Source organism: Rhopalosiphum maidis, chromosome 1 (genome assembly GCF_003676215.2).
Source record: "Rhopalosiphum maidis isolate BTI-1 chromosome 1, ASM367621v3, whole genome shotgun sequence".
NCBI classification, from domain to species: domain Eukaryota; kingdom Metazoa; phylum Arthropoda; class Insecta; order Hemiptera; family Aphididae; genus Rhopalosiphum; species Rhopalosiphum maidis.
This window is the reverse complement of record NC_040877.1, coordinates 55,883,200-55,955,288: the sequence shown is the minus strand read 5'-3', so window position 1 is coordinate 55,955,288 and position 72,089 is coordinate 55,883,200. Positions and strand designations below refer to the sequence as shown.

The window sequence follows — 72,089 nt, the reverse complement described above, 5'->3', positions numbered from 1 at the left end:
CATAAAAACAATAACTATGTTCTAAGAACTAATTTAAATTGCTATAGTATTTCTTGTGACGAATGGATATCAAAGTTTTCAGCAGAAACCAAGACAAATTGGATTGTAAACAAAACCTTCCTACATAAAGAACGATATTTATATTGAAAAGACTTTGTTTCTTAGCATTAATCTGAACATAAAAGTATAAATAATAAAACAACTCGTATTAGAAATAAAAATTGTACCACCTCTATAAAAATCATTATTAAAAAAAACATCAAATACAAGAAGGAAGGATAAATATATACGTGATGGATTCAATTCTGAAGTTAAGGTACTAAATTATTTATGATATTATAGATAGTGTTGTAAAATATAAAGTAGTAGTCTTATAGTAGTGTCTTATATAATTTAGTAAAAAATGTGTGTTGTTAATTGATCGGGTAAATTTTGAACATAGTCACAAAATTAACAACGCTGAAGCATATAGTTACCTAAGAGTATCAACATCAGTACAAGATGTATTTATTACAATATATTATTCAAAAGGAATAACTCCATCAGTTGCGAAAAATTTTCATGAAATTAAACTGACTAGTAAAAATAATGAAGAAGATTTAGATCTCATTCAATTATTAGCTGATACTCAAATAAACCCTACAGAGCAACAAATATTTGACAATTAGAGGTAAACAAATTTTACTTATTTAATAAAATCTTCAATATCTTTATTTCCATGAATATAAGTGTAGGTAACTAAACATTTGATAAATAATTTAAATAATATACCATTACTTTAACCAATTTATTATGATACATTAAATTTATTGTTTATTTAAATGTTGTAATTTGAGAAAAAATAAACTAAGTCAATAGATTCATATCAATACTCTTAAATTAAAATTAAACGCCAAAAAAAAACTTAAATATAAATGAAAATGTTCTAATTCTAAAACACACTAGAAAAAAATTTAATTTGTAAATTCTTAAACATAACAAAGGTAGGAAGTCAGGTACTGCTTTGTGCATTACTGTCTAGTGGCTTACAGTTATTATAGGTGTATTAAATAATACATTTTTATACAATAATTCTAATATATAATATCATAGTATACTAAAAACAATTTTAAGCGTAGATTTTTTGCCGGCATCTATCACTAAGTATATTTAATAATAGTTTTGTTAGTATAACTATTAAAATTGTTTATTTTACTTAAAATATTATGGTAAATTGACATAAATTTTTCGAAAATATTTTATTTATTTTATTATGTTATTAATATTTAATTAATATGATAATATATATATATTTAAATAAACTAAAAATTTATTGCGTTTAGTAAAATCTCTAACAATATAATATACCTTCGTAAAAGTTTTAAGTTCTCATGAATAATGTGTTAAAATTAAATAAAATGATTAACATCAAGGTAGGTTAAATCGTTTAAGTACGTGATTTTGTTTTATAGTATTTCTACATAAACAAGAAAAACATTGTGATTTTTACCCAGTAGAATTTTTTATTAAAACTTATAGAAAAAAAAATATTCGGAAATTATTTATGCCTATATAAATATAGCTCAAAAATAATTAGTGTTTTGAAAATAATGTCATGGCTAGAAAATAATAATATAATTTTTGGTAAAATATTTTTAAGTATTTATGGTTATTCATTATTGAATTGAAACAAAAAGCAAACATTTTTTAAAAGAAATATTATAACTAAAAATATTTGATATATTCTAATATAATAAAACAGTTTATATTATTAGTTTCACCCTGGGCGAAAGGTCTGTAGGATATTGGTTTTACATTCAAAACCGGGTAAAAATGATAGTGGTTTAAGGGTTTTGTTTTCAAAACCATATAAAATTGTTAGGTGATAATGGGTTTGACAATCAAAGCTGGTTAAAATTAGTAGTGAGTAGTGAATTTTATTTCTAAAAGTGTGTAAAATTAAGTGTGTTATAGGTTTTGTTTTCATAACCGTGTAAAATTGATACTGGGATATGGGTTTTATTTTGAAAGCCGGGTAAAATAATTATTTGTGTACATGGGCCTTGTTGTCAAAACTGGTGTTTTTTTGTTCGGAATCTGTATTAATTGTTTACGTAAAAGATATTTTAGGTTTCTGTTGAAGTAGGTAAATACTTAGGGTTATAAAACAATCTCGTAATGTATTACATTTTCAATTTTAATACCTAATTTTTGATAATTGTATACACGATTCCTCAATAATCCATTTTATAGAAACATTCATAAACTACAAAAATCTAATATTTGCTAATTTTTGTCTAAAGAAATTTTAGTTTAAGTTTTGAAATTAGAGATTTAAATTAAAAATTTAGGAGTAAAGACAATGCTCACAACAAATGTATTATGATTTATGACATTAAAAATAGAAATGCATATATATTTATTTACATACAATATTTCTCATAATATGTATATATTATTTTTAATTTATAATTATAATGTAATTTTAAAAAAATTAAAATTATTTTAATCTTTTATTGCCACATATCCATTTATAGCATTATGTTTATTTAATACACCAGTATTGAATTAAAATGAACAAAAATCACATATTATGATACAATTTTATAATCATATAGTATTAATATTTACCATACTAGTTCTGGCAAAAATGTATTTAACCAAATGTGTATCAATAAAGTATCTAACATTATATACGACTAAATGGCTTTTTGTAACAATCTAACATTTTACACTTCGTAGGCATGTTTCAGGTAATAGTGCTTTCAATGTACCTGGAAATGTATTTAAAATATTTTTTATAAGACTTTTTAATAATTGTTATAGTTTTATAAAATTTTAAAAAATTTGATTTAAATTATATTTAATAATGAACACGTTAAAATAATTTATCAATATACAAAGTACTCATACGGATAAGACTGTATTAATAGTTTCCTATACTATTCTATTCTTATATAAAATAATGGCGAATGATACATCATTGTTAACTGGCACATTTTTTGTCTACTTTACCTATTGGGTAAAATAAGCAGGAAATGTTTACAATATTTTTCATTGGACCCAGGAGAATAAAATATGCGTTTACGCCAATTACATCATCCGAGTAGCGGATTGTTTATATAAATGAGTATATTTTATTTTAAATTTAAGTAGTGAATTTAATCCAAAAAAAGAATAAAAAACTTACGTATTTGTCGACTATTCCCGGGAAACAGAGTTGTGCCAATCTACAGTCTATACCATGGATGGCAAATCCATGGCGTGCGTGTCCGAGATGGTACGTGAATAGATTTTGTGGGCACGCAACAATTTTTACTATTATATATTATATAATATATAATATTATAGGTAATAGGTAAAAATATTTTGAGCATATGGCTTTTGCAGTGCCGTATGTACTTTATAAAAAGTTACTAACCATAAACCAAAAATTATAATTACTACTATTATTTATTATAAATTGTTATTATTATGTACCTAAAACTAACCTATTTGTACTAATACATTAATTATACAATCAAATTATAATATAACAAAATATAATATTTTTAATATTTTTATGATGGCATGCTCTAAAAAAAAAAAAGGTAATTTTGGGCACGCAGAGTTCAAAAGGTTTGCCATCCTTGGTCTATACGTAATGGTGCACCACCGCCGAAAAAACTGCAAATTTCCTTCATATCGATCTTCATCGTGATTTTAAATGAGAGTAAAAAAATATTTTATGAAAATTAACAACACGAAATGAAAATGCGAGTACTTGGTATATAATAAAAACTGTTGTTTGACCACTGCTCATTAAGACTATTATAGAATTGTTAATCGTATCCGGAGAATGTTATCGATTGTCGTTTGCTACAGAAGATGAATATTATAATAAGATAAAGCTTATTATTTTAAGTTTATTCTTATAGAACTCTTTGTAATATTTGTAGAATCAATACGTAAAATTAAACATATAAAAGTCCTCAATAATTCCATAAAAAGCAGAAAAAATCGTTAAAGTTCCTTAAAACTTCAAAAAACTTCTCAAAACTACCAGAAAGAGTCTTAATCATGAAAAATCATTAAAAATCCATAAAATTCTTTAAAAAGTCCATAAACATACAATCAAACAGTCCTCAATAATTCCATAAAAAGGGAGAATAAAATCGTTAGACTTCTTTTAAAATCATTAAACTCCTCAATAACTAAAAAAAACCCCGTAAATATCTATAAAATTCTATAAAAAGTCCATAAAAGTCCTCAATATTACCATAAAAAAGCAGATAAAATCGTTAGAACTCATTAAAAATCAAAAAAATTCTTTAAAAAGTCTATAAAATTCCTCAATAAATTTATAAAAGGGAAGAGAAAAAATTGTTAAACTTCTTAAAAAATCCAAAAAAATTACTAAATAACTCAATAAAAACAATAAATATCCAAAAATTTCGTTAAAAAGTCCATTACAGTTCTCAATATTACCATAAAAGAGTCTTTAACCATTAAAAATATTTAAAAATCAATTAAATTCTTTAAAAAGTTTACCATTATGACATTATTGCCATTAAGTATGGAAATTTTTTAGTTTGGACAACATTTATTTTCATTAGATTACCTTTTTTATATTTGACAATATCAATTTAGAATAGACAACATGAAATATGATTGGACGATTTTTGGAAAACATTTACGATGGACAACATTTTCATAAATTAGACAACATTTATTTAGAATAGACAATTATCCAATTTGAAAAATGTTATCCAATTTGATAAATGTTGTCAAAACCAAAACAATGTTGTCCAATTCAAAACATTGTTGTCCGAACCAAAACAATGTTGTCCAATCCAATACAATGATGTCCAATCTGAAAAAAGTTGTCCAAACCAAAACAATGTTGTCCAAACCAAAAAAATGTTGTCCGAACCAAAACAACGTTGTCCAATTTGAAAAATGTTGTCCAATCTGAAACAATGTTGTCCAATCAAAAAATGTTGTCCAATATGAAACAATGTTGTTCAATCTGAAAAATGTTGTCCAATCCAAAACAATGTTGTCCAATCTAAAAATGTTGTCCAAAAATAAACTATGTTGTCCAAACCAAAAATTGTTGTCCAATCTGAAACAATGTTGTCCATTAATCAACAATGTTGTCCAATCTGAAACATTGTTGTCCATTAATAAACAATGTTGTCCAATCTGAAACAATGTTGTCCAACAATAAACAATGTTGTCTTAAAATCAACAATGTTGTCCATTCTGAAACAATGTTGTCCATCAATCAACAATGTTGTCTTAAAATCAACAATGTTGACCAACAATAAACAATGTTGTCTTAAAATCAACAATGTTGACCATTCTGAAACAATGTTGACCAACAATCAACAATGTTGTCTTAAAATCAACAATGTTGTCTTAAAATCAACAATGTTGTCCAACAATAAACAATGTTGACCAACGATCAACAATGTTGACCAACGATCAACACTGTTGTCCAAAAATCAACAATGTTGTCCAACAATCAACAATGTTGTCCAATAATAAGCAATGTTGTCCATTCTGAAACAATGTTGACCAACAATAAACAATGTTGTCTTAAAATCAACAATGTTGACCAACAATAAACAATGTTGTCCATTCTGAAACAATGTTGTCCAACAATAAACAATGTTGTCCATTCTGAAACAATGTTGTCCAACAATAAACAATGTTGTCCATTCTGAAACAATGTTGTCCAACAATAAACAATGTTGACCAACGATCAACAATGTTGACCAACGATCAACACTGTTGTCCAAAAATCAACAATGTTGTCCAACAATCAACAATGTTGTCCAATAATAAGCAATGTTGTCCATTCTGAAACAATGTTGACCAACAATAAACAATGTTGTCTTAAAATCAACAATGTTGACCAACAATAAACAATGTTGTCCATTCTGAAACAATGTTGTCCAACAAAAAACAATGTTGTCCATTCTGAAACAATGTTGTCCAACAATAAACAATGTTGACCAACGATCAACAATGTTGTCTTAAAATCAACAATGGACCAACAATAAACAATGCTGTCCATTCTGAAACAATGTTGTCCAACAATCAACAATGTTGTCCATTCTAAAACAATGTTGACCAACAATAAACAATGTTGACCATCAATAAACAATGTTGTCCATTCTGAAACAATGTTGTCCAACAATAAACAATGTTGTCCATTCTGAAACAATGTTGTCCAACAATAAACAATGTTGACCAACGATCAACAATGTTGACCAACGATCAACACTGTTGTCCAAAAATCAACAATGTTGTCCAACAATCAACAATGTTGTCCAATAATAAGCAATGTTGTCCATTCTGAAACAATGTTGACCAACAATAAACAATGTTGTCTTAAAATCAACAATGTTGACCAACAATAAACAATGTTGTCCATTCTGAAACAATGTTGTCCAACAAAAAACAATGTTGTCCATTCTGAAACAATGTTGTCCAACAATAAACAATGTTGACCAACGATCAACAATGTTGTCTTAAAATCAACAATGGACCAACAATAAACAATGCTGTCCATTCTGAAACAATGTTGTCCAACAATCAACAATGTTGTCCATTCTAAAACAATGTTGACCAACAATAAACAATGTTGACCATCAATAAACAATGTTGTCCATTCTGAAACAATGTTGTCTTAAAATCAACAATGTTGTCCTTAAATCAACAATGTTGTCCAACCATCAACAATGTTGTCCAAAAATAAACAATGTTGTCCATTCTGAAACAATGTTGACCAACAATCAACAATGTTGTCTTAAAATCAACAATGTTGTCCATTCTGAAACAATGTTGACCAACAATCAACAATGTTATCCAACAATCAACAATGTTGTCTTAAAATCAACAATGTTGACCAACAATCAACAATGATGACCAACAATCAACAATGTTGTCCATTCTGAAACAATGTTGTCCAACAATAAACAATGTTGACCAACGATCAACAATGTTGTCCAATAATAAACAATGTTGTCCAAAAATCAACAATGTTGTCCAACAATAAACAATGTTGACCAACGATCAACAATATTGTCTTAAAATCAACAATGGACCAACAATAAACAATGTTGTCCATTCTGAAACAATGTTGTCCAACAATAAACAATGTTGACCAACGATCAACAATGTTGTCCAAAAATCAACAATGTTGTCTTAAAATCTACAATGTTGACCAACAATCAACAATGTTGTCTTAAAATCAACAATGTTGTCCAACAATCAACAATGTTGACCAACAATAAACAATGTTGTCCAACAATAAACAATGTTGTCCAAAAATCAACAATGTTGTCTTAAAATCAACAATGTTGTCTTAAAATCAACAATGTTGTCCATTCTGAAACAATGTTGTCCATTCAAAAAATGTTGTCCAATATGAAACAATGTTGTTCAATCTGAAAAATGTTGTCCAATCCAAAACAATGTTGTCCAATCTAAAAATGTTGTCCAAAAATAAACTATGTTGTCCAAACCAAAAATTGTTGTCCAATCTGAAACAATGTTGTCCATTAATCAACAATGTTGTCCAATCTGAAACATTGTTGTCCATTAATAAACAATGTTGTCCAATCTGAAACAATGTTGTCCAACAATAAACAATGTTGTCTTAAAATCAACAATGTTGTCCATTCTAAAACAATGTTGACCAACAATCAACAATGTTGTCTTAAAATCAACAATGTTGTCCATTCTGAAACAATGTTGTCCATCAATCAACAATGTTGTCTTAAAATCAACAATGTTGACCAACAATAAACAATGTTGTCTTAAAATCAACAATGTTGTCCATTCTGAAACAATGTTGACCAACAATCAACAATGTTGTCCAACAATCAACAATGTTGTCTTAAAATCAACAATGTTGACCAACAATCAACAATGTTGACCAACAATCAACAATGTTGTCCATTCTGAAACAATGTTGTCCAACAATAAACAATGTTGACCAACGATCAACAATGTTGTCCAAAAATAAACAATGTTGTCCATTCTGAAACAATGTTGACCAACAATCAACAATGTTGTCCAACAATCAACAATGTTGTCTTAAAATCAACAATGTTGACCAACAATAAACAATGTTGACCAACGATCAACAATGTTGTCTTAAAATCAACAATGTTGACCAACAATAAACAATGTTGTTCATTCTGAAACAATGTTGTCCAACAATAAACAATGTTGTCCATTCTGAAACAATGTTGTCCAACAATAAACAATGTTGACCAACGATCAACAATGTTGTCCAAAAATCAACAATGTTGTCTTAAAATCAACAATGTTGTCCAACAATCAACAATGTTGTCCAATAATAAGCAATGTTGTCCATTCTGAAACAATGTTGACCAACAATAAACAATGTTGTCCATTCTGAAACAATGTTGTCCAACAATAAACAATGCTGTCCATTCTGAAACAATGTTGTCCAACAATCAACAATGTTGTCCATTCTGAAACAATGTTGACCATCAATAAACAATGTTGTCCATTCTGAAACAATGTTGACCAACAATCAACAATGTTGTCCAACAATAAACAATGTTGTCTTAAAATCAACAATGTTGTCCTTAAATCAACAATGTTGTCCAACCATCAACAATGTTGTCCAAAAATAAACAATGTTGTCCATTCTGAAACAATGTTGACCAACAATCAACAATGTTGTCTTAAAATCAACAATGTTGTCCATTCTGAAACAATGTTGACCAACAATCAACAATGTTGTCTTAAAATCAACAATGTTGTCCAACAATCAACAACGTTGTCCAACAATCAACAATGTTGACCAACAATCAACAATGTTGTCTTAAAATAAACAATGGACCAACAATAAACAATGCTGTCCATTCTGAAACAATGTTGACCAAAAATCAACAATGTTGTCCAACAATAAACAATGTTGTCTTAAAATCAACAATGTTGTCTTAAAATCAACAATGTTGTCCATTCTGAAACAATGTTGTCCAATCAAAAAATGTTGTCCAATATGAAACAATGTTGTTCAATCTGAAAAATGTTGTCCAATCCAAAACAATGTTGTCCAATCTAAAAATGTTGTCCAAAAATAAACTATGTTGTCCAAACCAAAAATTGTTGTCCAATCTGAAACAATGTTGTCCATTAATCAACAATGTTGTCCAATCTGAAACAATGTTGTCCAACAATAAACAATGTTGTCTTAAAATCAACAATGTTGTCCATTCTAAAACAATGTTGACCAACAATCAACAATGTTGTCTTAAAATCAACAATGTTGTCCATTCTGAAACAATGTTGTCCATCAATCAACAATGTTGTCTTAAAATCAACAATGTTGACCAACAATAAACAATGTTGTCTTAAAATCAACAATGTTGACCATTCTGGAACAATGTTGACCAACAATCAACAATGTTGTCTTAAAATCAACAATGTTGTCCAACAATCAACAATGTTGTCTTAAAATCAACAATGTTGTCTTAAAATCAACAATGTTGTCCATTCTGAAACAATGTTGTCCAATCAAAAAATGTTGTCCAATATGAAACAATGTTGTTCAATCTGAAAAATGTTGTCCAATCCAAAACAATGTTGTCCAATCTAAAAATGTTGTCCAAAAATAAACTATGTTGTCCAAACCAAAAATTGTTGTCCAATCTGAAACAATGTTGTCCATTAATCAACAATGTTGTCCATTCTGAAACAATGTTGTCCAACAATAAACAATGTTGTCCATTCTGAAACAATGTTGTCCAACAATAAACAATGTTGACCAACGATCAACAATGTTGACCAACGATCAACACTGTTGTCCAAAAATCAACAATGTTGTCCAACAATCAACAATGTTGTCCAATAATAAGCAATGTTGTCCATTCTGAAACAATGTTGACCAACAATAAACAATGTTGTCTTAAAATCAACAATGTTGTCCATTCTGAAACAATGTTGACCAACAATCAACAATGTTGTCTTAAAATCAACAATGTTGTCCAACAATCAACAATGTTGTCTTAAAATCAACAATGTTGTCTTAAAATCAACAATGTTGTCCAACAATAAACAATGTTGACCAACGATCAACAATGTTGACCAACGATCAACACTGTTGTCCAAAAATCAACAATGTTGTCCAACAATCAACAATGTTGTCCAATAATAAGCAATGTTGTCCATTCTGAAACAATGTTGACCAACAATAAACAATGTTGACCAACGATCAACAATGTTGTCCAAAAATCAACAATGTTGTCTTAAAATCAACAATGTTGTCTTAAAATCAACAATGTTGTCCAACAATCAACAATGTTGACCAACAATAAACAATGTTGATTAACAATAAACAATGTTGTCCAACAATAAACAATGTTGTCCAACAATCAACAATGTTGTCTTAAAATAAAGAATGGACCAACAATAAACAATGCTGTCCATTCTGAAACAATGTTGACCAAAAATCAACAATGTTGTCCAACAATAAACAATGTTGTCTTAAAATCAACAATGTTGTCTTAAAATCAACAATGTTGTCCATTCTGAAACAATGTTGACCAACAATCAACAATGTTGTCCAAAAATAAACAATGTTGTCCATTCTGAAACAATGTTGACCAACAATCAACAATGTTGTCCAACAATCAACAATGTTGTCCAAAAATAAACAATGTTGTCCATTGTGAAACAATGTTGACCAACAATCAACAATGTTGTCCAACAATCAACAATGTTGTCTTAAAATCAACAATGTTGACCAACAATCAACAATGTTGACCAACAATCAACAATGTTGTCCATTCTGAAACAATGTTGTCCAACAATAAACAATGTTGACCAACGATCAACAATGTTGTCCAAAAATAAACAATGTTGTCCATTCTGAAACAATGTTGACCAACAATCAACAATGTTGTCCAACAATCAACAATGTTGTCTTAAAATCAACAATGTTGACCAACAATCAACAATGTTGACCAACAATCAACAATGTTGTCCATTCTGAAACAATGTTGTCCAACAATAAACAATGTTGACCAACGATCAACAATGTTGTCCAATAATAAGCAATGTTGTCCACTCTGAAACAATGTTGACCAACAATAAACAATGTTGTCCAAAAATCAACAATGTTGTCCAACAATAAACAATGTTGACCAACGATCAACAATATTGTCTTAAAATCAACAATGGACCAACAATAAACAATGTTTATTAACAATAAACAATGTTGTCTTAAAATCAACAATGTTGACCAACAATAAACAATGTTGTCCAACAATAAACAATTTTGTCCAAAAATAAACAATGTTGTCCAATCTGAAACATTGTTGTCCAAAAATAAACAATGTTGTCAAACAATAAAAAATGTTGTCCAATCTGCATAATGTTTTCCGAACCATAACAATGTTGTCCAATCTAAAAAATGTTGTCCAATCCAAAACAATGTTTTCCTATCTGAAAATTGTTGTCCAAACCTCACTCTCTTTTATAGGAAAGTTAAACAGTACAATAACTATAAAATATATATATTTAAAGAATCATAAAGACGAACTAGCTATGTGTTAAGAAAAATAATTGAAAAAATTGGTAATTTATCAACGTTATATTAAAATAAAAAGAACACCTAAAACCGTAGTACAGTATATTTTCTGAAAAAAATCCATAAAAATTAAATATAATTTAAGTAAATATTCATAATATACTGTACTTCTGTTAAAAAAATTATAGTATTAAACAAACACAGCCTTGCAACACTTGTATTGTTATTCAGATGAGTTTCTTATTGATGCTGCCCCAATCGTCCCCCGGGTTGACATTATACAATGATATGGCGTTATTATTTCAGTTTTTTGTTTTTCCGATATTATGGCATGATCTGAAATTTTTGTTTTATTTTATAAAAAAAATTATAATTATTTTATTTACTACCCAAAGTACCAAATAGATCCATATTTGTTACAAGAATTCATGACAAACAGAAAATAAACTACATAATTGTAAAACTATTATACATTTTTCGTTACGTCCACGTCCAGAATCTAAGGTGTACTATTCTAATATAATATAATTGTGAATAATACAAATAATACATCATTGTTATTTCTCATAATTTTCGTCTACTATAACTAATGAATTAAATAAGTAAGCATTGTGTACTTTTTTTTCATTGGACCCTGGAGAATAAGATATGCGTCTACATTAACTACATCGTCCGACTAGCGCGGATGGTTCATATAAATTAATATATTTTATTTATAGTTTAAAAAACCATTTTAATCTCGAAAAAGAATAATAAACAAAACTTACCTAAGCGTCGACTCTTCTGGGGAAACAGAGTTGTACCAATCTACAGTGTATACGGAGTAGTGCACCGCCGCCGAAAAAACTCCAAATTTTCTTCATACGATCTTCATCATGATTCTAAATAGGAGTATAAAGATATTTTATGAAAATAAACAGCACGAAATGAAAAGGAGAGTTCTTGTCATGTACTGAAGACTGTTGTTTAACGACTGTTCATTAAGACTATTATAAAATTGTTAATCGTTTCGGACGAATGTCGTCGATTGTCGTTTGCCACAGAAGACGAATATTATAAAATGATAAATCTATGGTTTTTTTTTTTTTTTATACAACTCTGTAATATTATACGAACTATTTTTCTGTTTTAGTTATTTAACGTATGTAAAATTGATACATATAAATTATAGACCAAATCTTTTAAGATATTGCAAAGTATTAATATTTTATTCTAATGAAGATGATTACAAATTATTTTATTTAATCTATAAAAATAGTGAACTAAACAAAAATAACTATATTATTATTATATATATTAAAAAAAAAAAGAATTATGATTTTTATCGCTATGTTTCTGAGTTATTATTTCTGCATTATTTTGGTTCTAATCACGCAGTGCTTTAACTTAATCTTATATATTCTTACATGTAAACTTACATATATATATCTGAAGACACATATCATAATAGAAACAAATTCATACATTTCCTTTATTATTGTTTCATGTAACAAATAGTACCTAGTCAGTGCTTTGAAGAATTCAATTTTCAGTACCATTTTACAAAATAATCAAAAATTACATTAATTTAAGATAAAGAAGTAATCACAGTTATTTTGTACATTAGTGATTAAGTTTATTACTTTAATTAGTGTGTGAAATTTGAAAGAGACAGTCAATCAACCTTCATTAATAAGTATAATTTTGATGTATTATAACTTATAATATTATATGTTGATTGATATTGCAAAGTAATTTATTATTTTTTTTTTTTTTTGTAAAGTTCGACAAGTTACATTTTTTCCGAAAACATGGCATTTATCATAATTATTATTTTAATATTGTATAAATAATAAATATAATTTATACCGTATTATATTCTTGTTATATACTTTTGAGTCAACCCTTTCGTAAAATAATTTGAGTAAATAATATCTTAAGATTAATCTACGTATGTCAAAAATGTCATCGTTTATAGTATAACATGTACAAAAAACTTTTATGTCCCTACAAATAATGTTTTAAACAATAACAAAATATATAATATCGTAAATATACATAATTTCAAAATATTTTGAAAAGATACTATGTGTAAGAAGTACTCTCATAAGATTTTAATTAAAGTTTTAAGTATCTAAGATTATTCGTTTTTGAACTATAACAAAATGTAAAAATTATTTGAGAAAAAATATTTATTTTTAGGGTGGGTTTATAATTAACATTTAATAAGTTATAAGTATAATACTGAACTTCGTATAGTCATATAAAATAATTTGACTTTCCAGTAAACATATTATTTTTGTTTTAGGTTAAAAAAAACTAATGAGAATTCCTATATAATATTTTTAAATTGTAGATGTAAAAATAAAATATTTATATGAAAATCTAACAAAAAAAATAATTTAAACATTTTATAAATTTAGCCCGCAAATTCAATCAAAATTTTAATTTTAAATGTTTATAAAATATACCATGACTATACATTTTTATTACAGTAAATTAGTGAACGATTGAAGAAGAAGCCTGTGTTAAATTTTAAATCATATTCGCATATCTATAATATTTTTCGGCTAAATAAAAAAAAAAAATTTAATTTTTTTAAATAATGAAAATGCGTTTAAAATTATACAATTTACCTATAGAGAAATCATAATGTAGATAAATGGTAAATTTTTCAATATTCAATAATTAACATTTTTTAGTTAAAATTAAATTATTAAATTAATTTTGTCAATATTATACAAGTATATAGCATTTTTTTGTGTTTTCAATATTATGACAAGATTCGAATTTTTTTATTTTATTTTACTATTAACCACCCGAAAGTACTACATAGATCATATTTGCTACAAGAATTTATGACAAAAAAGAAACAACACAATTGTCAAATCAGTATACATTCATTGCTAAGTTCAGGATCCAAAGTATACTTGACGACTTAATTTTATTCTTGGCTATTTTTTACATTGTACCAGTGGTCGGTAACCTTTTTGGACTCTCGGGCCACATTTACAAATTAAAAACTGTTTCGGGCCAGAAAAAATAAAAAATTTTATTTTCTTAAATTATTTACTATGCAAAAAAATATTGCTTAGAACTTTAAAATGAAAAATTTTTTTAAAAAAATACGTCGTTTTAGAATTTAAAGCGGGCCGTAGACAATAGCTCACTGGTTGCCGACCATTGCATTGGACGATTGGAAATAAAATATAAGTCTGTCATCCAAGTATAGTAACTTGTACACGTCAATAAATAATTATTTTATGTATTAAAGATAAATTTAATATTCCATAATTATGGGAAAATTAACTTACGTAAGTATTCTTCGACGCTGTTCGGTGAAATCGAGCTGTACCACATTCACAGTTCAAACGTGCACTACCACCGAAGAAACAGCTAGCTTATTTCTTCATTCGTCTTCTTTCAAAATGGAATTATTAAAATACTATGTAAAAATGTTATACAATTTTTATACACTAAAGGCTGTTGTTTAATGACTGTTCAATAAAACTATTAGAATTATTAATAGTCTTCTATGAATGACAACGATTGTCGTTTGCCACGGATGATAATAATATCATAATAATATGATACATCATGTGTTTTTTTTTATAAAACTCTTTGTGATATTATAGGATTTATTTTTCTATTCGGCTGTCAGACATGCGAAACTTCTTATTTCTAATAAATTGCATAGTACGTAAAATTATAGTGATTGTACATCCGAAATTTTATATAGCAAAATTATAATATTATTATTTCAATAGTTGTTTGATAAATGTTCTCACCAAAAAACAAAACCAACTTCGACCAGCATAATTTCACATTGTACACAATGGTTATATATTGAATTCAAATTTAACAAATTTATTATAATGGCATTCTTAACCTAGTCTACATGTATTCACCTACTATACAGCAGACAGTTAACATATTTGAAGTCTTTATTCTTATTTTTCAATTAGTTTACGGGCTGGCTGTTTTTAAATGATTAATAATTTTAAAAATGTTGAAAAGTTTAAACATTAAATTAATATTGCATACCAGATAGTTAATAGATTATGACCTACGTATAATAACGACTTATAAAATCAATAAAATTAATTTCTAAATACAAGCAGTTATTCACATTCGATTCGTTATACACAAGTTAGATTATACCATTCCCATTTTGGTACCGTCCTGTTTAGGAAAAATAAATAGATAGTCATACAATTTTTCACTGATTTTAAAATTAATCGATAGGTTCTAATTTATATGCTCAGATAAATTGCGATACTAATATATGTAATATATGCATTCATGTATGCTATTATGCTATGTATATATTCTATCCTATAGGTGTATAGTCAAAATATTTTGAAAATTATAATATATCATGTAAAAAATGCAAACAGTAAGACAGCTCTCCCACTAGCGCGACGCGATTGATGAAACTGGCGATTTTTATAGCGTCCGTGTTTCCAATGTTTATAAATAGTACTTCTCCCATACACGCAACGCGACTATTGTTGCGGCGATTACGACGTAAAATATCGCGCGTGACTGAATATGTTCAGTTTCATTGCAACGGTCGTCTGCGATTTTGGTAAATATGGCCAATAAAGACGATCCCGTTTACAATATTAAACTAGTCGAAGAAATTGAAAAACACCCTTGTCTGTACAATTATAAATTACCCGACTATTCAAAACGAGATGTAATAGATTTGGCATGAGAAAGTGTGGCAAAATCTTTAAAGAACAAAGGTACTTGAATAAAATAATCTACATTTAATAATAATTAATAAGTATTAATATATAAGTAATATAAACTGATCAAATCTAATATTTATTATAAAAAAAAAATATATAAGATAAATACTGTTATTTCACGATGTACGAGTACAGTAATTCCATTGCTAAGGTAATGCAGATTGTGGTTGTATGAATTAGTTAGACGTGTAATCTCTAAGCCTGGATGCTGAATTTCTGGTTGGTAAATTGTTATTTTCATTTTTTAATTCCAAATTCATTCCAATATTCATAATTATTTCAGTTTCCTTATGGTAGTTCGGTTGATAAACTCTACCTTCTCTGATCCTAATAAAATTATGTAATACACACATACATCGTATAATACTGCTTATTGTTTCTTCATTTACACATAAAATTGGTGTACTTAGTACCTTAAATTTACTAGCCATTATCCCAAAAGCACATTCGATTGTTTTTCTTCCTCTATTTAATCTATAATTAAAAATTCTCTTTTTGTTATCAAGTACTCTTCTTGGATAAGGCCTCATCAAATAGGACTTAAGAGGAAATGCTGCATCCGCAACAAAATAGTATGGAAACATTTATATATCCCCTAATAATTGGTCAAGTTTTCAAATAACTACAGTGATTTGTTTTTGAATTATTAAAAAAAAAAAAAAACGGTTGAGGAGAATTAATAGTTATTATAGATGTGTAAAATGTCATAAAAATTCAAACAATTATAGAACATTAAAGTGACTTTTCGGAAAACTTTTTATTTTTGTTAGGGATAAAAAGCTTACGAAAAAACTTGTATATTAGTCGAGTACTCGGGTACTCGGCCTAATCGCCAAAATATCGGTATCTTTCATAAAAAATTAAAGACTTTAATTTATAAAATTAAAAATGTAATTTAATGTGTTTTTGTAAATACAGTAAAAAATCTAATATCTAAAAAACAGTTAAAATATTTGAAAAATTAAAACCCATTAAACTGAAAATTTATTTTCTTTTTTTTTTTTTAATATAAAGATCACACTTTCTGTGAACATACAACTTTAGTTTTGATATTCCTATTATACTCGCCTTACATAAAGATTTCTGGAACATTATTATGACTAATCTTATCCTAGAAAATTACTGTTATTCGGAAATTGTTTTTTTTTTTAATTTAATGTACGCCATTCTTGTCATCATGCAAGTGTTACAAGTAGTTTAACAACCCTTCTCCTTTGAAATGCTTTATTCCATTCAAATAATGATTTTTTCAAATTTTTTTTTTCGTTAACTATGCATAACAATCCTGTAATAATTCGAAAAAAAATATATTTTTGTTTCTATGACATTTTTGTATACATTTAGTATTCAATTTTAAATTTACACGAATATTTTCCTTACAATCAAATGTATTTTATTTCATGATGCAGTAAGTAACAAATTGACTATTGTTGGGGTAACTTCTAAAATTGTTAATATATTTATAATTAATGCTATTAATATAAAATTGCATTAGTATATTACGTTAATTTTAAACAATGCATACTTTAATATACCTTTTTGTTATTTTTTTTTTTTCAAGTTTTCTTATAGAACTGGTTTTTATATATTTAAGGACAATAATAAATCAATATGTTAAAAAAAAAAAGTTCGATCTCAAACGACCTATGATAATATCATGGTATTTTATACGTTTTAATTATCATTACACGGCGTGTTGATTAGGCAATTTTGGTTCATTACTGTTGTAGATTTACTATTATGTATAATCTTATGTCAATAATTATTAATTTTTCTTATACATTATGTTAGTTGTTAGTACATTAACTTAAATTTAGATTTTGAGCGGAACGATAAATGTATTGATTATAAATAATGTGTGTTTTTATTTTTTTGATAAGTTGTCGATAGATTATTTCTATTTTTAACTTTAAAGGTTGATTTTAGATTTAAAATTTGAATTTAATTTGTACTTTGGAAAGTTTAAAATTAAAAACTCTTTTTTTTATAAATATTAATAAAAATTGTATGGATTAATAGAAATGCTTGAAAACGTAATATAAAGTTCCTTAATAAGTGGTTCATTTCCTAATTAAAAAATATCGAACATTTATGTAGGTAGTATTTTTTTTTATATAAATTGTCGTATACTTTTATCGATACTGCCAACACTTGAGTAACTAAAAAATCATAACCGGTTACAGTTTGGATTCAAGGACTACAGTAGAATTGCGTGGCTACATAAAATTTTATTGATAATATGTATTGTAAACAAACACAAAATAAATTATCAGATAAAAACACTTAGTTCATACTGCATAGTCACTTCTCACGTACAATCTTCGTCCAAACAAAAAAAAATTTATGTGTTGAAATTCAAAAATAAATAACCATATAGATAGGTACTTGAAATTTTTGTGAAATGTTTATATTATCATTTTTTACACGTGGTATAACTATCACTTATTTAACTTTTTTTATGGTACTTATAGGCATAAGACATTTTTAATTTTTAATATTTATTTTTCAGTGCATTCGAATTGCGGCCATAATGATATTTTTTCCTAGTTGCTTCCGTGGTTTTTGCACAACACGTCCGAGCTGCGTCCTAATTAATAATATTAAATATATATTTTCTTTACCACTTTTAGAGAATGAAGATTTTCAATTATATAAATGGTGTAGTTCAAAATATAATAAAATATTATTAATTATTTATGGTTTTAAAATATATACCTATGCCTTTTTTTTTAATTGTATAAAACTGGTAAATTTTTGTGTGCCAATTTTTGAACGAACTCAAGACGTGATATATTTTTATTTTATACTGAGTCATTTAACATTAAAAATATTTTAATAATCAGAAGTAATTTTAGTATTAAACAGTTAAAAAATGATAATATCAATAACAAATATAGTATAAGACACTCTCGTGGTATATACTAGAAATGATTGAAAATCGTACAAAACTATATTAAGCCCTTTCTACATTAAAATCTAAAGACCATCTGTAAACGTGTCGTCTGATAAAAACGAATCTTATGTAGGATCTTTATGAATTTATTCTTATAAGGCCTGTAAAATCTGGACAACGATACAATAATCTCCCGTCCAAATGCAGAATCACGTTAACGAATGCGTCAAATCACGACGCAGTCTTATTAGAATAATAAGGTGTTCAATATGAATATATGATATGTGAACGAGACAAGTATATATATATTTGTAGTATTATACATGGCTAAATGTTTTTATTCGGATATCCGGCTCAACAGCAGTATGAATAATGGATACGATTATTGTATTTAGTCACTGCTGTCTGCTAATAATACCATAGACCTGGACACCTGGTACTTGGACACATACATGTTGACATGTTGTGTGAAAATATGATCGATGTTCAAGTAATACACCAACAAAAATGTAGATGCATGTTCTCTGTCTACCAGTTGGAAGTTTGGATTAATATTACCTACAGGCACCTATGGGTATAACTCTTAGTAAAGTAATTATTGTTGATCGAGTTTTATTTGATTAATACAAAAATTGATTTTAAGTATGTGTTAATAATAATTTTTCTAATAATATATATAAAACAATAAAAAGTGATAAAATATTATGTTAGGTTTGTACTCACTTTGTAGTAATGAACGACCAGTAAACAATTCTTATAATACTACGAAGGCAGTGTTGCGTAAATAATATAACTCGTTAGAAACTCATCATCAGTCGAATGAAGACATATACTTTATTTTATTTTTTGTTTCAAAATAATATACCTACGGACTGAATTACTAATAATATTTATTGTGTACGAAACGTCAAAAACTAAATGTAAACATTTCTTAATGGTTAAATTATTATCTGAATTTGAAATAATTTAATTTAAATATTAAGTATAAATTAAATCGCAATAATAATATATTAATATATTAATTAATAAGCTTTATAAAATAATAACATTCTATGAATTTGCACTTATAATTTACAAGATTAGGACCAATTTTTTAAACTGACAAAGTGTAAAGTATTTGAGTAATGATTAATACATAATTATAATATAGTATTATTATATTTGAATAGTTTTATAGTAATATACTAATAATATTGTATAAGTATTATTATAATGCTATTTTATAAGTATTTGAAAAGTTATAATTAAATACTTATAAACAAAAAAAATTTACTAATATTAATGTTTTAAAAAGTAACCCAAAAAGTTTTTTATATATGAATAGGTAATGAAAATAAACGATTCTAGAGACTAAAATATGATATGTTGTAAACAATTTTAAAAAAATTGTTAGATAATCAAAATCTGTACAAAACACTTACTATATATAAACGGTGAACTAGTATCAATTATAAGATTTATTTAAAATTTTAATAATTATTTCTATTGATGATAATTTAAAATTGTATTATACAATAAATCTTAATAAAAAATGATTTTGTTTTTATAAATACGTCTCAAGTATTTTAATTAATTCCTAAATAAATACTTTTTAAACGGTTAAATTTATTGAATCTATATTTATATTTAATTCAAATAAAGAGTTGCATATTAAAGTTCGTCTACAAAAAAATCAGTGTCAGCCTTCCTCGTTTCAATGAAATCTTGCGTACGTGTCAAATATGACAAGACTATTTGTAGGATCATTAATGATTATTATTATGGTAATAAATATTCAGGACGTTCCAATAAAAATTATTTGACAATAGGTTTGACATGGTGTTCAACAATCACGTCGCGAATCACATTCGTAAATTAAATTTAAACCGGACGCAGTTATCTAAGGGTAATAAAAACTAGTTGTTGAAATAAGCGTAAAAATCGCGTCGACCGTTGAAATAGATCACAAATCACAATATTGGTTCAAAGCATTTGAGTGTTTTTGTTTGGTAACATTATACTGTGAAATGTTAATTTCATGCCGGATAACATATCATCATTACAATACGCAGTTAGAAGTCAGCTGTGGAGCAGCAAAATTAACATTAGGAGGAAACCAAATGACAGTGATAAAACTGTAAAAACTGAGTAATATATATATATATAAACATCAACACAATAGCCTCAGCATAGCTATAGTTGTTATTATTGTTATGGACTGTGACTGATGGAGAAAACTCAGTTGCAACACCCGCCAGCATTTATTTTATACGTATAAGATGTAACATGTCCGTAAAATTAAAAATATGTTCTTGATGTTGTTTTAAGATTAGACCGAATTCCTGTTGGTTTTTTTGTTTTCGTTTCTCCCCATAAATTTATAACCGCGTTCTTCGTTTACTCTAAAATGTCAAGTCATTAACGAAAGGACCTTCAATAAATTTCCAAATGCACTCCCGATGGGACAAAAAGATTTACTGTTACGACTTACAATTGTTTATATTTTTTACTATAGTGTATTTAAGTATCTCATCTGTCGCCATATATTATTGTTTCAACGACAACAAACATTCGTTTTAGGTACCGTTTTATTCTATACGTAAACGTTATTTCGACTTTTTCAACGATACATTTTGCTATTGAAAGACGAATAAATATAGATTTTCTTTTATACTCAACTAAATTATATTTTATATTATATTATATTTGTCATACGGTATGGTGTTTGGTGTTTATTTTTATAGGAAGTTTCGTTCCGGACGTCAAACATTAGTATAACGCCTGTATACAATATAATGTTAAACCTCATTTTTTGTTTTGATAATAAACGTCAATAAAAAACTAGATCTGTTGAATAAAATTCGTCGACTCTTCAATAGAATGTTTTCTCAAAGTCAAACACCGTATTATCATATTATTAGGACTTCGCACGAAAATTACGTACGCACATCATCTCATCTAATATGTCCATCGTTCGACCTTAAGAAAATTTATTGTTCGAATCGCCAAACATAAAAACGAAATTGACTGTGAAAGCCATGACAATATATAGTTTGAAGTATTGTTTTTTATGTATGCATGTATAGCTAGGTATAGAATTATTTATAATTATTTTTGGGAGTATACAGAAAAATATTTTCCTGCTGTCAAGGGAGAAAAAATTGTCTTATCCAAACGCGCGTGCGTCATAATATTAATTTATCACACGAATAGACATTATTGTAATACACCACCGATAACTCTAGACGCACGATTGCAGCATACCTCGACCTCGTGATATATCACTCGAGACTAGGACGAAGGAGAAGATCGTTCCGGAGGATATTTATGCCGTACAATACGATACGGTACATATAATAGTTGTGTGTACGTCTGGACCTCGGACTATGTTTTATATTTTGATTTGGATTCCGCTGTCTATGAGTATGCATCACGTGTCTGGTTTACATATTTATATATAAGCCGAAAAATTCGAATTTCTGGTGCACATTAATACCTATTATGTACAGATTATACCTATACATACATGACGCAATATGCATTCAAACACCGCATACGGAACGATATGATTGCTGGAAAAACCGGTTTTCAGGGTGGAAGGAGTTCGTATATTGTGTATGTGAGGGAGAGAGCATGAGCACTTAACGAGAATCCATCCAGATCCGAGTATCCGACGACCACACGGAACAAAAAGCACGCGGTCCCGAGTTCACGGCCGCAATCGTGCGCGCGGTAACTGCATCGTATCAGATAGACGTATACCAGATATACATACATTCTACGTAGGCATATTATAGATATATGTCTGTATATATGTATATAATATATTTACTAACACTACACTCGTGTATGTGTACAGTGCACTCGTACACATATAAAACACACACACACGATATATGTGAGTATAATGATGAGCTAATAAAAATTAAATAAAAACCGTGGTGAAATAAAAAAAAGAATAATAATAAAAACAGGACACCTATCATGTGACCACTAGTCGTACATAATGATATATATATATATATATACTTCGTATCGCCACACCGATGATGATGACTACGATGATAATATGAAGGTAAATACATCCATCTCGCGCACCGCGGGGTAGGTGTGTTTACGCATCTCGCGTAATATCTATACAGCGTTCTACGAGCATATTATGATATATATAATATATATATATATATATATATATATGCTATGTGTCATTTAGTGGCGTAACTAGGAAAATATAGTCTCTAAATTACTCACTTTATGAACATCGAATATACGAGGAAAAAAGTCGAAGACATTTGGTGGTGGGGGGAGGGGTGACTTTTAACCGGCCCCTGTGGCTATGCAGCCGTGTGTGCGTGTGTATATTCTATCCGATAATGTATTTTGAGGAATAGCTAGGGGGATCCGCGTTTGACCGATTAACAAAAAGGATGTCAATATTCAGAGCAATAATGATTCTAGTCGAAAATGTCAAGAGAACGTTTTACATTTATAGGTAGCCCGTGTAGTGTCCTTCGTTTGAATGCACGCGGCTATGCGTACATGATGTGGTTCAGTCGAAATGGACTGAATTTTGGTGGATATCGGTTTCGTAGAAAATGATTGATTTCGCTGTTTCCATCGTACATTTCCCGCTGCAAGGACTGAAAAAATTATTTTAATAATATAATTTATAGAAACAACGACACTGACACCACTCGAGCAGCTCGGCTTAAAATATATAATATACAACTGTGCCACTCAAGTGCACTGAATACGTGTTTTCAAATTTTGCGGTAGTATTGTCGTGTGTAAAAAAACACTGTGTACCTATTATAAACGTTATATAAAAGAAAAAAATACTGACGATATGATATATATATTATATATAGATGTATGTGTGTATGTGCACGCGTGTGGGTGTGTGTGTGTGTGTAACGTACAACGTTCTCTGCGCGTTCTCCCGCCGCCGTCCGACAAAACCTATGATTAAATATCATTCGGGATCGTCTCTCGGCCAACAATATGTAATATAATAATGTTGTATATAATAATTACATCGTACGGCCGGGCCCGTCGAAACTATTCGCTTCTAATACCGCCACATTTTGGGCGCAACGTTTGTCTACAAATACGTATTATTATTATTATTATTATCATTATTATCATTAAATAACTATTTTTCCGTCTCCACGTCGGCGGCGTCCGAGTGAAAGTCACCGTACTATATTGTATATTATGTATTATTGGTATACGGGCATCGAATATCGTGAGGTTTTCCTACCGCAATAGCCAATGCATTTGTGTAAGAAAACGAAATCGAGACCAACAAATTTCACGTACGGCCGATCGCGTAGAAGTTATATAAATATAATATACATATAGATAGGTATAATATATAGGTATCTTATTTTATACGTGCGAGCGTATATAACCGGCCCGGTTCGGGGTGACTGTGTTTGGGATCGGTAAGACTGACGCGCGCGTTTCCCGTCGCGACGGCGGGACCGACCCCTTTTCGTTTAACGACGACGCCGGTCCAGGGGTTCTCAGTCGTGGTGCGTAAACGCGCCATCATATTATAATAGCGGCGGTATACCCGATAAATATTTTTTATGCGACTGAAAATGTGCGGAGGGCAGATATTGGTTCGTCGACGGTGGTGAGAGGGATAAGATATCTTAATGTAAAAGTGGGCAATTAATAAACACTGAAACAAAAAAATTATCGTTTAAATCATGCGGGGAATGGGGGATCTTTGAACGTTTTTTTTTGTGGAGAGGCTAAAGCCAAGCACTCCCCCTCCAATATTCACCTAAGGAGGCTAAGCTGTCCTCGCGAACACCAACGGTGAATTTTGAGGAAATGAATCACATTCACTTAGCTCTTTCCCCGCGCACAAAAACCGTATTGAAAATCTTTAAAAAACAAAACAATTGACCGGACGGAACAACTGACCGTTTGAAAATAATAATACGCGTAACGCAGTCTAAGTTATTGTTGTTGTTATTGTTGTTGTTGTTGGTAGTACTGGACGTGCGCGCGTATATACGGTGGCCCTGTCGTGTCCCGCGACCACGAAAGGGGGAGGATGGCTACGCGTACGGTAGTAGTCGACGGCGGCGGCAGCAGTAGTAGCAGTATTGTAGTAACAGACAGCTGTGGTGTTCGCGTCGTGCAGTCAATGTCGTTTTCATCACGTATATAACTCGCACCATATAATATTTTAAAAATCACTCGCCCGTCACCGTAGAGATCGTGTTAATTGACGTCGTTGCATATTTCTTTTCGTCGTTTCCCGCCGGAAGTCCGCTCGCGGTGCGTCGTCTCGACGTGCCATGACAACAGCGGCCGGTGCACCGCCACCACCGTAATTATAGTAGTATTCGTTTCCGTAGTCGTTGTAGTGTTCGCAGCAGTTAGTCGAAATCTGCAACATGTTGAAGCTGTTAGGCGGGCTCAAGGAGTTCGTCAAGCGGCAGCCGGTGACCATCGATGGCACGGTTTTTCGGGTGCACGTCACGTTTACCACGGTCGTGCTGCTCGCGTGCTCCATAATGGTGACGGCCACTCAGTACGTAGGCAATCCGATCCAGTGCATCGTGGATGGGCTGCCCACCAGGCCGGTAAACACGTACTGCTGGATCACGTCTACGTTCACCATGCCGGACGCGTTCCAAAGGGAACAGGGCGTGGGCGCCGCGCACCCAGGCGTTGGACCCGAAAACGGCGAACCTCCCAAGTATTATACGTACTACCAGTGGGTGTGCTTCGCTCTGTTCTTCCAGGCCATGTTGTGCTACTTCCCCAAGTGGGTGTGGGACATGCAGGAGGGCGCGTTGATGTCCACGCTGGTCATGGGCCTGCAGTTCGGACTGGGCGCCGATAAGGAGCGCGAAAAGCAGAAGAAAATACTCGTCCACTACATGCTCACCCATATCAGAGTGAGTATCTACCATTTGCGCACGCATGCGCAGTCTATATATATATTACGTACACGTGGCAACCGTTTTCGGCCGACCTTTGCGGATGTCACTGTACAACTTTTGCGTCGCTTCTTCAATTTTTTTTTAGCCTGAGACCGTTTCTTAGACAGCGGTCCGACGGAAAGATTTTTTGCGGCTGCTATTTTACAGTCAGATCATTTCTGTACTGTGGTATATATATTGTTTAGTTGTGACTGTTTTACGTGTGTAAAAAAAAAAAGAGTCGGTGCTGGTAACATTTGTAAGATCTACTAAAAAGAATATAGTACAAATTGTTACTAAAATATTATTGTCTAAGTTATTTCTCGTATAAGTATTATAATAAATCATTGTTGTATAAATACGTACGGCCACGCTAATATACTTATCGTGTTTACTTACAATGTTTGTCTTATAATAAAATATAGAATATGCCTGTTCTATCAAAATAATAGGACGCATTGTTTGGATTGTATATTATAAGATATACTTGTATAATATAACGGTGTATTCTTCCGAATCGTCGTATTCGATAAGAAATGTTTTACAGGCGATTCGACAAGCTGCACTGCAGTAATATTGGAAAATGTCACGGGTCAAGACGTTTTTCGTTCGGTCGGAAAATGATATAAAAAATGACACTTAAATATAAATATATATAAACGATGTATAGTTGTGCGGTTAAAAACCGTATTATAGTAGCATATACAACAACGAAAGCAAACTGTTTCGTTGTTTAGAAATTTCTTAATTTATCGCGGTCAAAATCATTATTTTTGTATTTTTCAATCAGAAGAAAGTCGAAGAAGATGTACTATAACGCTGCTGTGTCGCATTTAATCGTAGTCCGAGTGATTTTTCCTAATACATTTTTGTTTTTTATTTCTCATTCTCCCTCTATTTTTACCGAAATAATGCATGTCTCTATGAAAAATTATAATCTTATAATATAATTACTACAATATATATATATCAATACCACAATGTATCGTATGTGGTTCAATTAAGCAAACAGTTATAACTCCAAATAATTATTAAAATATTAAAAGGAAAGAAGTATATTTAGAATTGGTAATCATACAATTTTAATATTCAAATACATCAAAAATAAATAAATAGATGTTAGATACATAATCTTTACAAAAAAAAAAATTAATTTAAAATATTTTATGGAGCATAAACCTTTTATAATAAAATATCATCAAAAAACTAAAAAAATAAATAAATATACGTATCATATTCAAATGTTATGCGTATTGGAATAAAACACGAAAACCATCTTTTTTAAACAGTAAAAAAAAAAACAGTTATAACATGCATTTTTATATACAAAAATATGGTGAATATGATTTCAGTAATGATAGGTACCTAATAATATATTAATGTACTATATTTTTGTACACAGAACTCTCATATTTATTATGATTCATTCGGTTTAACGAGAATCGTGGTTATATTGCACGTAGACCACATTGTTTGTCGTTTTCCATTTGGCAGTGTCAGGGATTTGTTTTTTGTTTTGTTTTTTATTTAATTACATCAATTAAATTTCTCATAGAAACGCTATACATATGTGTAAGCATACCACGCTGCGCGTTGTAGAGTTCGACAGCAGTTAGATGTTCGATGGAATTGATTTTTAACGTCCACGTGACATTGAAATGACTTTTTCTAAGTAGTTTGAATCTGAAGTGTGCGTCATAAGAAATAAATACCAAGTGTATTCTTCAAACATATATAAAAAGAGAGAAAGAGACCAGCAGGCTATTATTAAAATCATAATATAACACCATACACCTAGTGTATAGTTTGGATATTTTAAAATTAATGTTTAATTAATAAAGCGGTGATCTATACAAACTTTAACCTCTCCGAAGTTATTACCAATTCAATAATATCGTAATTTATAGAACATTATAAAAACACACCACATCGTCGATATACAATTGTCTTTGTTCGGTCTACTATATATTATTGTAATATTGAGTATACAAAATAAATACACACTGTGATATCGTATTTTTCCATGCATATTTTATTATACGAGCTGCTGCATGGAAGTTATTCAAACCGACGAACCTGTAAAGATACATTGTATAATATAGGTACCTAGAGATATATGTATTTTATATGAACGCCTACGAACGTTTAACATAATAATTATTGTATATATTACTATAGTGGTATATACCTATATACTAGCAATTACTTGCAACAGTACATAAACACGATAATTATACAGAAATCACTAGAATACAAAAGCGTACGACACATATTACATATTATGTATATGATATATGCCCATAAGTATGGTTTGGACATTGATAAGAGAGCTTGTGTATAGTGTGTCGCGTATTCGTTTCTAAGCACTATAATTTCACTCACTAATAATATGATCGCCTATAGGCATTATAGCAGGTATACTTGTTGAAATTTAAGAGGCCGTCGCCGTACAAAATGTATCTCGTCCTAGTCTCGATCGTATACGTCGTATAAAATGAAAATAATATAAATAATATATACGACGACGCGTCGAGAGAGCCTAAAACAATATGTACCTATGTATTGTATATAATATAATATACATACCCACAAGTCACAGAAATTTGTATATTAGGAGGTATATTCTTAACAGTGAATTATTTGAAAATATTATAATTTTCGTGTACATTGTTTGGCCGGTTAACGTGTAGAATTGTTGACATTGGTATTTATCAACCAATTGTTCATTTTCGGCAATTTGCATTCTGCATTCGCGGTTAATACAATAACATATTATTACACGTTTCAAAAAATCTAAATTGTATAAAGGCATTATAAGTTAAAATGGTTGAACGTGTGTGTAGATTTTTTTAGTTTTGTCACACAAACGTTTAAAATAACTTGCTTTGATTTTTTTTCTGTACATATTAACGAGTTGTTCACCGTTGTTCCTTGAACGGTCAATACTGTACGATTTAAAGACAATAGTGCATGACGCAACTCTTTTGTTGTCAGTTTAGTTACTTTATGAATGTTTCTTTTACAACATTTTCGAAATTCGGACATTATACCATGGTCATGATTTGGTTAAGTACCTACGTAATCGGTTCTTTAGAGATATTCCGATAATACTTTGAAAAAATCATAAATTATATTACATTAATTATCGTGTTCGAAAAACAATATTAGAAAAACTTAGAAATTTTTTTAATCGCTTCGGTACTATATTTTCTATGAGGTTTTCTTGCACTTTGGGAACAAATCTTTCCCGACAAAATTGATAAATGAACTGTGTAAAATACACCAATACTATGCTCAATTTATAACCAAACTCTGCATTTAACTAGATAGAAATAATAGATTATTATTATTATTATAAAACAATTTATATATATATATCATATTAACACATGAAATGCGATTCACTAAAACTTCTCTGTACCTATTATTGATATGATCAAGGCAAGATCTGATTCTATGGGGTTCAGATACCCCAAAATGTCCTAAATATTTTTTAACGTTCACTACATAAATATTTTCAGTCATAGATAGCGATAACTCATAATAAGCCTGTTTTTTTTGTCATATTTTTAATGAAATTTCAAAACTTTCAGTGTTGAATAAAAAACATATTTTGGACTCACCACTTAAGAAAAAAATATATATATATAGCCTTGTAAATAACTGGTTTATATGACAGTATATTTTAGGTAATAACAATTATTACGCTCTTAATCACTTGTATAGTGTATACATACCTCTCAACTACTAATGACAAAATAATGACTTTAAATCATAATATTATGATTTAATGGATCACAAGTAATATTCAACAACTATTGACTGGTATTAAATTGCATTTAGGTCGTAATTGTAATTTCTGTTCATTCAAGTCATAGGTAGTGACTTAACTACATCGTATCTATAATATATTACATTTTCAAAAGAGTATTTAAAATGACATTGTATATAAATCACTATAAATTAATAATTGTGAATTTTCAGTACATCCATAAATAAATTGTCTATAGTCTATAGCTATTTCATAATAAAATCTGTTCAGATAACAAATTAAGAAATTGTATTTAAAGATTATGTTTTAAAAAATTTTAAAATTTATAAAAATGTATATGTTTTCAGAAACATACTTGGTATGCCGCCAAGTATTGGATATGCGAGTTCATGTGCTTGGCTAACATCGTGCTGCAGATATACTGGATGAACAGATTTTTTGGCGGAGAGTTCATTACGTACGGGCTGCGTGTAATCGGCATGTCCACCGAACATCAGGAAAACCGGGTGGACCCGATGGTCTTCATATTTCCCCGGGTGACCAAGTGCACATTCCACAAGTTTGGACCCTCAGGAACCGTGCAAAAGCATGATTCGCTGTGTGTATTACCTTTGAACATCGTAAACGAAAAGACTTACATATTCATATGGTTTTGGTATCTACTCCTGTTGGTGGCGTTGGTCCTAATGATCTGTCACAGGTACTTACAATCATAATCTTACATTATTTTAATGATAATATTATAAACGAGTGCGCATTGTGATAAAATAAATATTGAATCAAAATTCATAATATAATAATGATAAAATCAGCTAGGCGATGTTAAAAGCTTATGAATATTCTACATTTCCTTCTTACATAAGTATATATTGTGTGGTTTAACTATAAAAATATAAATCATAACTTAAATAAACACTAAATAATAATATTTTTTGTTTTTTGAACATAACAAAATAAAAAGTACTTCAATCAAATCAAAATATTTTATATTTCTTTATTAATATATTATATTATTTGTGTATGATAATACCATTTTTCATTGATCTTATATAAAAAGTTTGTTACAAATGAATGCTTTTACCTTATTTTAATAAGGTGATTCGACTTAAGAATTTAAAAAAAATATCTGTTTAACGTTATTAACTGTATATATTACAGTAATATGAACTAGACGTCGTAACAGTATCGTTTAATTATGGTATCGTTGACAAGAATATAAATGGTAAAAACATATATGAACTTGACTAGCAGTTTATTACTATGTTGAGAATTTAGTATACGTTGTTATATTCATTTTTTTTTCACGTTTCTCAGCTCAAGTACACTCGATAATTTTATACAAATACGATCTACACTTCTAAAATGACTTATGCCATTACATTGTAACATATTAATAATATTTACTTTTATGTACAAATAAGCAATAATTCATTACATTTTTAACTAATAGTACCGGTTCAAGTGATTAGTTTAAGGTTAAGTTATACTAAAATTATAAATATTATTATTTAAAAATACTGCGATTAGCATTTCGTATTATGAGATCGTTTATAATCTGCTCGAGAATAAAATATATACATACACCTACACCTAATTATGTATACTATCACGAGTTATAACTGTAAAAATCTGTAAAATTGTTTTAAGTCTTACTTATCATAAAGTAACGATACCGTTTTGATATGTATCGAATATTTTAACATTTATACCTATCTGGGTGTAAAAAATAAAAACCAGCAATAATACAATCGAACAGTAACATTAACGAGCGACGAGCGTAGTCAAAATGCATGTAATTATTTTATAAGTACTTACAAAATTATTATACCGTATACTTTTACCGTTTTTAAATTTTTATGCTCTTCGCTATTTCTATAATTTTTAAAACCTCCGTGTTCAGCGTAAAACTTTTATAAAATCCGTTTGAAGTTTTCAATTTGATTTTTAAATCAATTGGGATAATATAATGTGGGTATACTACACATTACACATTGAATAATAATAATTATATTATATTGGTACGCAATCGATTACCGCCGCACATAATGGCATAGAGAATAACCAACTCGGTCGACGCGCTAAGACTATAATAATAATGATAACATATAATATCACGATGTATATAAAAGCGGTTCGTATGAGAAATCCGTTCGGAAGAGTATATTTTTTTTTCGTTTGGATCTCGAAGGTTTCTCACGCGCGCGCTCGCGCTCGCGTTAAAACCCGTCTCGCGGGGTTCGATGGCCGTAACTAAGAGTAGGTATAGTACATAGAAAACACCTCAGACATAGTCTTGGTCTTTTTTATATGTATATAGAGTATAAAATCGTATAATATACGATATACGTCTATACCCGCGACAACCCGACCAGTCAATAAACAACGTTCGGCTGATGGTTATAACATATATTTATTGGTGTTTTTTTTTTCTCTCTATAGGGTGTTGATCATGTACAACGCGACCGCAAGGAAGAACGCGTTGCGGTATCGCCACTACAGGTTGATAACCGACGACGTCGCCAAAGCCGTGACGAACAAAGTTTCGGTGGGTGACTGGTGGGTGCTGTACATGCTGGGCAAAAATATCGATCCGATCATTTACAGGGAAGTGGTGCGCGAAATCGCGAAAAAAGCCGACAACTGATGGACGCGATGACTGCCGATTGGATATTCTCGAACGATCCGGTATCATCGTCGTCATCATCATCATCACAATCACAATTGGTGTTCAAATTATGTCTTTATAATGTCTAACCTAACCTTTATAATATGCGTTATATATTATTATAATATTACATTGTCGGGACGATTTATTTATTTTTTTCGTTTTAAAACTTAGTTTCAATAGAAATATGAAGCTGTTTTTCATTTATTTTTTTTTTCATTACCTACCTATGTATTAGGAAGTTTTAATTTTAATTTAATATTAAGAATTTTTTCATAATTTATTGATTAAAAACGGGTAATCCTCAAACACGTCAATGTAACAATGTATGACTATATTATATTATATTGATAAACGGTATCGAAGTACAAAAAGTTGTATACTAACAACATGTGGAATAGACTATTATAATATTACAACAACACATATATACATAAATTATTATTTAATTTAATGCCAAACGTTTTGTTTATATTTTTTTTTATTTTTACACGACTGTATACTATTATTTATTTTTATATAATTTATCCTATTGCTATTAACATTTTTTTGTGATATTTTTTTTTTTTTGTTTATTCGTATGACATGTACATAAACATAAACTAGCAAAATAATACCACAGAAAGATCAAAATTATCATAAAATATTAAAGTATACTACATATATAGTATAATATAATAGTATATATTATTATTATTATTATATATAATAAACATGTAATTTTTTCATTTTTGTTAGTTTTACAATTTTTATTTTTGTACGTTTAATGAAGTTCACTATTTATTTTATCTACTAAAATTATATAATCATATTTTATTATAATGTTATACCTATGTATAATAAGTGGATAGGTATACCTATATATGATATCACCTTTGGATACATTTTTTTCTATTAATTATACATGTACAATCACGTGTAATAAACGACAGGGATTTTGTATTTAACATTTTGATGTTTGATTTTTATTATTAGAATTAATAATATGATAACAAAAACGAAGATGTTTTCCATCTGATTGAAAACAAATGTTGAGCCTACATACAATTATTACAATTGTATTTTCTATACCTATGTATTTTAGGTGAGTCGATTTAAAATGTATAATTTAATGTCACAATATACACCTAAGTTTGGTTTCATTTTTAAGAATATAAATTGCCTTTTGTAGAAGAACACATCTATATATGATGATGAAATTGTGTAGGTAATTGTGTTTTTAGATGTTGTTCCGCGGTCGTAAAATTAGATTTTTTATATGAGCAATGGTGTGTCTACTACGCCTACGGGTATGTATGTTATTATTATTTCAGTTGGACGTTGAACCATATCGTATATTATAAAACATTGTAAATACCTGTACACCTCTATTCCTAGTCCTAGCCGTGGGCCACGAATGAGTCCAGTAAATTTATTTACCAAACGGTTTCTTGTTTTAAAAAAGTAGTGTTCTAACGCGTCAGATAATTTTTTTTTAATACTTCTATTACAATATCAAGCAAACCACGTGTATGATCAAATATGTATGTACTACAAAATATAAAGTAAGCCGAATTCGAGTAAAGTCTGTACTCCGTGAATGAAGTATGAGCTGTTTTAATACAGTAAATATAATGACTGTTAGCGCAGTCAGTGAATAGTAGTTAACACGAATTTCACTTCGGTATATGAGTACTTAGATGTTTGATAGTGTGAGAAAGTGTCGTAAATATAATTTAATAAACATAATATTTGCAACTATATAAAATATTATGTCAGTTGAAAAAAAGAAAGAAGATTGCTAAACACCTATAACCTAAGGGAATACAGAAATTAAAAGTACATTGTCATGAATCATAACTATATAATATTGTTTTAACGCATTACAGTTATGTTAGTTGTATTGCCTAGCTGATGGTAAAATCTTTTAAATCCATTACACTAAATTATACACTGTCGTAAATCTTCATTTGGAGGTCGTATCCCCGACGACATCCAAACTGCTATCCATTGAAAAATAGACAGAGTATCATGCTTTTCCGATACCATTTGAGTAACAAATATATTACCAAAAGGAGGAGTACTAACTATACCTCTGTATAAAATATACTTTCCAACAACAAATCTAATGACGTTCGTTTAAGCCTTTTCATAAATCCACCAAATTCATCTACCAATAATTTTCAATATTCCTTACATATATCTTAATATGTACTAATTTGGTGATTTGTCCAGCAGTGAACATAAAATGGATCAATTCCAATCCAATGTATTGACCCTGAGTAATTAGAATTGTTATTTAAAAGTATTTAAAAATATTTCAACCAGCCAATATACTAATTGTAAAATATTTTACTGTAATAACAATATTATGATTAATATCATAAAATATACTTAGTAATATACATGGGCTGCATCATGATATTGATCGTTTCCAATCAGAATCGTTTAATCACTTATTTAAAATTTAACACATCCATCAATACGGAGACTTACTTGATGGAGAGGCAGAATCGAACCTATTTTAGGTACACCAAATCGGTTAATTAATAAACCACTAATTTTTATTATGGCTATCTTATAGTTTTTAAATCTACCAGTTACCGCACGAATTTAAACTTAATGGAACTATGATGGCAATAATGGACAATATGTATAAAAATTCTTACGCTTATCATAAGCGTTTTATCTATTCGTAGAAAGTATTAAAGTATCGATAAAAACTTACTATAGCCTTCTATAAATCTAAAATAGTAATTAGTATAAATGTTTTTGTACTACAGTAAGTAATATAACATAATAATATTTCATAATTTTTATTTTTCCACGGTTAATACTATGTATAAAACTAAAAACACAAACAATAATATGTTATACTTTTAACTCGAAATTCCGTTTTACAGAAGTGAGTTTACAATCAAAGGTTGTATTTACATATAGTAACCAATTATCACAATATCAATACAAACGAAATTTATCATAATTTGTATGATTTTTAAATTATACACATTGCCTATGGTATAATATATTTTTTATTTTAAAACTTAAATTAATATATTATAATCTGAAGTGACTAGTGAGTAGAACAATGGTTGATAATAGTATAATAGCTAGCGAATACACATCAATAAAATATAGTTCAATGGCGACGTTGGCTCAAGTAAATTTTTTATTCTCAAACATATTTTATTTTCAATTAAAACATTAAAATCAAAACATTTTAGTTGTTGGCTACTATAGCACAGAGTTTTCTGTCAATCGGTTTGGGTATGCAATTAGCAATATCAGCAATTGTTATTCATCACTTGTACGGAAATACTAAAAGCGATTTCTCAATATCACTAAACGAAGCATCTTGGTACGGTAAGTAAATACTTATTTATATCATTTTTGGAACATTGAAACTTATATCGTATAACGTATCTTGCTATAGATTTATTGCGTATAATATATAAATTATATACATATATGTCACAATTAAGCTCATCAGGCTGTACATTTATTTAAAGTAGATCAACTTAAAAAATATTCATTATCAAAACTACAATAATAATGATATTTAAAAGTATTATTTTTGTTTTTTGAGATGTATAGCTTACTATAAATCAGGTATAAAAATATTATAAATAACCAAATAATTTATTTTATATTATTTTATATTTTATACGTATGTACTATATTTATTATATTATGTGATATGTATTATTATTTTATTTAAAATATATTATATAGGGAGTATATTGTTTATAATTCACCCATTCGGATGTTTTCTATCGGGGATTCTACAAGAGAGGTTCGGAAAAAAGAATTGCATGATTCTTGCAAACATTCCTAGCATCATCGGCTGGACTTTACTGTATTTAGCTCACTCGTCGTTTTTTCTCTACGCGTCGACACTTTTGATGGGATTCAGTATAGGCGTTGGCGCTGGTGCAGTACACGCCTACGTCGGAGAAATAACAGAACCAAGACTCAGAGGAGCCATGGCTTCACTAACGAATACTGCAGCTTTATTTGGGATAATGATAACTTTTACTTTGAGTTCATTGTTTGACTGGCGAACTGTTGCACTGTTGAGTATTTGTTGTCCAATAATTTGTATATTGTTAATAATTTTTGTATGTGAAATTTTATATTACCTATATCAGGTGATTCATCAATAATGATCATCTCTAAATATTCTTTTTCAATAATCCAATCATTCAAGATCTAATTTGTAAATATAATTACTTAAAGTGTATAGTAAAAAAAGTTTCAAGAATTTAAAAACATTCTTTAAGTATGATTATACACTCCAAAATTCAAAATTATTATAAACTCATTATTAAATGAAAATTAGGGTGAACGGGTTTGGTGAATCATTTTGTATATGTTTATTATTAACCAGTCTTAACTTACGTTTAAATTGAAATTTTTTATCTTCTTTATTTAGATTCCAGAATCTCCCATTTGGTTAATCGCTAAAGGTAAAAACAAAAAAGCTGAAAAGGCTCTGTGTTGGCTAAGAGGATGGGTAGACTCTGATACAGTTAAACCTGAATTATTTAAACTATTACATTATAACAATATATCTGGAACGATTGGAACTCAATATAGCAATGTTGTTACAAGCGATAATAATAGTTTACTGTCAAAAATAGCCCAATTCAAGGAACCATCGGTTTATAAGCCAATGAAGTTAATAATGATTTATTTTTTCACGTCTTATGTAATTAACCTTACTGCTGGCAAACCATTCATTGGTAAAATAATGACAGAAGTTGGTTTGCGAGATAACCAAAGTATATATTTGGTATAAATACTGCAGTGATATAAACAATAATAGTGTATACGCATATTATGAATAAATAATTAGGATAAATTTATTTTTAGATTATTTTTTCCATTTTACAAATGGTTGGGAGTGTGATATTGATTTTAACAATACGTCGTTTCCGGAAAAGATTTTTGTCGTTAGTAACGATATCAATGAACTCTATTTTATTATTATTATTTAGCGTATATATTGCGGCCATGAAAAACAATTATATTAAATCGACGCAATGGATTCCTTTAACATTAATCGGCGGTATTTATCTATCTAGCGGTTGTGGTGTAGCATGCATACCCTGGATGTTAATTGGTGAAGTGTTCCCGAACAAGTAAATATGATTTATATAAATTCATAAGTATAACATATTTATTATATTACGAATTTGTAGGTACAACGTAAATAACAAATTTGATTTAACATCGTTATTGGCAGAATAATTAAACTGACCCTTTTTTATACAATATAATATATAAAATAATAATATAATATAATCGGATATACATATCAGATATTATGTCAATTTATCAAATATCAATTCATTGCGTGCATTATCTTGTAAAAGAAAACCATCGTGCATAAATAAATATTAGGTACATTATTTATAATTATATTATAATCTCATAATTAATTTAGATTCTATAGAGATTTGCCATAACGCAGTTCCAATAAGCACTTATATTAGTGTGATTAGTCGCTATTTATTTAAGTATAATATTGAGTGTTTTTTTTTTTATTATTATCAGTGTCTACTGAGTTCAAAATGTACAGTTAAGTGGATTTTATTGGTCACCACATTGAATTAACATTGCAATGAATTGGACACAATGAACTAATACGTGATTAATTGACTTCATATTATGATTATTTGTAAAATACCTTTTAAATGCTGAGCGGAGATGGATGTATTGATTTACTATTTGTTTTTCAGCCTGTCATTGCTTTTTACGACAATAAAAATGTTTTAATTTTAAACTTTGGGGTGGATTTTAGAAAAAAATTGGATCTTATTGGTACTATCCTGATTAAAGTAAATTTCAAAAAAGAAACAAGGAAAAATGGATATTTTATGCAAAATTAGTATTTGGTAAAATCAATTTTGTTATTCAAAAATTATGAACTATATAGACTTGAAATTTTTGTATTAGTATTTCTTACAAATAGTATAGTTTTATAAATATTTTGATTTTCTTTAATCTATTTATAGACATATAAAATTTCCATTTTTTAATTTAAAAAAAAAATTGTGGATAAGTTAAAAGGTTTGCAAATGTAATACAAAGTTTCTCATAAGTTGTTAATTTAATAACTAATAAATATTGAAAATATACAATTGAATAATTATTTATAAGCTTTTATACTTACAATTTTAACAACATTTTGTCAAAATCAAGAAAAATTGAAAATTGAATAGAAGACTACTTATAAGTCATTTTACCCATAGGCTATAACGGTTAATAACAATAATATAATAATTTAATATAAATATAATTTATTATTATATTAAAATAATTAAATATCAACAATAGGTGTAATGAATATAATATTTCCAAAAAATAGATCAACTTACTGAAATACTAATTATAATATAAAATAATCTAATACCAATAATATAATAAAAACATTACCATGAAATATACTACTTAGTGATAAAGGCTGATACTCCGTCTCCGCTCAGAAATGTTTTTTGTATAATATAATTATAATACCTATATTGAATACAAATTTAACACATCCATGACAGTGATCCACTAGACAACTATATAGTGTACTGTATTTTCACACCTTTTTTTTTTACTAAAGAATGAATTCACATTGTATATTATTTAAAGTAAAATGATTTTTTTTTTTTTTGGATATTAATTACTACTTATCAGTTATTAACTATACCAAATTAATAATATTATTATAAATATAAAGTTTATATTTTAATAAAAACAATACATGACAATAGCATACTTTCAATTTTTTTGGAGGAGTGAAGATCAAATTTTTTTGCCTCTGAAAATACGATAGACATTAAAAAACCATCTTGGGCTGATTTTTACAAATAAGTACAATTTATTTAAAATAATAGATTTTACAGTTTTAAAGTACAAAATCCAATATTTTTTTTATATAAATTCGTCAACATTTTACAAGGCATAGAGAGAATCTTTATAATCGTAAATGGATAAAATTTACAATCTTAAAAGTAACATAAGTTTCTTTTAAAAAATAAGAAAAACATTAATTTAACTAAAATACAAATAAATAAACATTTTACTTATTAAAGTATTTTAATATTTACATCGAAAATAGTATTACCGAAATACGCTTTTATTAAATTCTAGGTATTTAGAAATTGTTCTCTCATCTTAATGCAGTTGCAAGCATAAACCAATAATTCACTTAAAAAATAACTGACATTTATTTTGTATGCACGCAAATATACAAATGATATAAAAAGAATATTTCAACTTTCAGTATTTTTAACGTTTGTTTACCTTAACTAAGCTAACGATAATACTGTAACAAAATATTAAACTTAAAAAAGACGTAATAAATAAACAATATAGTAGTGATGTATCCCTAACTAATCAATTAGTTGTTCTTTGTTCGAGGTTTGAGTGCCATTATTACACAAAATTCCGGTTCTAATTATTAGTTTTAATGTTGATTCAATTTGTTTATACATTATTAAATATTCTATCGGTATCTTCAAAAAAATTTCAAATTTGTTAGCAATATGTTTAGCTTATATAAAAGTAATTGATGTTTAATAGGCTTTATTATAACCGACAGATTATATCTAGTAGATATCTAGTATAGCCAGGATTGGGCAGTATCTTTGGTACAAGTATTTTAAACACGTATCTTAAGTACAATTTTTTCTTGAATCTTGATATATTTTTAGTCTTTTAACTTTTATTTTTTGAGTTTTCAATATATGAACATTGAATGAGAATTTACTGTGTGTTATTATATTTCTATATTAGATATCTCACATAGTCACATGTACATTATATTATAGCTGTATAACTGTATATGTATTATTGATGTACTTATATAATATAGTTTAATAATTACCACTAGCATAAATGTTTAATTAAATAACATTTTATATATTGTGACCCGAAATTCCCAAATATTAGGTTATTTCACTCACTTATTTGCACAATGAAATTGTTTACACACATTCAACAAATTGTTATTTCATATTGACTATATTACAGTATTTTAACTCTCAACTTTTAGTATACGATGAATATAAACGGTTACATCAACTATGCACGTATCTATTATTATATTTATTGTTATATTCTGTGGTGTTAACTTATTGACTTTAGTTTATAGTTTTGACTACTACTAAATGTATAAAAAGAGACATTATTAATTTCGTTGTAGAATAATATCAGCAAGTATAATTATTATAAAGATATTGCGCATAGACTGCTATCTATTTTTTTATTTTTACCATTTAAAATAAACACATATATGTGTATACAAAAGTTTTGAAAAATCTGTAACTTACTTTAATGTATCCAATATCGGTCTTGAATACCAAGTATTTAAATACTTAAAATGTAAGTATTAAGTATCTAATGTTATGACTCCGTAGAAAATTATACAGTGAAACCTCTATATAGTAGACAGCCATGGGAAATTATAAAACTTCCACTATTGAGAAAACCTCTACATAGAAGACATTTGTGAGAAATTACTAAATGTCCACTATAGAGAGATGCTGTAGAAAATTGATTATACATATAGGTGCATACATATTACATATACATTGAAATATTAATTTATTATTTATTATATAATAAGTATGTATTTAAAAGTGTATAAGAATGTTTAATGCTTATGTACAATTAGAAAACTCTGTAATCTTTTTTGGGGTAAATTTTTTCTGCTCTTCAGAGTAAATTTGCAAATTGGCTACCATTTGTCATTTTTTGAATAAGAAAACCATTAAGATAAGATAAAATATGAACGTATGAAATATATAATAGATAATTATAGTATTTTAAATTTTTATTACTTAAACATTAATTTTGACATGTATTGTGCCCATTTATGAGAGGTAATTTTTAATTTTGGTACCATTTTTTAGTGTCCACGTCCATTATTAGGAGTGTCCACTATTAAGAGGTTATAACTCCTATTATTTACATACATTTTTTCCGGGGAATTTAAAAATGTCCACTATTGGGGAGAGTCCAGTATTGAGAGGTATCCATTAATAGAGGTTTTACTGTATAATATTTGTATTATAGCGATACTCTAAAGATATAAATATCTAGTATCTAGATACCGATTTTCAATCACATCTTTGACCCTGAGTATAGAAAACCTACATAGGTATTATATTATCTATTTATATTATTTTGTACGTCTTATAGCTAATGTGTATTTGAGTATCGTATTCGGTATATTTTTTATCATTTATCTATATAAAATCTCAGCATTTATCTTGGTATATATCTTTGCTCATTACTCTTTAGACAACTTTTTTTGGTTTGTAGAGAAAGAATGATACCCAACAGTTATTAATATTATGTAAATTATTGTGTTCAACATTTTTCGTTTTTACTTATTAATTATTATTCAATATTGATGATTATTTATTTAATATTTTATTTTTACAGAAGTCGAGGAATTGCTACTGGAGTATGTGCAGGAATGTCATATTTACTTTTGTTTGCATTAACAAAGTCATATCTAACAGTTGAAATGTTTTTGAGTATTGAGTACTCGATGCTTCTTTTTGGTTGTATTGGTATTTGTGGATTAGTATATTTTTATTTTTATTTGCCAGAAACTGAAAATAAAACGTTATTAGAAATCGAAGAATTTTTTGCATCGGATCAAAAGGTCGAACGTAGATAAAAATATTTTAGTATTTCATAAATTCATGAATTTTAAATTCGATATTAATTTATTTTTTATACATATAATCTTTAAGTTTAAAATATTGTAAATAAGTCTTAAAATGTGTATTTAAAAATAATAACTTAACGATATTTTTAATTTATTATGGAAAATATCAATATAGGTATAATAATTTGAAAAGTATTAATTCAAAATTCTTTGTTTTTGAGCAAATAATACAAATACCTTAAATAAAACGAATCAATATTTTGTTATATTTTGTTATATTTTGACATAGGAAATAAAAAATGAATACATTATTACTATATTTAAATAAATATATTTTTTTTAATGCAAAAAAAATAAATTACGATAAAAAGATTCATAACAACTTCAAATGTATTTCTATTATGTTAATAAATAAATATATAATACTTGGTGGAATTTTATTCCCTATGCTCTTATTGTCAACAATAAAAATATTTCATTGCTATTGAAATATTATATCATCAATAATTACATCATAAATAATTAAATACATTCACGTAATAAATTAAAATGAAGAAATTATTAAGAAAATATTTAATTTTTTTTAAATTAATTCTTATAAAGGTTATTGTATCTGTTTTTTAGCAAATCGATTGTAAAAATGGCCAAATTAATCATATATATATATATCAATAAAATTTGAGGCGATTTCGTTAGACAGCCATATCTTTAGTTCCACTGAACTGATTTTCATCATTTATTTTTTTTTAACTCAATGATCGAATGAGCCATATTATAAGGAAAGTCCAAAAATGTATCAATAAATAGTTTTCGGAAATATTTAGTTTTCTGTGTAGTGATATGTGTTGATTGCCACGCGCACACACACACACACACACACGCACACACATCTTTACAATCCCCACTTTTCTATATATGTCTACTTCATAATTATTACTTGACGTATACATTATGCATTTGTGCACGCACATGTCCTACCTCTACTGCTGCGTTATCGTATCATTACTAGACGTCAATTTCCGTTAAAAAATAGCTTTTTAGTAAACAAAGAACAGGATCATACATTGGATAAAGTATAGGGTAAGGATTGTATTTACCCAACCTGTATTTAGTCATGGTCAACTTTATGTTAACATGTCCAGAGTTAGAAAAATATTATGAAAACTAAAAATATGAATAATACCAATCAACAAAAAAGATACAATTAACATAGTTCATATAGAAATCCTATAATAATAATACAAAAATTCATTATAATTTTTATTTGTTTGTTTTGGATAAAATATTTGCAGTTTTCCCGTATGGAAATTTCTTGTATATATCTATAAATTACCTTTCATTTTATGTTTTTCCTAAACATTAATGACACATTATTATAACGATATATACATTTTTTATATTTATTTATATGTACTTACCTATATAATTATTCAAAAATCTTATTTTTTACTGTAAACCGGTAGTGACGGATAATTTAGCTAATTTATTTTCAATCATGTGTTTAATTATTATAATTATTTATAATCATTTATAATTAAAAATAAATACATAGAAAAATTTTTAATTAATAACAATTAGAAAATTTTAACACTGGAAGATTTAGATTTTCCTTACCTATTATCATAATATCATAAATGTGTGTACAATTTAATTATATTAACAGATTATTTGATATTATGTATTATTATTATTAATGAAGTTATACACACGAAGCCCTGAGAATGATTTTTTTTTTTAAATTTGTTGTTATACTATGTTATAGTAACAATTATACTCATATAACACAAAGTATCTAAGTGGCAAACGTTTCAAAGAAATAAGAATAAATGGTGAATTGGGTGCAATACCTATGTTATATATTATGTAGATGACTTTTTTTAATTTCGATTAGCATACCTATGCGTGGATAGTGTACCGCAAAGTATATTATTGAAAAAAATTAAATTAACCTACTGTAATAATAATAGTAAAATAAATTACTTAAAGAACAATATCAATAAACATATCTATAAATCAATAATAGATCGTCGCCGCTCAGAATCGTTTTTCTTACACAATAATAAATTATTAAATTCAAATTTGACGAGTATCAAGTAAAAAATTTAATTTAACTTTTAAATAATGTTATAACTTATAAGTGCCTTATAACCTATGTACCTAAACACCATTACAATGTCCAGTAAACTATAAGACACTTTCATGCAAAAATAATTTAGTATACGATATATTTAAGACCAATGCTGTACATATTTAATATGTATGGTAATATCTTATGAATTAAATTTAATGATTTTATTTTTTAAATAAAAATATTGATACCCATCCTTTTGATATTAGCACTAGCCCGTCTAACAGCTATCAGAGGTCAAACAGATTTCTGATAATTTTGAATGGGAAATAATTTTAGAAGAATTGTAGTCTATGTTACATAATATGTAAAATCCAAGTGTATATAATCGCATGCAAACATTTTTATTTGAGTTTGTTGACACAAATTTGTAACCAATGATTCAGTGCTGATTTCATTAATATTTTAATTACTAGTACATACAATATTTTTGTCAATATTAAATTGAACCAGCTTTCATTTGTGCCTTTGATAGTAAAAGAAGGACTAATTATAAGTCACTAATATAATAAATACTTGGAATCTTTTTATAATTAGTTAAATAATATTTTTTTTTCAAAACTATTGTATTGTAATACTTTAAAAAATATCAATAGTTCTCGGTTTTTTAAAACAATTATTTAATTATTGGTATTTAATAAACACTTTGTGTAAGATATTAACATAATAGTGTTATATAATTTTCTTCAGCACCTTAATTGTTAAACGACATACAATAACACCGTACATGTTGTTTATGAGGTATTACACGAGGCGCGTTTTTTATTGTGGTGTCCCTAGTCGGCCAGTTAGTAAGCCTAATCCACATCGTAAGTGTGAACGCGCCAATGTCGATCGACTATAATAATAATATAGATAGCTAGATTAGTAACTGCACTTTCTCGCGTATAAAATGCATCTTATAAACCAATATAAATAATATATTGGTAATACATAATGTTATATAGGCAATACAAACAAATAAATATCGAATTAATATATTTAATTAGAAGGTGTTAATTGGTTTAAATTTATAATTTAAGTTTGATTATAGCACAACATTTGCTCATTTCCAGCTTACTAGTGTTGAATTTTGAATTTAAATGCGTGTCTTAGTGTGAGATACAAAATATTATTATATACTAATATAGGTAAATATACAATATAATATACAAATCAATAATAAATATAACTTTCTGTGCTATAATAATATTAAATTGTAAATATTTAGATTATACAAACAGTTATTAGAGCTGAACTATTAAAATTACCTACAATACTTTAGTGTTTTTAGTCTATAATAATATAACAACTAAAATAAAGAAATATTACTCACAAATTGATGTATAAATATTTTACGGATCGCAGACTGATCAAATGATCTGCCCGATCCTATATATGGCTATAATATATAATATTTAACCTAACCTCCGCTACTAAGATGGAACATACTTAGTATTCTTAGTATTTGTTAGTATTCTAACAAATTTTTTTTCTCATAATAATCTAATAACTAAAATTCCATTTATATAGTTTTAATTTTTAATATTTTACTTTGGTTGCTGGTATTTTTTTAAATTTTTAATTAGGTACCTAAAACTAGGTTATTAATTTTCATGTTTAATAAAATAAATATTGAAAAAATCGTATACTCCTATTATATTTTCTTAAGGTTATAATACCATTAATTTGAGATATATAATTGAGTTTTTTGGAAAATTTGATATGTTCTCTTTATTTGTTCGAAAAAATAATAAAACATTATATACTAATTAAATCAATATCGATCACATGTTTTATTCAATATCTACAATGCAAATATGAAATAAAACAAATTAAAAAAAATTACCTAATTCAGTTGAGACTTGTAAAATTTAATCTAATCTATGAACGATTTGAACGTGATACATTATATATTTATGTAAAATATTATACAAAAATCTATACATAGATATGAGTATGAGTATATACATGATTTATATTGAATTAATTATAAGCCTATTTAAGGGCCAATATTGTACCGTCGAAAAACACACACTCGTATTTATTTATAAATTTAAAGTACATATTTACGTTGAGTATTTTATCTAATTATTGTAATTCGTGATGCAATACACTAAAAATGCTTTTTCATATTCAGGTCCAAGATGTAATGCTTTATTATTGCTTTTGATTATAATAATATATTTATTACTAATCATTTTAAAATAATGTATTAAGTAGAACTATATGCGTTATTATGGTAGTTTAAAATGTTGATAATAATATCAATTGTATCAGTTGTCTATATGGTAGTATTCTAAAACGAGATAAGTTGATTAATTCCTAATTGGAGTTAGACATTTTTATTAAGTCAAGTTAGATTTTAGTAAAAATACATTTGCATTAAATATTTTTTGAAAAATATACGACTTGGTTTGCTAGTTCAGATACAATGGGAGGGAATGGAATTAATTTTGATCAGTTGTAACCTATGCCTATCGACATTATAAATATTTATAATATAATAGTAATAATATTTATTTAATTCCAACTAACAATATTAGATACTATGTATGTGTATTTTTTTTCTGGCAGCACTTTTTAGAACAACAAAAATGGTTTAATTTTTATCTTCGATATATTTTATGGTATGAAAGTTTATTTAGTTAGTACCCCGAAGAGTCAAAAATAAAAAATGTTCACTTCATTTACTAAAAATTAAGAACAAAAAAAAATAATAATTAGGGATAAACTGAAATTTTAAACCAGTTTTCGACAAAATTGATTATTTTATTCTGCTGTTATTCAAAAACAAATTGAGACAAAGTTGTTTATAATTTCTTACTAAAGCTATTTATGCTCAAATTTCAATCAATTTAGATATTTAAAAGAAGAATATAATTACTATAATAAAGATTAGGTAATATTGATAGCTCTATCTGAAAAGGGTATTATGGGCAAAATTGGTTATTGGCAATTAGCAAGATTAGAAAGTTTTTACACGTGTTAAAAATATTTTACACATTTTACGTTGTACAAGTACCTAGTTAGATAATGAATAATTGAATAATAGACATAAGTTAATCATAATGTTAAGTCAAAAACAAAAAATAGATATATCATGTTTTATCAGTTAACATTTATAACCTTATCAACTATATGCATCAACATTAGTATTATTTAATATAATTTTAGTTAAAGTTAGTTCTGTTAATGCAAAATAAATAAATTGTCTTTTTATTTTCAAAAAACAAATTTTCTATTTATAACGCTTAAAACAAAGGTTTGTTAATAATTAAATATACCAATTATTTGAAAAAGTTTACGTAACAATTAAAACAAAATAAAACATTTTTTACAAGCCTAATTGGTATATTATTGACATAATATGGAAATTTTACTAGATAAAAATCATTGATGACTGATGAGCGGTGGCTAATAAGAAAAGTCTAAAAAATACATAATTTAATTTTGTATTATCGATGTTTATGATTACAATTAAGGGTCAACTATGAATTATACAATATAATATATATATATATATGTGTATAAATAACAGTATTATAATGTATAATATTATGGTTTAAATGTCACAAATTATATTTGTTATAGGTAATATTATTGATTTATAATCAATGATAATATAATATAATATAGAACCAAGTCTATTACTATTTTTTTTATGTATTTTTACAAAGAACAATGCTTTAGTTTCACCTATTAAAAGACTGATGTCATTAGTAAAGGACATATAAATTGAACTTTACTTCCTTGAAATATTTTAATAATTATATGAACAGAATTTTTTATATTAAATGTATGTATATTATTGTATAATTTGTATTATTAATATCATTTACTCGTACATTACTGTCAATATTATGCTGTTGTATATATTGTACTTAGATCTTATGATCCATTAAAATTTTAAATAAATATTTTGCTTGACTAAAAACATTTAATTTTTCAAGTAACGATTTTAATTTTGAAAATATATTTTGTGTTGATAAGTCATTAAATTATTACAGCTCTGAGACAAATTAGGGGGAAATACTTGCTCACTGGATATGGAGCACCATATCCTTTCGAATGAGTGATCTCTGAATAAATACTTATTCAACATAATATGTCTCCTCGAGCCAATAAATTTTAAATACGTCACACATCAGCCAGACCAACTATGTAGACAGAAAACAATATAGATTACAGATACTATTTTTATATTAGAAGTGTTAGGCGTATGGCGTTGACGTTTAGGTAATATGATAAAAATTAATTTAATCGAAATTATTATTCAAATTGTTTACATAAATGAATTACATGACGAGTACGATGTCAATTGGTTATTAAATCAATAATTATTCAGATTACAATACAGATTTAAATTATCATTTTAATAGCTTAATTATTTAATAACTATCCTCATGAATTAAAAAATACATAAATAATCTGTAAACAAAATAATAGTAATGTACCTAAAGAAATAACGTTTAGTATGTTGGCGGTTATCTGTTGAACAATAATAATGATGATCTCGTATAAAATGTCAGTATTCAATATCAATAAAAAACTTTTTATAGCGAAATTACTTGCAGTTTGTTGTTATCATTGCTGGTAGGTATTTCAACATATTAATATGCTGTGGCATTAATAATAGAAAAAGGTGTTACTGACGATTATATAACTTTATATATTGTTCATGATTTAAATTTATATGCACGTGGTTTTTGTTCATCAATAAAATTGTATTCGTTGTATTACATATATTTTTGATTTTATTATCAATGTCTGACGTAAAAGAAGTTCAAGAGCGAAAATCAGCACAAAAATATGGTCCAAAGGCGACGTTGGCACAAGTAAGTGTTTTATTTATAATAAAAAAATTTTTAATCAAAATGTTTAACCAATGTAATTAAAATTGTGATAGTGTTTGGCGACAATAGCACAAAGTTTTCTATTTATCGGATTTGGCATGAACTTATCAATATCTGCAATAGTCATTCGCGACTTGTATCGAAACCCAAACAGTGAATTCTCGATAACGATCACCGAAGCTTCATGGTACGGTAAGTAAATTAAAATTAATTTTTACTATATTTTTCGATAAGTTGATCTCATTGAACTGTTTGAATATTGATTACAATGTTGAAGAAGATTTCAAGAACAATATTATTTACATATAATAATATTGTTTTAAATTTAATCTGTGTGATAATACTATAATCTATTATTATAACATCTAAAGTTTAAATCTTGCAAAATAGATAAGAAGAATTTACTTAGACCGGTGCATAATGGGCTGTTATTTTAAACGTTGAAATTCAATATGGATATAAACTGTACAATGTACATATTGCACAGTTGATAACAATTTATTGTGATGAAATTTTTAATTTTTATTACATACATTAAAAACATTGCTGTATGAGTATCAGCGTATTAATATTTTATGTTTAAGTTTAAAAAAACAATAAGTAACTCGTAAATATTTTGAGACACACTACGAAATAAAAAATATAACCAAAAACTGGTGTATTGTGTTTTATTATTATTTAATAGTTTGTGTACTTATATGACGAGAATATTGTGTACTCAATACAACTAAGACAACGCTTTATCATAAATTAAAAAAATACAATATAGCGATCACCTGCACATCTATATTAGGTATACCTGCTATGATAAACAATATTATTTTTTTTCATATTCGCAACTTTACAGGGAGCTTGTTGTTTATAATCTACCCGGTCGGATGTTTACTATCTGGAATTCTGCAAGATAAATTCGGAAAAAAATGCTGTATGATACTTGCAAACATTCCCAGTATTATCGGATGGGTCTTTCTATATTTCGCACAATCATCGGTATTACTGTGCGCATCGACACTTCTGATGGGATTGAGCACGGGATTCGGGGCCGGATCTACCTCATCGTACGTCGGTGAGATATCGGAACCTAGGCTCAGAGGATCTTTGGGTTCATTGGGAAGCATGGCGACGAGAATAGGCACGTTACTTATGTACATCTTGGGATTGTTTTTTGACTGGAAGACCACGGCGCTGATCAGCATGTTTTGCCCCATTATATGCACCTGCTTTGTCATTTTCGTACGTATTAATATTTGGCTTTCTATATTATTGTTTATAATACTTTTCGTAAATATTTTCGTCAATTTATATTGTAAAAGTATTGTATGTATGTGTTGTGTTATTGATATATGATGCTTATCTTATTTCCAAGTCTAGATCCCGGAGTCTCCCATTTGGTTAATCGCTAAAGGGCGAAACGAAAAAGCTGAAGAAGCCATGTGTTGGTTAAGGGGGTGGGTAGAACCTGAAAAAATTAAACCAGAATTTCTCGAACTGGTTCATTACAATGAAGTATCTGGAACACAGGGTGGTTGCAAAATTGATACAGACGATAAGAATTTATTTTCAAATTTAGCCCAGTTCAAAAATCCAGCGGTTTATAGACCACTTAGATTGATATTGATTTTTTTCTTTGTATCTTTCGCAGTCAGCATTTACCCTACCAGACCGTTCATCACCAAAATAATGAAAGAAATCGGTTTATACGATAACCAAAATGAATCGTTGGTATGGACTTTATAAACCATAATATTTTTAGTAATGCTGATTTTTATTAAAAAAATAATCGATAACATTTTATTATAATCTTAGGTTCTACTGTCAGGCTTGACGAGCATTGGGTCCATTATAGCAACTGCCACTGTTCATCGAGCTGGAAAAAGATTATTGACCCTATTGACATTAACAATAAACACTGTTTTATTATTTTCGCTTGGTGTATATATTATTGCAGTCAAAGCCGAATATCTAATATCGTCTCCTTTGATTTCATTAACATTTCTGTGCAGCATTTATTTTTTCGGCTCATGCGGTGTTTCGTGCATGCCTTGGATGATACTTATTGAAGTGTTTCCGAACAAGTAAAATATTTATATTTTTATTATATATGTTTTTTTTTAGGTTAAGATTTCCACAAAATGTGCAGTTTATCTTTGAAACAATCGTTTTGAATTGAGTATTTTTTTTCCAAAATTTTAATCAAAATATGATTTATTTTAAATGATATTTTCTTACTAATTTTTTTATATTTTTTGATAGACAAAAATTTCTTTCGAGTAGGTGGCTTCTATTTTAATTTATATTATTAAAACTATTATTATAATTTAAATGTTTTATAAAAATACCAGTAGATATTTAGTAGTTTTATTAAAATTCGTAAGTTGAATAATATAAATAATATAATAATTTTACTTTAATAACTAATTTAAAAAAAATTTAATTATATATTCTTCAAAAATTACTATAAATAATAATATTTTATTAAAAATGAAGTATAAATAATACAGCATGCAATATAATTCAGTGTTGTAGTGGAACTGTAAAGGATATTATTCTATAGGAAACCATTAAAAATAATATTGCTATAACTCTACAATATTATTTATTTTTATAAAAAAAGTATATTTTACTGCTATAACAGTAATGATATGTATAATAAACTTTTTAAATTACAGCTATAGCTTATAGTAATACCTACTTGTATCTCGTTCAAAAATATGTTTATTTAAAAATTGTACTTACTTATCATATCATATTTTTAAATACTTTAACTTGATATTTGAATTTTCTTTTGATTGAATTTTTTTCCCTGTAGAAGCCGAGGAGTTGCTACATCTGTTTCCTCGGGATTGGCCTATATAATATTATTTACATTAACAAAGACATACTTAATAATTGAAATGTATTTAAGTCTGGAGTACACTATGATTCTCTTTGGCTGTGTTGGTGTTTTTGGGTTAATCTATTTCTATTTTTATTTGCCAGAAACTGAAAATAAAACATTGTTAGAAATTGAAGAATTTTTTGTATTGAATAAAAATGGCTAAATTAAATTAGTTACTTTTATTGTAATTTCGAAGTATGTGACAACATTATTTTTATTCAAGAGGACACCACACCCACATGTATGATTTTCTTCTTGCCAAACGTTATAAAATATAACAAATTTGCGTTTAGTATAATCAATTTGTTGCTGTAAGCTTTAATAAGTGAATTGAGCTCTTGTTAAATAGTAAATACAAAGATAAGAAAATAGTTTTTTCGATATTTAAATTTTTAAGTGAGTATGTAAAATATTACAATATAAATATCCTTATAACATATTTAAAAATTAAAATATGGTAAACAAACTAGTGTATAAACACAAATAATGTCTATACTCAATAATTTAATAATAAGTTGATTATTAACTCAAATATAATATTAAAGCTAACAACACCAAATTAGTTCGTATAATATATAATTATTATATGTTTAAAATAAGTTGATAATTTTCGCAGCCATGTGGGTATGGTATCCTATTCACTTATATGTGCTGATAATATAAAACTCTAGTCTCTAATAATTATTAAGTTAAATTATCAATGCTGTTAAAAGATATTTTTAGTTATGATATTATACATATATAAATAATATTTTATTGTAAAAAAACTAAATATTAATTATTGTATTTTGGTCAAATGTAGAATTGTTAATTTTTTTTATTGTTTTACAATTTATTTTTTTATAAAAATTAACTAAAATTTAATTTCGTCGTTGAGAACATTATAATAAAACAAATAAATTTTAGAATGTATTTTTAAAAATAATTCTAAGCGTGGTGAATATTTATTTATTTAACAATGTGTTCATTTTTTTTTTTTTAATTAAAAAATACTCGATCAAAATGCTTGAAAATTTAACACAAAATTCCTTATTTCTTTTTCTTTTGGTAATTTTAAAATATGTAAAATTTATATGAATACAATTTTTATAAAAGCGTTTGAAGTTTAAAATTTAACAAAATCATGAAAATGTGCACGTTATTTCATAATTAAAAATGTAGGAGAGAGTTGCCTAGGTTAGACCACTTTAGACACTTTAGAAGAATTACAGCTAATTACTTAAAATTATAAATATTGAACTACACTTAAATGGTAGACAATAATATTTCATGTGGACAACAATTTGGCAGTTTTTTTTTTTTAATTTTAACGGTAATAATTTTTTGTTTTTAAAAACTGTATATTGTGTTCTAACTTAGGCAACTGGTTGCTTAACTTATACCACCTATTTCCTATATTGAACTTTTATTTTACCTATATTTTATCGCACCAAATTTATATATTTAAATTTCTTAGTATTTAATAATATATTTTACTCATAATCAAATTATGTTATTTTCAATTAAATTAAAAATGATTAAACCAAATTACCACTTTGAAAGATGTACAAAATATACATAATATATAATATTACATTACAAAAATTAAAAATTGTTTTATTGAAACTTAACAACTGTTAATATACATTTTTGACTAGTTTTTTAACATTATGAAAATTATTTAAAATAATAAGATTCTATACAAAATTGCTTATAAAACCGTGTACAAATGTATTTATATATTATAGTTTACTTACTAATTTTACAATAACGTTTTACAAAAACTGAAAAAAATAACATAAATTTAAAAGTTTTTGAACTAAGTGATACAATACTGATAATAATAATTGATAATAATATGTGATAAGTACAAAAGCGGTATTAAACAAATTTATAAATATTTTGATCAATATCTATATATGTTTAAGATGTTAGTAATTGAAGGTGGTACTCTCCCCTATAAAATGTTTAATCTTTATAATAACTAAGACTTGAAAATTAAATAAAATGTTCATAAAGTTTAGAACAAAATTAGATATTTAAAATAAAAAACGTTTTTAAATATTAAGTTGTTATTCAAAAACATTATTTGTATTCGTATTATTCGAACTTTACGTAAATTATTATTATGTTTTATAAGCACAACAAAAATTACATTTGAATCGACTATAATACATTATTGCCTATTTATCCTACAATCCTTTTCACACTATTATACAATAAGCTAGCGTTGACTCAAAAGTAACAATTATCCATGTAAATATATAATATTATAATAAAATAATAAATTAAATTATATAAATTAAAAAAATTAAATAAATAAATTATTATAATAGCAATATAAAGTATATATCATGAAATATACTTTGTTAGATGGGCTCTGTCAACCGTTTTCACCTAGAATTGTTTTTCGCGTGCAATAATAATATTTAATAAATTTAAATTTAACACATAATATGATACAGCGACTTACTCAATGTTGAGGTAAAATTGACACCTACTGCACAGCAGAGTGTATACCTAATTCTATCAACTTTTTTTTATTGATTTATTTTAATAGTTTTTTTTCAATTTATAACAATTTTTTTTTTTTTTAAATTTTATGCGTAAGTTAGGTTATCAAATTGATTTAACATTTATCATATTTTTAATAACTACGCAGTTTATTTATACACCACTTATTTACTATACTTTTAGTATTACTAATATTAGTGGTAAATAGTGACCCTCTATTTTCGATTATTAGTTATAAAGTACCACGCCTCGTGTATTAATAATCCTTAAAGGTTGTATCAAAATTTAAGTACGTAAATTCACAATGGTGAAAATGGTCAAAGCTAAATAATTAATATTATTTTTTCGTTACAATAAAAAAAATTAAAATATCGGAAAATATAGTTGTTTAACTTGTTAAATTGTTATTAAATTATACAAATGTATTTTCTATATTTTTGAATTTATTTTAAAAACCATTTTTTGAAGAACGAGGAACTAATAACTTGTTCAACCTGTGTGAGCAAGAAAAAATATTGTTATCGACATAACAATATTTATATAAAAAAAAAAAACTAACTCGTGTGTGTGTTACCAGTACGCGCGCGGGAAGTTAAACTTCTTTTGAACGGTACTCACTGAGTGAGTGAAAAAGAAAGTAAGGCATGGATAGAATGGGGTAATGAGGATAATAAAGAAAGAAAAGAAATTATAATACGTAATATTATTATTATTATGTGATATTATGTATATGACGTACTGTTACGCTTCGCACCGCCGCCCCGACGACCGTATGAAATCATCTCGGACGATCATTCCGTTTTTATCTAAATATTTATCTCATTAATATTATTGTTGAGTATTCTTTGTTTAATAACCCAACCAAAAATACTGTCGCTTAATGACACAACCCATGTTTACAAAATACAGCTACGACAATCCGCGGCTGCGCACAACGACATGTCCGTGTTTGCGTTCGTACGGCCGCCCGTTCGCTTTTTTTTTCCTCACTACCCTGCGTAAAGAAGTTTAACTTCAAAAAAACTAAAATAATTCAAAAATTTCTCATAAGCCTTAAAATAGCTTAAAATTAGTTCTGAACATTATATTATTATACTCATTGTACACGGAAAATAATAATTTTAGAATGTTTTATGTTTTTATAATAATTATTTTTTGAATTACAATAGCAAAATAACAAAAATAATTTGAGGCTAAATTGTAATCTTATGTTTGAATTTACAATTTATACATAATTTTAGCTTTAAGCTCTTATAAAGAAAAACCTATATATTTTTAGATTTTTAATATCTGTAAAAAAAACTTATAAAGTACGTTGTATTACATTTTCAAACATTTTTAATCGCAAACAAAAATATTAACAGTTTATCACCCATAATAATATTAATAATAAATTAAGCTAAAGAAAATAAGTCAAACATTTCAAATAACTTATATTTTGTATAAAAAAAGCTAAAATATTTTGATATACTTATATAATAATATAAGTCCAATTCTATTATCTTATTAAAATAAACATAGAATTAAATGCGTTACAGTTACAACCCGAATTTCGTCAAAACTAGTTTTAACTAAAAAATACTAGTTTCCAGTTTTCCACAATCCCTTTAGTCAATTCTGGTTTTGACTATTTAAAACTAGAATTATAACCACAGGTTTAAATAAGTCAGTAAAATCTAATTTTAACTAAAATGTATATATTTGAATTCACTCAATGTACTACATAATAAAAATAATAATTCGTCCACCACACCCTTTTTTGGTATCCACGCCATCGTCAACGTCATCTTATTTGGCATGCGATTGTATTCATTGTAGTCATTGTTGATGTTCGCCAGATGAATACTATTACTGGTCATCAATTATTACTGTGTCATTGTAAATTATGATTTCATATGGGACATTGAGATACAAATAAATAACGAAGAACGCTTTTTTAAGAAGCTTATAGAATCAGTGGAAAGAAAAAAAGACAATCATTATAATATCATACTAAATACTGTGGAAAAAAAATACTTCTTATGTAGGAAAAATATAATTCAATGCAATTATAAATTCTACGACAGTTTATCCTTTCAAAATAAATAATATAATAAATGCCTATAACAATATTATCTCAATATATACTTTTTATATTTTCCATAGTTAAAACTATCAATATAAAAATTAAAAATTTTCACTTAATAATTCTAGTTTCCACCAATATATTTTAGAGACAACTAGTTCTAACTAAATAAAAGTAAGTTAAAACTAGTTTTAACGGTTAGGATCTTAGTTATTTTTAGTTTAACTAGTCAAAACCAGAGTTGACAAAAGGGATTTGTAGACACTAGTTTTGACGGATTTTGGGTTTTAACTGTAACACATATAATGAGCCAGTCATTAAAAAAGTTGTAAAGGAACCTATAGTTTTGTAGTTTAATATATAATCGATATTAAGTACAAAGTTAATTTTTGCTGTTTTATGAATGCGATGGATACGTTTCCTTTAAAAAAATCTCATCTTTAATGATTTAAAAATGTCTTACTAAAAATTAGTATTAGATTTAAAAACACACTGAAAAAACAGCGGTAATTTTACGTGCCTACTCGCAATTCTTAAAATTATATTTGGCTTAACGATAGAGAACACTTAAAATTCATAAAGAATGAAAGAACTCATCCACTTTTCCAAAAAACAAATACCATTGACAACGAATTTACATCGCAATATAGCTATAATAATATAATTTTATAGGATATCGAACGATTTTCACATTGATTTTTTTTTAAACTGTAAACTTAAGTATAATGAATTTTAATTGTTAAGCTACAATAGTTTATGCTTAGAGCTAATAATTAAATTTAAAAAAAAATTTTAATGAAAAATAATAATAATTTATACTTTTTAATAAATATGTAATATTATTCCTAAGACATAAATAAAATGTGTGATAAAAATACTCTAGTTTTAATCCTATATTATAAAATTATAATTTTATGAAAAATATAACTATGTAACTATAATTAATAGGTTAATAGATAATAAATATTGTAATAGATTACCTATATGTCAATTTCTGGATAACATTATAAAAATAAATATACCTATATTTATTAAGTATTTTAATAAATTAAATGAATTTCGTATTACATATTATATTTATTTTAATGTTTACTATTTTGTATCTTTATTTCGGTAATTTTTTTTTATTTATTTTGTTAATAAGTAACAATAAAGCTTATTCTTTAAAAATGAGTCTTCTACTTCTTGCGACTTAAAAATTGTAGAAAAACTATGATTTCATAAAACTGTAAATCATAAATTTAATGATTTACATTTACATTACGAATTTAATTTTAACTATTTATCTAGAACAGTACAAAATATTGTGCATAGTCGTTTAAAAAATATCATTAACTATGGAAACATTGGAGAGAAATTCAGTTTCCTTAATTATATTTACACACACACACACACATATAAATATGTATATATATTATGAATTATGATGATAATTAATACTCAACACTTTATTAGATTAAAATTTGAAAGCTGGTTTTAGATTAGAAAAAATAATAAAATCTATTTTTATTCTTTTTTCTAATATATTGAGAAGGTAAAATTTAATAATGCTGATTTTAACTATATCTTACCGGCTAGTTTTGAAGTATACATTGAAATCTTCTCTTAAATTGTTACCTACTATTAATCTTACCAAATGTCAGTATTCACAAGAATAAAGTTCAAAAGCTGAAATATTATACTTTTTATCTATATTTCTGAAACATTTATTGACAACGTTATAAATTCATGATTTTTCTCTCAATTATAGTGAAAATTAGAAAATAATTAAAATGATGAAAATGCTAAAATTAATAAAAAAGTGATGTATTAAAATTAATTATTTAGATTTACATGTTATTGAAACACATCTTGAGCTAAGAAAGTACAGTCAAATGTCATGAAAATTTCATTAAAATCCGGATATTTGTGATTCTGTCCCCTATAGTTATTAAATGTATGTTAATGGCCTTTTTAGGCCGTTCATTTCTTATAAAGCAATATTGCAGAACGTATATATATTAAATGTTATAATTAATTTTTTTGGTTATTCAGTTAATTTAACATACAGTCAAATTAAAAATTTAATAAATTAGTGTTATGAACGAATAATATAATTGTACTAATATGATTCATTACGAATGATAATGATCATTATTTATGGACCTTCATCTCGAATATTTAAAATGTTATCTGAATGGAGTAGATAATTTCGTAGAAACTATAATTTTATCGACTAACTTTCTGATTTACTATAATATAATTTTTGTGTGTTGAATCAATTAGTTTATATTAACATTTTGTTGTGTTACTGTGTTTCATAATATTATTTACGTAGTTGGTTTTACTTAAATATATTATTTAGTGTTCCCAATATACAAATTCAATTCGAATAATTCAGTCATATTTGTGATACATTTTTAATTCATATAAATACATTTGAATACATTATCATATTATTATCTACTACCATCAATGTCCAGTAAAATTGACATAGGCGGGGACAATCCTGTCAAAAACTATGGCCCGATGGCGACATTTGCACAAGTTAGTACAAATCATATTTACCTACAACAACAAGCTTATAATATATTATTATAATAAAATAAAATATCTAAATTCAAAATATGTTATAGTTGTGCGCTACCATAGCACAGAGTTTTTTATTAGTGGGACTAGGCATGGAATTAACAATGTCAACGATCGTAATTCAAGATCTGTATAACAATCCAAAAAGTGAATTTTCATTGACAACGTCTCAAGTATCGTGGTACGGTAAGAATGTACATACTTATTGCTTTAATTTCAATATTTTAATTTCGGTAGTTATTGCTCAAAGACTTGACTTATTATGAATCACAAAATAATATAGCATTTTTTATTTCGGTGGTTAACATTCGGAAAACGAACAATCGGAAGAATAAATCTATTAATGTAGTCAAATATAATATAATGTATTCAACGTTTGATAGCATTCATAATTTATTTTGTAATCAACTTAGTTAGTAAATGTACTTGTTTTTAATCTAGCCCGCCAGTTATCCTTTATTAAACACAATTACACAACTGAATCGTAAAAACAATCATGTGCTTTAATTTTTGATAAAATGTTTACATAATTTATCATTGATAAATAAACTATATATTATTAATTATTATATATTATATATTATATATTTTATATAATATTTATAATGTATCAATTGGTTAGATCATGTTTGTTATCTGTGTTTGTGACAAACAACAAACTTTACTAAGATATAGCTTTAAGGTATATAATACGATATACAATATTTTCATATTTTAAAACTATAAAAGCCAAACGCGTGGTTATACAATTAAATGGTTTTTGCTACTATCGTATATAATTTTCGTCACATTGACACCAGTTTTTAAAATATTCTAAAAATATAAATTACTATTTTTAACTGAAATATCAATTTAGTTTATGATATATTAGCAAATATAATTAAAAAATGTATAATCCATTTGAATAAAATAATGAATTTGACTCCTTCATTAGAAAGCTTGATTTTTCATTATTTTTTTAATTTTACCAATATTTTAACTTAATAATGAATAAAAATAAAATAAAAAATAATACAAACTGCAGTAAAGTTAAATATACGCGTAAACGTGTTTACTAATATGATATGATATTATTTTATTTAACTATGGATAGGAAGTATATTGTTTGTATTTCATCCAACCGGGAGTTTTCTATCGGGATTCCTGCAGGAAAGGTTTGGAAGAAAACGATGTATGGTTTTAGCCAACATCCCTAGTATTTTAGGATGGATAATGCTATACTACACACACTCCGTGGCTTCACTTTACGCTTCGACCGTGCTAATGGGCTTGAGCATAGGATTTAGCGAAGCCCCAATATTATCGTACGTTGGAGAAATAACCGAACCTAGAATCAGGGGAATGATGGCTTCATTGGCGTCTACAGCCGGCATGCTAGGAATGTTTTTAATTTACCTTTTGGGATATTTTTTTGAATGGAGAATCGTCGCCTTGCTGAGTACACTTTGTCCGATCACGTGCATATGCCTCGTCATGTTGGTATGTTAATTAAATAATATTAAATTATTAAATAGGTATACATTTTTCCAAATAAATTGTTTGGTTTTTTTTTTATATTTTGTTTTTGTTGTTTAGATTCCAGAATCTCCTATATGGTTAATCGCCAAAGGAAAAAACGAAAAGGCTAAAAAAGCTCTGTGTTGGTTAAGAGGATGGGTGAATCCTGAAATAGTCAAAACCGAATATCTCGAGCTAATTCGGTATAACGAATTGTCTGGAATTCGAAATGACAAGGTCAACATCGAATACGACAGTCTATCTTCAAAATTATCCCAACTTAAAGACCCATCTGTATACAGACCGTTAGGATTAGTGATGATTGTTTTTTTTATTTCCTACATAGTCTGCCTTTTACCTTGCAAACCATATTTTAGTCAAATATTGAATCAAGTTGATTTATCAAATGATCAAAGTTTATTGTTGGTATGAAAAAATGTTACACTACACAAATAATTATTATGATGCCCATTTCAATAACTGAATTAATATTATATATTTTTGTTTTAAGGTTTTTTTCTCCATTCTACAAATGGCCGGATGCATAATACTATTTTTTATTATCAATTACCTGGGAAAAAGATTCTTAACTGTTATGTCAGTTATGATAAATACTATTTTGCTAATTGCATTTGGTCTATACATCATAGCAATTAATAACAATTACATTCAATCAACTCCTTGGTTTCCCAAAATGGTGTTAAGCGGCATTTCTTTGTTCGGAACTTCTATCAGTACTTTACCTTGGATGTTAATAAGTGAAATTTTTCCTAATAAGTAAATCTCATTAATATATTCCAATATTGTGTGTGTAAAATAAAAATAAAATAATACCTTAATTTTTTTTAGTATTGATAAACATATACCTACTTGAACTAATTATGTTATTAAAATTATATACTAAATCATTTTTTTGAGTTAATCGATTTTAAAACGATTGGTAGTAATATTATTACAGACAATAGTTATTAAATGTATTTAAAACGACTTTTTTTTACAGAAGCCGAGGAGTTGCTGCTGGATCATGTGCAGCTTTATCGTATTTACTTATGTTCATAATAACAAAATCATACTTATCAATTGAAATTTTTCTAACCTTGGAGTACACTATGCTTTTATTTGGTGGTATTGGGCTGTTTGGATTAGTCTACTTATACTTATACTTGCCCGAGACTGAAAATAAAACGCTATTAGAAATTGAAGAATATTTTAAATAAAACTTATATTATCCTTTATAATTAATTTGTTGTATGTATTATAACATTATAATATATTATGTACTGTTGTGATTTAAAAAAAAATACATATACGTATGTATAAATATGTAAAATAAAATAAAATTTTATATTTATAAGTTGTTAAATTTGAAGCTTTTTATGAAATTGTAATTACACTAATGTAAATAATTTGTAAAAGTAACTTTAAAAGTTTTATCATTTTATCAACAATAAATATTATTCTAATAAATATTCTGCACTGATTAATTTACTTAATAATAATTTTAAATTATCATGATTAAGGTTGATTCTATTTATTTTTATTTTAATGCGCCTATAATATTATTTAAATCTAAAATATAATATTTACTATTCTACAAAATAACTGATAGGTACTATAATTGCTAATTATAGTTATCATAGTCTACAGACCATTCTGTTACCTTAATTAGTTATATAATAATAGTTTGTTATAAATCGACTATTGCGTTTTGCGTGTTACTGACTTGTGGCGAAAATAATAAGCGTCATAGATAATAATCTATATATACTATTATACAAGAAAAAGTGTTAATTTATATATTACTAACTGTATAAAAAGACTTCGCTTGAGAAAAAAAGAACAACGAATATACAACACGGCAGTATATGGGTATTTCAATTTAGTGTACCTCAGTTCGCGAAAAAACCTACGTCAGTGCAGTGACTATATATCTAACTTTGTGAACTAATTCCACCGAGATGGGCAATCCGCTTATGGTGAAATCTTTGACATAGTCGTCAAAATTGGATGAGTAGTCACTAGTCTTATATATAAGATAAAAACAAGAATTGATTTATATTTATGTATAGTATACAATTTGGGCGATTTTTACAATGCCCAATCGTTACATAAAATGCCCTATATGTGTTGGGAAATATAGATTATGATATACGAGTATTATATTTAAACTATATAACATGCATATTATTAGAAAATATAATAAAGCTTGCAATACTTCCACTATTTAGCACTTGCACTTAAAAATCATTTGACAATCTAAAATTATAATTAAAATATATTAAGGGGGGAGGTAATAACGAATGAAATTCTAAAATAACTTTTTACCGTAAATCAAATGCACATTATACTAATTTAGTCTGAAAGGAATATAATATTAAATATGTATATTATCATATATTTATCAATAAGTATAAGATTTGTTAAAATTATATTAAAAAAATAAAAACTAATAATTTAAATGTAATTCCTTGAAGTTCCTAAATTCTATAAATTATAATAATAATAGAAATATTTTTACAATTGTGCATTAAAATACTTTCCTAGCATGCTTTAAGAGTTGCCCAACTCTACATCATTGTTATCATATCGATATCGTCCAAAATTTCTTTGGATAAATTCAGTACCATCAGATTGTCTAATCGTTTATCATTAGTCATGATTGTTCGCCAATGATTTTTTACAAACTTGAGAATACCGAATACTTTTCTTTGGATTTTTTTAATGATTTTATTTTTGAGTAACAGTCATCACTTAGTCTAGAGATACCGGAACAATGGGGACAGTAGGGGCAATGGCCCCCACAAAATAAATACTGTAGATGCAAAGCCCCCACGATTTCATGGCCTATTTATATTTACATTTAGCTCACAATAACTAAATATTATTCTATAATTTTGTTCAGCAAGCAATACATTGTATATGTTAGTAATTTAAAATACTAAATATCACATCAATTTGCAGAAAAATACATATGAACTTTAATTATTTATTATTTCTCATTCCAGAAAAATAAATTTTGTTTTGCCTACAATTCTTATACCTACATGATTTAAATTTGTTTAATAAATATTTGTAAGAAAAAAATGTAATTATACCTATGTACACATTTCTTCGGCATAGTTGCTGTAAAAATTGAGGAGGGGGTGGAGATGAAGTACCAAAAAATAAACACCCCTATTTTTGCCACTATGCCCTCTAGAAAAAAGCTTGAAATATTTTGCCCCCACAGCAAAAAATCATTCCGACGCCCCTGCGACTTACACGCATTACACTGCCTAATAGGTACCTACTACCTACTTCCACGGACTAACAGATACGTAATAGATTGCCGGTGGATAGTGAATTGTGGGAATGGTAAAAAATTATCAGCTTACATAACAGTTTTAAAAATGTTATTCATTACGACCGTTACGTTATTGTTTTTGTACATTAAAATAAATATAGATATTGTTTAATTATATAATATACTTATATGGTAAGGTATTAAATATGAATAATATAATTTAATTAAATGATTAAAATTCAATATTTATAAAATAGAACTACATAAGTACATACACAGATAAAATTGTTTGTATTAGTATTAATATCGCTATTATAGTTATAATAACGTATAACATAACATCAAACATAAATAATTTTGAGACAGTGATTACTAAACCGCTGAACAAGAAACCGTACGCGTAAAAAATGCAATTATTATTAGATGAAAAGAGAAAACAACTTTATCTATCATACTTTAGGTGAAAGAAATATCTTTGATTTTTAAAGTTAAATCGATTATACTTTTTGGATGTACTTGAATTGTCTCCAATATTATGTTATGTACTGATATTGATAATTAAATTAATTTGTGTAGTAAGATAGAAAAATATTAATTACATGTTAACATTTTATTAAAAGTTTTGTACTGATTTTTATATTTTAAGTTATTAATTATTGAATTAATTATTATCTATGTGCTTATTATATTATAAATTATTTATATACTATTTTAAATTTTGAATATGCATATCAAATATGAATATCAAATGTCATAAAAATTTGAATTTCGAACTCTCATAAAGGAATTTTTAAATTTAACATTATAAAAGAATATAATAACTATATTTTTGGTATTTTTTAATAAATTGATAAATGAGCAACTTTTTAGGAAGGAACTTCAATTTTCAAGCATTTGGAAGTGTATGTCATGTTACAACACGTTCAATTATGAAATTTGAAAATGTTATTTTTTTGCTTTTTTCAATGATTTTTTTAAAGAATTGTTTATTTTTCAGCAGTTTTCTAATTATTTTTGCTATTATGACCAGTTTTTCTAGTTTTTATGGATTTTTCAAAAAATCCCTCGGAAAATCTATAAACAATAAGGCAAAATGTCTCGAAAATGAAAGTTTTTTTATCTTTTAGTATATTTTTTGTAATCTTTAATAATTATATTATTTTTGGCATAGTTACAAATTAAATTTAGTACCTGCTTTATCATGTAAAAAGAAAGATTTTGTTTTTTTGATTATATATTTTTGCTCAAATTTAAGTTTTTTAAATGCTTATTTGAGTGCTTATAATGATGTTTATAAGCACTTTTTTAAGCGCTTATCTTAATGATTTTAAGTGCTATAAGTCCCGAGCCCTGATAATGACATATCCTTTATATATATAAAAGAACAGACCTTTTTTTATGTTCCAATTTCGTGACGACATTATTTAACTTTTTTATAATTGTTTTCACAGAGATGTTCCAAACACTTTTCTAAGTTTCACCACGTTGCTCGATTTTTAATTTTTTTTTTTTTTGAGTGAGGGGTAGAGGGGGATTGTATTTGAAGATCAAAGGTTACGGTTACAAATTATTATCATAATTTATTATAGAATCATTAGAATCATTTGTAAATATTTTATATTATTATTATTGTTATTATTTTTTTATAATTCAGCTATTACCTCCATTTAGAACAAATCTTGATTAAATTAAGTATAATAATTTTTTTTTCTTAAACACAACAATATGTGTTCATTTAAGAATTTTATTTTTAAAAAAGCAAAAACTACACACGATCGAAGCCAAGCAACTCAGATAGTAATATAGTAATATATATACACTATATATATATATATATATATATATATATAGGGTTAAATCAAATATTTTTGTTTTTTGAAAGCCGATATTTTATTTATTAATACGTTTTGCTTAAACTTTTTTTTTGTATCAAAATTATCGTGTTCAACAGTCTATATAAATGATATTTTTTTCATTAAAAATCTCAAGTGTGAGCCACTAAGGCACAATTTATTTTATTATTATTTTTTTTTTTTTTATTATTAAAAATGTTTAGTCATATAACCTAATAAACAGATTTATCGATAATTGTATCTAAATCCGTCATAAAATTTAAATCAGGACACTTCATGTCACGTTTCATGAAGTTGATGCGTATTACAATTTTTATAATATACAGAATGATTCAACAATAAAAATCACTCTTATTTTTAAATTAATAATAATTTCATAAAATTCTAATTTTTTAAACACTGTGTTCTCAAACCTTCTTGCATTTTTTACATAATTTAAATAATTATTTTTATTTACCTGAAACGGAAAATAAAATACCATTAGAAATCAAAGAATTTTTCACAGAAATAATAATAATTTAATTTTACGATTATTATAATATTTTCTCAGTGGCAGCTTTACAAAATAATGGTGTGTCAATTTTGAATTCGTTCATAAACCACCAACTTGCCACATCATACAATTCAAATCACTTTAAATACTATTTATTTATTTTAATATTTTACTACCACGTAATTAACAAATGTATAATTTATTTTATTAAAAGCTCTAAAAATTAAGAAAATCCTCCTAAAGATATATGTTTTTATTTTATTGTACGATCATATTCATATAGGTATATTAAATGGTAAATTAACCAACTGCATATATAATATGAATGTTTGAATGTTAAAATGAGTGAAATATGGCATTTAAAAAATTCTCAATAATTTCAAATACTTCTTGCAATTTTTCTTTAAACTTACTAATTAACTAGTGGAAATACTGAAAATTGCTAAAAATGAAAAATATTTTTCTTTTGGATTTCATTTTTGTTGAAATACTTGCATTTATTAACCTTTTTACTAGGCTGTGTAGGAAATACATTATTAAACGTTTTACAACTTAATATATTACATATAATAGAATTGAAAACAATACTAATAAAATAATTTTTATTTTAACTTTTAAGGATTGTTAAAAAAAAAAAATGTCTTATATAACCTAGAAAAGAGGGTAACAAATTACAACATAAACCTATGCAAAATCCGGAAGTACATAAACGTAATAAATTAATCCCTCACTTATTGGTATAAATTACTCTAAAACTGCAAAAAAATACAGTGACTCCTGAACTACTTTTATACAACCAATAAATTTACAATTTTCATAATAATATAATATGTATTGTATTTTATATATTTATGGATTATAATGAAGTTAATTATAATTTATTAACAGTTGAGAGGTGAGTTATAATAAATTGTATCTCATTTAAGAAATTCGTAAGAAGCAACGGATCGCTTGTCAATGACTAGTCTGTCAACAACATTACAAAACCACCAATGACCACAACGAGTCAACGAATCTATTAAAGTTATTAGGTACTTTATTAGACAATAGTAATAATAATAAGTAATAGGAGGTATCTATTATCTATTGTATATTTAATTATATCCTGAAGTCCTTAAATATAAATACCTAATATCTATCATGTATTACATAAGCGTGCTACGACCTGCAAACCTAAATATAATTAGTGCTGTGCCCTGTGTGCCTGTGATTGTGCCCCTCAGGACGGCCCTGATAATAATAAGAAAAATATCCCGCACCCGCATGTGTTGTCTCCATCTTACACACGTACGACTTAGTAAATTTTTGTTCACCAATTTCAATAGTGTGTTTTTAGTTTTGATAATAGAGTGAATTGACCAATTATCAAACTATTTGCTAAAACATTCAACATCTGTGTTCTATCGTTGGTTTTTTACGATATTTTAATTTTCAAGTTAGTTATGAATATGAAAAATTAAAGTATTTTAAAAACCCAACGAGAGAACTCAGATAATGTTCTTATCTAAAAATGTAATAATAAGGTAATTTACTCTAATATCAAAACTAAAAGCACACTATTGAAACTGGTGAACAAATATGCCATACGTGTGTAAGATGGAGACAACGCATAATGTAAAAACGTGAAAAACATACACACCCACATAATACTTTTTAAATTTAATCTACCCCCTACTAATGTACTATGAAATATGAAAATTTCAAACGGCAATAACCTGTGAAAAGTACAAAACCTCGTTGTTAAACTATCCTTGTTATGTGTTAAGTCTCAATAGACAAAGGTTAAAAAGTTAATTTTTTTACTATCACTTATCAGTTAATTCTAACGGTTAAATGGTTATTATATGTAATAAACATTTATAATCACACATGTTATCAGTAGAAACGTTATCAATCTTTAACCTTTTGTAGTTTTGTTTTTGACTTTCTATTTAGAATAGATATTAAGTGCTTACCTAGTACTTACTGCTTACTAGTTTTCATATTTCATAAATCATGTTAGAACTTTTGAAATATTAAGTATCAAATTATAATATGTAATATTATTTTCAAAATGTAAACTCATTTCAAGTACAGAGGTTTGAAAACTATCTTCATAACGGGCTAGTTTTATTCACAACAAATTGTGTGCGATTGGAATATAATAAGTATTTATGTGTACCTTGTCGTGAACTTGTTTGAGCGAAAATTTTTGCGATGGTTAAAATGAAGTTGTCATGTCTGTTTCTGTGCGTTATCGGGTTCTCAATCATTACATTGCTGTGCTTGTACCTCCCCGACAAGCCGATCGCGTATAACATTGGTAGGTTGTCAGCACTCAATGCCAGTATTTTACTTGGCAGCCATTCAGTTCAACTGTTTCAGACCAAGTAAGGAAATCACACAATGTTGCAATGTATTTTATTTTAACAAACATAATATAATCATTAATCATTATAAATATCATTATATTTTTTATGTGATATGTATTGTAGACATATTTTATATTAAAATAATTGTATTATGTATAGGAAAAATGAAGAAGTGGTCATAGCTGTTGTGATTTGTGGAAATCGTACGTCTGAAGCACTAGTTATGATTAAATCTGCAATTGTCTTTCGAGGTAATTCAGATCTGAGAATTGTCGTGATTGCAGAAAAAAACATTCAACAAGAATTTGATGAAACGGTGAGTATTGTTTAACATAATTAGTACTACTGTTGTCATATAAAATGTAAAATATAATATGTATTGGTTATGGGCTATGGCTTGTGTTTTAGCTACGAGATTGGAGACTATTAACTAATGATTCATTTTCATACGAGATACATAGTATTATCTTTCCTAAAGAACACTCCGATGAATGGAGAAAACTATTTCAGCCATGTGCATCTGAACGTCTATTTTTGCCAGTAAATATAGTTCAAATTGATATATTTATGTATCATAATATTTTTAATTTTTTTTTTAATTTAAAATTTTCAGTCAGTTTTAAATCATTTAGACTCAATTCTCTATGTTGACACTGATACCTTATTCTTAAGCAACGTGGAAGATGTATGGAAACATTTTTCTCTAATGAATTCTTCCCAGTTGGCTGCAATGGTACCTGAACACGAAGACTTGAATGTTGGATGGTACAATAGATTTGCCAATCATCCATACTACGGAAAATTAGGTTAGTTATTTTGTACAAAATGTATTGCCAAAAAATATACAATATTTACATTTTAGGATTGAATTCGGGTGTAATGTTAATGAACCTAACCCGTATGAGAGAATTTGATTGGATAAGTAGACTAGCGCCTGTTTTAGAAAAATATAGATTATATCTTACTTGGGGAGATCAAGATATTATAAATGTTATTTTTCACGATCATCCAGGTAAATCTCGTATAACTACTTTTTAGTATACTTATAAAATTATTGCTATGATTTATTTTAGATAAGGTTTATGTATATCCATGTCGATATAATTATCGTTCTGATCATTGTATGTATATGAGTAACTGCAAGTCTGCTGAAGAGGATGGAGTGGCAGTACTTCACGGATCTCGTTCTACATTTCAGACAAACAAACAGCCTGCATTTCGAGCATTATTTAATGCTATGTCACAAGTATGAGCTATTTCAAAATCATTACAAAATAATTTGGTTTGTTAAAATACATTTTTTCTTTTACAGTATCAACTTGGTAGTGATCCAGTTAAATATCTCTTAGAGGCATCTGCCAGTCTACTTAATGAGACTACGTCAACAAATTGTGGACATCTTGCTCCCATATTTACACATAATATGAGACTTATGTTTCAAACAGTATGACAAAATCAATATTCAAACATTATTTATGGTATCAACAAAAAAATAACAAATCACATATTAAGCTGATACTAATTTTGTATCATGAAGTATTAAAAATGTATTTATATTTATTTGAATTAATTTAGTTAATATGTGAAACACAAAACAAAATAAGATCTCAAATAATTTAAATATTTTTCTATTGATATAACTTGATATTTTATTTTTAGTTGAAATATGACTTAAAAATATTTTTATTATATTTTCTACTAGTAGATACTAAATTATCTACTAAACACCACTTTACGACGTTAATACCAAATTCAAAAATATTTTAGTCTTAAAATTTTTATTTATTTTTGTTAAAACTATATACATTTATTTATTATACATATTATAGGTACTTATGTATTTATACACATATTTATTTTTATAAAATGGAAATATACAAGTATTTCCATATTTATTATTTATATTGTATTCATAATTTGTTTTTTAGATACCAATTATTACTCTTTTGATTTGTAAAATCAAATAAGTATTATTATTATTTTTATAAAAATCTCTTTAATGATTCTCGAATTTTGTATTGTATTAATATTCTACTTATCTTAATCTGTGATAAATAAATTTTATTTGTACATTTTTAGTAAAAAAAAGTCTATTAGGTATAATTTTGTATTTTTACTTAACACATCTTTATTAGTTAATTGTTGATTTTAATTAATCTTTATATTTTTTAGTTATTAAATAATAAATTTAACTATTGAATTATAATTAATTTTATTCAGACTCATCTACCTTTATTCTAATAAGAATACTTAAATTTGTTTATTATAATTTATGGTTTTAAGTTTAAATAAAAAAAAATTATACACATAATAAAACATTGACCCTCCCCATATTAAACAAAATAAAGCTTATATATAATTAATTACGTCTTGCTTGTATAGGCATCAACTACATAGGTGCTCGGATGTTTTAGACTCCCTTACAATATGCAATGAAATAGAATTATATTAAAAAATATTTGTTTGCTAGTTAATTATACCATTTAAAAGTATTACAAGTTAGTATTTGATAAAATGTTCACATAATCACATTGGAATAGAATAATAAATTTTGTCAATTTTGATATAATGATATAAATAATCAGCTTTTTAGGTCTGTATTATCTAATTATGTACAAAATAAATATCAAATATACTATATATTATAAATTTCATAAAATCTTAAAATTAAAGATATGTTTTATCAGAATTGTCTAAATTCCTTCATATTATTTTTACTATAAAGTTTTTATCGTGCACTGCAGAAAAGGCTTTCCCGACATTAAAGAGATTAAATACTTTTAAAAATAAAACCAGAGTTTGTCCAAATATATTTTCATTATAACATTAACTATTTTTAATGCTCACAAATTTATAATATATTATGCTAAAACTATTATTAATTTTACTCACTACTAAAGTACTAAAAGCCTCTCTCAAATATCTGATATTTGTAAACTGGGAAAAGTATCCAATAGTTTTTTTTGAAAATATACCATCGTGCTCTAAAATAATCATTTTAGATTTTCAGCAGGGCGATGAATGTATTAATTTTTATGAATTTTTCTTTTAGAGCAGTAATAATGCTTAAATTTTTAACATTGAGGGTGGTTTTTGGTAGTACATTTTATTTAATTGGTACTTTGGGGAATATAATCAAAAGTAAAAATTTCAAATTAGCACTTTTAAATTAACTGGAAAAAATTAATCAAATTTTTACGCAAAACCCATTTTTAAAAAATAAATTCAGTTTTTTTTTTTTGTTTCTACTGAAAAAAGAACAATATTCATAATAGTATTTACTAAACATGAATTAATTTTCTAAATAATAAAAAATAACCTTTTTCTACTAATTTGTTCAAATTTGGACGAAATCAAATATTTAAACAAAGAATAATGATTTTAGTTACCTATTTTTTTGTAACTTTAAAATATTCGCATAAAATTGAAACTTATACGTATATTATTATATTTTATAAAAATACAGTGACA

The 72,089-nt window shown here is 26.8% G+C and overlaps 5 protein-coding genes and 1 pseudogene across 5 annotated transcripts; 5 read left to right on the top strand and 1 right to left on the bottom strand.

Annotated features, from left to right (window-relative positions):
• Positions 1 to 16,385: 16,385 nt before the first annotated feature.
• LOC113550263 lies at positions 16,386 to 19,616 on the bottom strand (annotated as a pseudogene).
• A 5,633-nt stretch (positions 19,617 to 25,249) lies between these two features.
• LOC113556328 (innexin inx1) lies at positions 25,250 to 33,061 on the top strand. Its single transcript, XM_026961202.1, has 3 exons — positions 25,250 to 26,061; positions 30,205 to 30,557; positions 32,297 to 33,061. Exons 1-3 carry the CDS (start codon positions 25,555 to 25,557, stop codon positions 32,499 to 32,501), a joined length of 1,065 nt encoding a protein of 354 aa, XP_026817003.1. The 5' UTR covers positions 25,250 to 25,554; the 3' UTR covers positions 32,502 to 33,061.
• Positions 33,062 to 35,510: 2,449 nt separating this feature from the next.
• On the top strand, positions 35,511 to 42,183 carry LOC113550262 (facilitated trehalose transporter Tret1-like). The gene is made up of 6 exons (XM_026951994.1): positions 35,511 to 35,661; positions 35,726 to 35,864; positions 36,234 to 36,619; positions 36,934 to 37,293; positions 37,374 to 37,642; positions 41,943 to 42,183. The coding sequence occupies exons 1-6, from the start codon at positions 35,590 to 35,592 to the stop codon at positions 42,181 to 42,183; spliced, it is 1,467 nt and encodes a 488-aa protein (XP_026807795.1). The 5' UTR covers positions 35,511 to 35,589.
• Positions 42,184 to 48,765: 6,582 nt separating this feature from the next.
• On the top strand, positions 48,766 to 52,434 carry LOC113556466 (facilitated trehalose transporter Tret1-like). The gene is made up of 6 exons (XM_026961426.1): positions 48,766 to 49,119; positions 49,191 to 49,329; positions 49,985 to 50,370; positions 50,509 to 50,859; positions 50,944 to 51,212; positions 51,947 to 52,434. Exons 1-6 carry the CDS (start codon positions 49,048 to 49,050, stop codon positions 52,176 to 52,178), a joined length of 1,449 nt encoding a protein of 482 aa, XP_026817227.1. The 5' UTR covers positions 48,766 to 49,047; the 3' UTR covers positions 52,179 to 52,434.
• Positions 52,435 to 59,027: 6,593 nt separating this feature from the next.
• LOC113561171 (facilitated trehalose transporter Tret1-like) lies at positions 59,028 to 61,948 on the top strand. The gene is made up of 6 exons (XM_026967443.1): positions 59,028 to 59,099; positions 59,189 to 59,327; positions 60,235 to 60,620; positions 60,717 to 61,064; positions 61,150 to 61,415; positions 61,639 to 61,948. The coding sequence occupies exons 1-6, from the start codon at positions 59,028 to 59,030 to the stop codon at positions 61,853 to 61,855; spliced, it is 1,428 nt and encodes a 475-aa protein (XP_026823244.1). The 3' UTR covers positions 61,856 to 61,948.
• A 6,515-nt stretch (positions 61,949 to 68,463) lies between these two features.
• On the top strand, positions 68,464 to 70,350 carry LOC113548485 (glucoside xylosyltransferase 1). The gene is made up of 7 exons (XM_026949382.1): positions 68,464 to 68,636; positions 68,778 to 68,934; positions 69,027 to 69,158; positions 69,232 to 69,424; positions 69,481 to 69,630; positions 69,692 to 69,864; positions 69,931 to 70,350. The coding sequence occupies exons 1-7, from the start codon at positions 68,464 to 68,466 to the stop codon at positions 70,066 to 70,068; spliced, it is 1,116 nt and encodes a 371-aa protein (XP_026805183.1). The 3' UTR covers positions 70,069 to 70,350.
• Positions 70,351 to 72,089: the final 1,739 nt, after the last annotated feature.

Bases quoted from the DNA above. Each gene is read 5' to 3' on its own strand.
- LOC113556328 (XM_026961202.1), top strand. From the start codon at position 25,555: ATGTTGAAGCTGTTAGGCGGGCTCAAGGAGTTCGTCAAGCGGCAGCCG. The intron at 26,062-30,204 runs GTGAGTATCTAC...ATATGTTTTCAG, and splicing joins ACATGCTCACCCATATCAGA to AAACATACTTGGTATGCCGC. The intron at 30,558-32,296 runs GTACTTACAATC...TTCTCTCTATAG, and splicing joins GTCCTAATGATCTGTCACAG to GGTGTTGATCATGTACAACG.
- LOC113550262 (XM_026951994.1), top strand. From the start codon at position 35,590: ATGGTTGATAATAGTATAATAGCTAGCGAATACACATCAATAAAATAT. The intron at 35,662-35,725 runs GTAAATTTTTTA...AAAACATTTTAG, and splicing joins CAATGGCGACGTTGGCTCAA to TTGTTGGCTACTATAGCACA. The intron at 36,620-36,933 runs GTATGTGAAATT...TTCTTTATTTAG, and splicing joins GTATATTGTTAATAATTTTT to ATTCCAGAATCTCCCATTTG.
- LOC113556466 (XM_026961426.1), top strand. From the start codon at position 49,048: ATGTCTGACGTAAAAGAAGTTCAAGAGCGAAAATCAGCACAAAAATAT. The intron at 50,371-50,508 runs GTACGTATTAAT...TTCCAAGTCTAG, and splicing joins GCACCTGCTTTGTCATTTTC to ATCCCGGAGTCTCCCATTTG. The intron at 51,213-51,946 runs GTAAAATATTTA...TTTTCCCTGTAG, and splicing joins ATTGAAGTGTTTCCGAACAA to AAGCCGAGGAGTTGCTACAT.
- LOC113561171 (XM_026967443.1), top strand. From the start codon at position 59,028: ATGTCCAGTAAAATTGACATAGGCGGGGACAATCCTGTCAAAAACTAT. The intron at 59,100-59,188 runs GTTAGTACAAAT...AATATGTTATAG, and splicing joins CGATGGCGACATTTGCACAA to TTGTGCGCTACCATAGCACA. The intron at 59,328-60,234 runs GTAAGAATGTAC...AACTATGGATAG, and splicing joins GTCTCAAGTATCGTGGTACG to GAAGTATATTGTTTGTATTT.
- LOC113548485 (XM_026949382.1), top strand. From the start codon at position 68,464: ATGGTTAAAATGAAGTTGTCATGTCTGTTTCTGTGCGTTATCGGGTTC. The intron at 69,159-69,231 runs GTAAATATAGTT...TAAAATTTTCAG, and splicing joins CTGAACGTCTATTTTTGCCA to TCAGTTTTAAATCATTTAGA. The intron at 69,425-69,480 runs GTTAGTTATTTT...TTTACATTTTAG, and splicing joins TCCATACTACGGAAAATTAG to GATTGAATTCGGGTGTAATG.